Source organism: Cibotium barometz, chromosome 26, assembly GCF_041138505.1.
Source record: "Cibotium barometz isolate CiBa-2024 chromosome 26, ASM4113850v1, whole genome shotgun sequence".
Classification (NCBI taxonomy): domain Eukaryota; kingdom Viridiplantae; phylum Streptophyta; class Polypodiopsida; order Cyatheales; family Cibotiaceae; genus Cibotium; species Cibotium barometz.
The window spans coordinates 22774149-22846237 of NC_141071.1; the positions used below are offsets into that span (position 1 = coordinate 22774149).

The window sequence follows — 72089 nt, forward strand, 5'->3', positions numbered from 1 at the left end:
TTTTGCAAGCATGCATTGAGATTTCCATTCTTGACATCAAATCATTTGCATCCCATGCCATTGACAACTTCTTTGCACACAAAGCCAAATGTTCTTTGCATGGATTAATGAAAACCCTCACAAAAGCCTCAAGAAATTAGAATGTGATATAAAATGGCTTCAAGAAAGCCTTTCCTGACCAACTAGAGGCTCTTTTATGTGATAAAACATTGAAACTCCTTGCCAAAGCTTGAATTTATGCATAATCTTGATGCATTTAGCCAAAAGCCCCTTCCTAATACTTGCAATCAAGCTCCATTACCATGATTTATGCAAGAATGGTTTGAGTATGATCAAGAAATTTTTTATAATGATTAAGAAGGTTTTGATAATGATCAAGAAAGGGGGAAAACTCAACCATGGTTAGGGTTTACAACACAAGTGGAAGAAGAATCTTTAAATCTTGATCAAGAAACCCCTAATATCTTCACATTTGCAAAAGCCATCTTGAGCCCTCCATCTCACTACAAACTTTGTCTTCTCTTTTGAGAGTGAAAAGAAGCCATAGCCATGGCTATGATCATGGCTGCAGTAGCTCATACCCTAAAATACACTAGCAATGGGTGACGGCATCTACTGAACACAAAGAGAAGGATAAAGGCATCAATGTGGAGCTCCTTCTCTGTTGCATGCCCTTGAACGACAATGACAGAGTGTGAACAAGCGCTCCTCATGTCATTTCTTACAATGATCCTCACAGAGAAGTCACTATGAACATGAACATCGCTGCCAAATCAATCTCACTTTTACATTGAATAAGGTGTTCAACTCCCAAACACACTAGTAAGAGCTATACGATCAAGTAATGATTCCCATTGTGCACGAAGTGCTAGAAGGGTTCAATTGCAATATTTTTCCATACGGGCAAATGGGAACTAGAAAACCTACACCATGGAAGGGAATGGGAAAAAACAATGAATCGGGAGATGCCAACAGATGTTGGGGTCATCCCCCGTGTAAATGTAGCAAATCATAAATACATTGGAAGGCCAGAATGCAAAATATAACATGAAGGTCACATTCCTTGAGCTATACAAAGAAGAAATTACTAATTTGTTAGCCCCTAAGAGGACATTTTTTGGTTACTTGAAGCAATCATTGAAAGATTGGCAACAATGGAAACCCCTTGCTCGTCACCTTCACCAAAGCTCACAAAGTAGGAGACGCTGGGGTTCTAGGGTTTGGGAGGGAAAACATCAAGAAGATCATTGAACAAAAAAGATTATTGATATTATTGAGATTTTTGAACAAAAGAGAGGATTAAGAGCTAAGCTTTGATACTAATGCAAAGAGAAATTGTTATGGGAATATATTTTAAGCCCTCTTAAAAATATTATTCTACTCTCTTAGATAATTCGAGAACGCTTGGATTATCTTTGCATCAGGCCAAATTATGTTAATATCATAGGTGATGCCATTATAAATATTAATATGTTTGATGGATATTGACATATGTTTGGGGTCTCCAATATTTGTTTCAGTTGGTTTATATGGAGGGGTGATTCCCAAGTTACTTACGCCGCCTGGCAAACATGTGTGTGGCTATGGTTTGTATACTTATGGAATATTTGTTTCACCAATTTACTGTTGGTTATTTTATAAGTGAAGAGGATTCCAAAGATTGAGGAGAAGTTGCATAAATTTATTACTTGGCACACCATTTTTGTAAACAAGCTTTGTATATACCTGTGATAGCTTGTGCACATTTTGATTTATTTGAAAAGCCTTAGTTTATCAAGCATAGACTTGATCTTTAATATTTTTGTAAAGCGTGATATACTTTAAACCCAAGCTTCAATTTATGGACACTCTATTTTTGAAGATAAGAGAGTGTCGTGTAAGAAAAACACTTTTTTGTATTTTTGGAGGCTATCGCTTAAATTGGAATAAAGTATATCGTCAATACTCATGCATGGGGAAAATAGGCTAGACACATGAGGGGGGATGATTGTTCCCAATCTTGGAGTCATGCTTTGAGCTAAGTATTTTCATTTGTTTTTCTCTCAAGTATTAAATATGTTGAGTATGTGGTGTTTGATGAATTATTTAAATTAAATCAATTCTTGCAATTTCATTAAATTTTATCTCTCTAGAAAATTAGATCCCTTAAATATGTTGAGCATGTGGTGTTTGATGAATTATTTAAATTAAATCAATTCTTGCAATTTCATTAAATTTTATCTCTCTAGAAAATTAGATCCTTGACAGTGGTATCAGAGCTAGATCTAGATCTAGATCTAGGAAGATGGAGACAAAAAATTGAAAGCCAAAAAGCTTAATTCAAAGGTTTCTTGGAAGATGGAGAGCTAGATCTAGGAAAATGGAGACAAGAAATTGAAAGCTAAAAAGCTTAATTCAAAGGTTTCTTGAAGCCGTTGCATCTATCACCCAAGAGGCAAAGACCAAAGGATAAGGATAAGAGGAGGGCTGCAAACCACTAGGTAGAAAACCACAAAACCACTTTCTCTATAAAAAGCGGTTTTTCCAAATTCTTAGCCTTTTCTTGATCCATGGGCATGGATAAAGTCTACAATTGAAGGGGAATCGGGCTTACCACCATAATGGATAGTGTATAATCTCCCATAAATCTATTTTGGAGAAAGAAGTTTTAATGGCTTTTTTTTTTCTGTGAATTTCTTCTTTTTTTTTTCTCTAAAGATTAAAATCTCTTCTTCGCCTTCACTTCAATCGGGTGGCAGCAAGGCTTGATTTTTTTTAAAAAAGAAATTATTCAACTCCATTCTCTCCCTACAGAAATCGGCCTGAATTTTTCTCTCCTTCCCACAGCCGCGCTGCGCGGGTTTTCCCAAAGAAGCCGTTTAGCCTCATAAAGCTTTGTTAATAAAGCTTTAACAAAGCTTTAAAGCATAAAGCTTATAAGCTTTAAAAGCTTTATAGTATAAAGCTTGTTTTTTTTTTTAAAGTCTCTTCCTCCTTTTGTGGCTCATCCCCGCAGTACCCTAAGAAGAGAGAAAGACGTCATTACAACTTTGTAAACTATACAAAGTTAAAAGCCAGGATCAAAAGAGAGGAAGAAATAGCTCTGCAACACACTAAACTATTTACCAGGGAATGGTGGTCAGGAAAAGCAGACAGACCAAACCAAGAAATGTTTAAAACCCTCAAGGTCAAACAGAGGCAAGAGCATATCCCCCTGCTAACAAACAAGGAAGGAACCCTGGCGGTGAACCAAGCTGAGAACAGAAAGCTGATCACTGAATACTACAGCAACATTTTCCAGGAAGAAGGACCCCCCTCCCCATCCAAGGCAGCCGCAATGGAAACAATAAAACAAGTCAGACCTTCAACAGTTTCAGCCAACATAGCGGCTACTCTAGAGAAAGAAATCACTCAGGAGGAAATCAAAGAGGCCATCTTTTCCCTCAAGCCTAACAAAGCCCAGGTGAGGATGGTCTGCCAGCCGAGTTTTTTCAATCCTTTTGTGAGGTGCTAACAGGTCCCATCCTCAAAGTTTGGCATGAATCGCTGAAATACGGAGCACTGCCAACACAAATTAACAAAGGTCTCATCAAGTTGATCCATAAAAAAGGCCCCAAGGAGATCTTGGGAAACTGGAGACCTCTCACTATGCTAAACAGTGTCTACAAAATTCTAGCCAAAGTACTAGCCACTAGAATGAGTAAGCACATGAAACACTGGATTTCAAAGGAACAAAAAGGATTCATCAAAGGTCGGTACATCCTGGACTCCATAATCGCCCTATGGGAAGGTTTCGACTATGCAGAAAAATCCAGCCAGGATTTCCTTTTTATCAAGATAGACTTTGAGAAAGCATACGACAGAATCCAGTGGGACTACATCCTCCAATCCCTAAGAGATAGGCTGGGACCTCAGTTCACCCATATGGTTCAAACACTTTTTGGGAATGCCAAAGCCAAAATCATCCTCAACGGAGAACTTTCAGACCCTTTCCCTCTTGAAAAAAGCATTAGACAAGGGTGCCCTCTAGCTCCCCTTCTCTATGCTATAGCTGCAAATGGGCTCAATTGGCTGATAAAGGACAAAATAAACAAAGGGGAACTAGAGGGCATCAAACTTCCTAACGGAGAGCAAATGTGCACACAGATGTTCGCGGACGACACCAACAGCCTCATAGCAAACGAAGAGGAGAATATCAAGGTACTCTGGAGCTGTCTCCAAACTTACTGTGAGGCTTCAGGATCCACCAAAGTCAACCACAGTAAAACAGGTATCAAAACTCTCATTGCACCTCCCCCCTCGTGGCTCATGGAATCAGGATGTCATAGCATCCAAGATGGGGAAATTTTCAGGCTTCTTGGAATCCCAATGGGTTTCAGGGTGTCAATGAAGCAAAGATGGCAATGGGTAATGGAAAAAATAGAAAGTAAGCTGCTTAGATGGAAAAGGAAGCAACTGTCTCTAGCAGGCAGAATTATGGTCATCAACCACTTCATCATCCCTGCCACACGATTTACTTCCTCAGTTGCTGGAGGCCTCCTGATGCTGATCTCAACGATTTCACTAAGCTATGCAGAAATTACCTGTGGGGAGGGGACCCATGGATCAGAAGCAGACCTAAAGTTAAATGGGAGATCTGCACGGTCCCCAAATTCAAGGGAGGGCTGGGAATTCTTGACATCCGTATGCTAGCAGACAGATTGGCTGCTAAATGGATAATCAGAGCTGTGGAAAACCCATCTGAAGACTGGGCTCAGCTCCTGGTCAAAGATCTCCCCAGATTTACTATCACCGGACACAATAAATGGGTAAATCTTCCCATGACCACCATAGTAGCATCAAAACATCCCATTACCCCCAAAGGGAGTCATCTTGTTACTTCAATCTGGAAAGCCTGGTTCAGATCTAAAGGAGCACTGTCCATCAATCTCAATGACAAAAAAGCAGAAGGGTTAATAGCGGCCGACTCCTGTTTTGGTGGTCTTTTCTCCCTCAGCCTCAACTAGAACCAGAAGAAGAGAAAATTGCCCTCAATCTGCACAGGAAAGGACTTGCTACTTGGTCAGATATATTTAACCCCCTCACCGGTACTTGGCTCACAAGAGCAGAGCTGGTAGGTAAATACGACTGCAGAACCCCTGAACTAGATCTAGTACAAAGCAGAACATTCCAATGGAATACCCAGGATATCTGGAGAATCAACAGTCCCCCCAAATTCAATGTTCTGGCCCTTCGCTGGATTAAAAATAAACCCATCCTACCCATTCCTTTTCTTGAAAAGCCCCCCCCTATTCAGGTTACTCTGAACCGCAGATGGAATATAGCCTGGGACAGGAAAAGATGGTACAGCTGCCTCAAGGAGCTGTGGAGTCAGCACATAGAACCTAAGAAATCTTGTCTCGCATGGCTGATTGCTTACAGAGCCATCTGGACCCAGTGTAAGGCAGCCAAGTACAACATTGCCACAGACCAATGTTCTAGATGTGGCCTTCCCGAGGATGATTTACACATTTTTATTCACTGTAAGCACATCTCAGATTCCTACAAAGAGCTGCAGGCAGTTATTCTAAGCTGGGGGAAAGAAGTAAACTGGAAGAACACAATTCTTGGAGAAAACATAGGATGTTCTACTTCTCTTTGGAATACAATAAGGTGCGAGTACATTTGGCATGCATGGCTACAGAGGTTAGCTGTCACTTTTGATAATCCTGAAATTAAGGGCCCTCCCCTAGCAGAATGCTTGATCACAACATGCATCAGATTTTGGAACAACCAAACACAAGCCCTATTCAAGCTAGAGAAGAGGCTACTGATTAAATTACAAAAGAGGAAATCAGATTACACAATGATTCAACTCGAAAATACCAGAGACAAGATACTTTTATTCCTCTCAAAAGACAGAGCATTAATAGAAGCTATCAGAAGGATGCAGTAAACGATCCTAACCCTCCCCTCACAGGAGAAAAGGGTAACACCAGACAAGCAGACATTAATCAACCAAGAGAAGTCAAAAGGCAGCTAAGGCAAAGTGACCTGTCGACAAAATGGAGTCACCGTTGGTCTGTCCGCCAGGATTCTGGAGAGGATAACGCAAATCGGCAAATTAGGTTAGAGCACAACCGCATGACCCCCATGTGCCAGAGTCATCGAAAACAGAACCCCAAATTATCAAGGGATCGGAGCCAGCCTCAGCACCCTCTATGTACCTGCAAAGAACGAAAAGGGTCAGAACAAATCATCTTATCCAGCATCAAGAGAGGAAGGCGTACTGGTGATTTAAGAGGAAAGCCCAGGGGCCCCATAAGGGAGCTCAACAAAGGATCGAAACCAATCTGTCATAAAGGGCGAGGAATCCACAAGACTCCCAGGGGTAGTCCCCCATCCGCCTCCAGGAGAGCCCACCACCTGGACTCAAGATCAAGAAAGAAAAGACGCAGCTCAGAAGGTCTGTCGACCAGGGGAGCCTTCAATTCTGATCATTGTACCAACGCCTTCCTCCCTCAGATTGGAGAAGTGATGACCGAGCCAGAACAGACCGAGCCGGAAGAGACCGTGCTGGAAGAGACAAAGGAGGAAGGGCCAATCAGCAAGTTGAAGAGCCCTCTCGAGCCCCAACCTACGGCCATAGCGAGAGAAGGAGCCGGTGGCCAGGCAGAGAAGGAAGGGAGGTCAACTGTTCGAGCAGGCGGACGAAACCAATAGGCAAGGCCGAAGGTCGAACAAGCACAAGGAAGAGGACTCGCCATGCAATCAGCAGACCAATCCTCTTCGCCCCTCCCACGCGGCGCACATGCCACCACGTGCTTGGTGTGCGCCAAGTGGCCGTTCCTACATCGGATCCCTGATTTTGTAAATTTTCCTTTTTCACAACATGCACGGCCACGTGCAGCGTCCACGCGGCGGCAAGAGCGCCTGGAGGACACGTGGTTTTTGTAATTTCGCCCCTCTCTTTTCATAATACATCAGCCTGATTTTGAAAAAAAAAAAAGCTTAAAATCTTATACCATTAAAGCCTCATAAGTTTACAAAAGCTTAAGTAAGCTTTAAAATCCTATAAAGCCTACCCTCAAAGCATTCAAAGAAGAAGAAAAAGTTTACAAAAGCTTAAGTAAGCTTTAAAAGCCTATGAAGCCTACCCTCAAAGCATTCTCAAGGGGATTCAAAGAAGAAGAAAAAGGGTTTATTCAAAGGGAAAAAATTCAGAGAAATTTAGATTTTTCAGAGATGCAAAAAACCTACATAAAAATTTCAGAGAAAGTTTTCACTTTTTGAGAAATTGAAAACCTCTTGCTATAAAATTTTTGGCATCAAAGAAGTATTGATTGTAAGCTAGATGCAAAAAAGCATCAAAAAAGTTGGCTAGATGCCATGGAGACATGAGCATCAAATTTTTGGCATCAAAGAAGCATCAAAAAGTTTTCTTCAAGGTGTGGATGTCATCTTAGGTATGCCATGGAGACATGAGCATAATCCCCAAATTGACTATGATACACATACCATGTGGTTAATAGAGGGTAACCAAGAAATTTATCTTCAATGTCAGACCAAAGGTGAATTAGACCCATTATTGACTCATACTCAAGTAAAAAGAGTTGTACAGAAAAAGGAGAAGACATTTTGGATTTTTGTCAACCAGCTTATTGCCCAATATGACTCAAATCAAATGTGTCTCATGACCCTTTCATCTCTAAGTTCTCTAATTGCTTCATAGATGATTTACCACCTAGCTTACCAAAACCTCGTCCAGAAGACCATAGAATTGAGATAATCCCTGGTATCTCACCACCATGTAAACCTCCTTATATAGAGTTAACATGCTTAAGCAAAAGGATATCAAAAGACAAGTCAAAGAACTATTAGATAAAGAATTGATTAGACCTAGTAGTTCTCCATTTGGTGCTCCAGTTCTTCTCGTTAAAAAGAAGAGTGGAATATATCGATTTTGTATCGATTATCATGCACTAAACATGATTACTGTTAAGAATCGATATCCAATACCTCAAGTGGATGACTTGCTAGATAAGCTTAAGGGAGCCCAAGTCTTTGGCAAGATTGACCTAAAAGTCCGGTTATCATCAGATTTGAATGGACGAAGAAGATATCTTGAAGACCGCCTTTAGAACCCAAACTGGTCATTATGACTTTTTAGTTATGCCATTCAGTTTGACTAATGCTCCGGCTACTTTCAATAGAACGATAAATATAATATTCTTGAAATATCAAAATTTTGTTGTAGTGTTTTTCGATGATATCCTAGCTTTTAGTAAGAATCGTCAAGAGCACGAACAACATTTAGAAAAAGTGTTCTCACTTCTTCAAGAGAATCAACTCTATGTCAATTCTAAAAAGAATAAACTCTTTCAAGAAGAAATTGAATATCTAAGACACATTGTTTCTGTTGATGGTATTCGAGTAGATCCCAGAACAACAAGAATTTTTAAGTATGTTGAATTTTAGTTCTAAGGTGGAGGTGCAAAAATAATCTAAGCTATTGCTTTGACCTAAAATTTCACCTTTTACTCCCAAAGTAATAGGCTATTGGTTTCACCTTTACTCCCAATAGTAATAGGCTATTGGTTTCACCCAAAGTAATAGGCTATCGGTTTCACCTAAACTTTAACCTTTACTCCCAATAGTAATCTAATGTTAAAATGATCACTATTGGTAGAATAAAACAAATATTTTGCAGCGTATCTTAGCTAGTGTCCCTTAGCCAATACTAAAGTAAACCTTTCTTGAATTTTGCATTGTTCCTTAGCCAATACCAAAGTAAACCTTTCTTGAATTTGAAAGAATAGTTTGTAATATTCTTATAGTTTATACATTGACTAACGCTTAGTTTTAACAGTGACCAAGGCCTAATGAAAAAATAGCTATGTCTACCTTTGCAAGGCATGCCAAAAGACTAAAAAAAAAACAAGGCTTAAAAATTATGATTATAATAATAATAGTGTAGGGACACATGAAATAAATAATTATTTTTTTCAAGGGTTCAAAACTTATTAGGGTTCGCTTCAAAGCATCCCCATGGCACATCCAAAAGCTAGTTAACATGGCAAATATCAATGTAATTCATCCAAGAGCCCAGGTGCATGGGGATTGCTTCAAATGACAAACTAAAATTCTATGTCTCTTGTCCAAGGTAGGTATTGCATGGACGTGTAAGGTGCACATTGTTTAATTTCTCCTCCTACTACACAAGTGAGCTCATGACAACAACCTCCAATTTCATAAAACTTTTGATAATACAAGTCCATTGTGTGAACTCTATACTCATACCTTGGTAAACATTACTTGTTCCAAAGTAAGGAAGGAACTATCAATCATGACATATAATTGTAATAGGGTTGACTCAAAATTAGGCAACTAAAGCATTAGGGGACTTGCATAACAAGATTAGCAACTTACATGCCAATATATGACCCATGCAAAAGAATTGGCACAGTGTGTGCTCGTCTCCATATTGAATTGTGCCTTTCTTGGACATCTTGAATGAACGCCTAAAAATTTTTGTACACTCAATCATAATAACAAGATTTGAGCCCCTACCTTCATCTATAATGGTATCCCCACTAGGCCTTTGCACTTTTGAATTGTCAAGAACTTGTGAAAGGATCCTAAAAGAGAGGGGAATTCTTTTTCATCAAGGACTTGTGAAAGGACCCAAAAGAAGGGGGGCCACGAACACACCAGGAAAATCATCTAAGGAGCATTTCCCCCTAGTAAAATGCGCCATCTTGGGAGGTTTTCCCTAGGGGAAGAGAGTGAACTAGATACTTTCACCTTTGTTAGTGCATTGGGGAGCTAATAGTGCATTGGGGAGCTAACAATTGTGCCATAGAATTGTCAAACAATTTGATTAGCACAAAACATGTAGCAAAGTTCCTTAAAACAATGTTTGATTTTTTTATTGGAGATGGCTTCATAATTAATTTGACATGTAAGATGGTATGCACATTATTCTATCAATTAATGGTAGCGACTTAGGACTGCAATGAATTGATTTTTTGCCATTGTCCACATACTTGTTTGAAGGCCTTCTTGTAAGAGTCTATACCATGCTCCCACCAATGTTAGAGAATGTGTGTTTATTCCACATAGGCAATGGAGGCCAAGAAGGAGTGAATGCATTTGATGAACATACATAAAGTGGTTTTGACATGTTTACAAGTGGCTCTCCACACTTAAGACCTTGAACCAGTATCATGTTTGTCGAGGAGCTTTTGTGAGCTTGGCTTGAACAAATAACAAAAGGGTTAATTGGTGTGTTCTAGCATTGCCACTTCTCTAAGCATTTGTGAACAATTCGTAAGGGGTGTTTCACATGAGTCCATGGACAAGGATGACCTTTTTTAGTCCCCCTTCACCCTCCTTCTCTAGGGGTCAGTCCTTCCCAAAGTTCGAACAATTTAAGCAAGAATAGTATAAATATACTCGAAACCTCTTTAACTTGTGGGGGCCCTACATTCTAGTGATGAAGATTGTGACTTCAGTCTTGCTAGGGCCTTCATTTGAAAACTTTTACACTTGTCCATAGGGATTCGATCTTGTCTAGGCTAGATAAAAAACTAAAAGGTTGTTCGTGTGTGATGGGCACCTCATCAAGTAACTGCCTTAAGTTACACTATGACTAGATTCACTATTACTGTATATGAGTAGATTCAATTTTACTATGAATGAAAAATTAAGAGGTTGTTTGTGTGTGATGGGCACATCAACAGGCGTGGGTGATGCGTGCTTTTGTGAAAATGTCGTAAGTTATGCTATGACTAGATTCGCTTTTGCCATGTACGAGTAGATTTAAATTCACTAGGAATTTATTTTCGACAATAAAAAAGTCAAAAACCCTAAAAAAGTGTAATATAAGCATCATAAAGCAACCTTAAATTTGATCTCTAGGGCCTTGATTGAGGCTTGGGTCCCTTCTTGTCTTCTTAAGGGGTTTAACACTCGGCTTTTCACTTGACACCCCGAAAGAAGGGAAAGATCTCCCCCACTCATTTCTCATGGACAGGGAATGTGACAAGGAGGCTCTCGGTCGATATGAGTTTCCCCCACCCACCTTTCTTCTCAATTTTGACACCTTAAAAAATGGGAAAGAAGGTGTGAAAATCTCCTTTACCATGTTCCTAGCAAAGAGAACAAGCTAAAAGAGGGTGAACCTACAACGAATAGAAAGTGCTGGGTGATTTCATCATGTAGAGTGAAAGCATGTAAAACACTTTTATTAAGAAAATTTGTAAGTGTGCATATTAATTTGTAAGTGTGAATTCATGAAGTGTGCGTAGCATTAAGGTGTCAGGATTAAGAAAATTGAAGGCAGGGAAATAAAAGCAACACGGTTATTAATTATTATTATTAATTATTGTGTGATACTGTTTATTAATCAATTATTGCATATCAAAGAAAACTTTTTTCGACATTTTATTATGGAAATTGACTATAAGGTACACAAAGAAAGACCAGGGAAGTGCAAGAAGTTTTATTGATGGAGAAAAACTTCTGTGCATAGCACACACATTTTTTATTTACAACATAGAGCGGTAAAACAACTGCACTACAGAAAAGCCTCGCCCGCTGAGGTCATGATGTGGAGGAACGGATATGAATTCTTCCCCTTCGCTCACAGCTCTGAGGAATTCAACGGCCCTTTCCTCAGATGAGTTGATGTAGGGCTCGTTGGGGTCAACGTCAGGTGGACTTTCTTCAAGAAAGATAGGATTGGCTGGACCACCAAGTTCCTCGTTGGAGATGTCGGTAGGTTGCTGCTTCAAATGCTCATCTCCATGGTCAGCTTGGTGATCTTTGTCTTGATTTTCATTCAGAAAGTACATGGTTGCTTCCCCCTCTATGTAGTGATCGTGGAAGAAGACTTTCCTGATATCAGAGATCTAAGCCAAATCTAGAGTTTTGAGGCACTTCCAAACAGCTCTAGCTCTAGCAGAGTCCATGCCATTCTCGGTTTTAGGAATTATCCACTGTGCATTAGGGAAGTATTTTCCACTTATCATCTTCGAGCGTGCTGCTGAGAGTTACATACCATTTATTGAGAATATAGTTCTCCATGTACACGAAAGCTCGTTCAAACACATTGATGACGGGTGTGAGGCATACACGGTTTTCGAGGTCTCCCTAGGCGAACTACGCATAGAGTGTCCTTCCTCTGGATATCTCATTCGCAGACACGTTATGAGCATGAAAACGAAAGTGAGGTTTGTGCAGGTCCTTTAGACAGTAATCCACCATTCCCTCAAAAGTGTGCATTTTTATCTGGCGAAGCGTGCGGCACATGACAATTGCTCCTGTGGGCTTGCTGACATTCCACATGAGGTGCTGCTTCACACACTTGCCAACAACAATGATAGAAGTAGAGAGGATGTGGGCAAAGCAGAGTCCGCTTTTTTATGAAGACGCTTGGACTGACCCATGATAACAGAGCACTTGGACATAGTGCAAACGCCATGGAGATAGACCACGCACAGAAGCAGTACATATAGCTTACCTAAACGCACCAAAGATAGCAACGTCATACCATGTTGCAATGAGAAGACGAATCCCGAAGAGACGTGAAGGGCGTGAACGCCTGGTTGAAGCATCCGAAAAAATCCACAGGACCAGAAAGTGCATCGATAACAGGAATCCCGACGAGATACAACGACCATGCAGGCCTGCTCTCCAGGCATCTAGAGAAGTCCAACCGCATGCATATACTTGTCATGCACACGAAGAAACACGAAGGGCATCCGAAAAAATCCAGAGGAGCAAGAATCGCGGCGACATGTGAACAGCATGCACGCCTCCTCCGAGCATCAAGAGAAGTCTGACAGAGCAGGAATATGAAATACAGTGTGAGCTCATGCACTGCATGTGCTGACACGTGTCAAAAAAGCATGCACCAAACACATGTCAGCATCATGCTGCATGCTGTGCCGCATCCTCTCCTTTTATGCCATATCCACTCTCACCATTTATTCGCCTAAGGTCCTCCCTATTGTATTTAATTAATTATTGAATGATGAAAACAACATTTATGGGACATATTAAGTAGGCGTGTGGGGTTTCTGTTCTCTCTCTCTCTCTCTCATCTTGTGGCATGTCCTGTCCCCTTCCCTTGTAAACACAATTCTCTCTCTAGATCAATAAAGCTCTCTCTCTCTCTCTCTCTCTCTCGTGCTTTGTCCGTTGGTTGCTTTCCCACGAGTTCCCACCATTACAATTGCCCGTTGGCAAATCCTCAACCGCCCCATCAACCAGTTCGCCCATCAATCGATTCGCGTACCATTAAATCGCCCTCACTTCAGGTACAGCTTTCCAATCTTTCCCTCATCTGTCCACCTCTGATTTCACCGAGAGAAAACCTCCTATATTCTTACAATTCCGTTTGCAGACAGGGTAAATGTTATGTTTTGCAAATGCATCTGGATTCCGCTCCCCCGCTCACGTTCTCTTACTTTTTTCCTGCCTGACGTTCTAGGTATGGGTGGAGTATAGCCATCATGTTCTGCTCTCTGGAATTGCTTCAACCCACCGGTTTGCATTCCTTATACCACACATGATGATGGTCTTCTGCTACGTTCAGTTATTTCCCTAACAACTGGACTGCTACTTGTGTAATAAACTGATTCTTCAACTTCAATTTCCATCGTTTTACATATGCTTTTTTTAAAGAAAGAAAAACTAGGGCAGGCTCTGTATTGGGTTTTCATGTTGCAGCCAATGGAACATCATGTGCATGTCTGAAGTAGCTATGGGCTTGCTATCTTGATCAATTTACAAGTAGAGACTTTAGCAGCAATGAGAAATTTTCAGTAAGACTATAAAAACATCATGGTAGTTTTTCTGAAGAAGCCAGTCCAATGGGTAGCTTGCTGCTCACCATGTTAACTACTGCAGCAACATGGGCCTGCCTGGAATAGCTTCTCTGCAATCTGCAGCTCTAAGAATGGAGAAACTGAGGGCAAAACAGAGACAAACATCCACACGCCTCGGATCAGAGAGGTTCCATCAAGGTTTAAGTCTGTTGTAACACCTGTTCTTGCTCCGAAACACAGGTTTCAGAGTTGTAATGGGAACGGTGTCTTGAATGTGCCGGATGTCCCATCTCCAAAGAGGGCTCAATCTGCTGAGAGACGATGGCACCGTCAAGAACCATGGAGACTAAGGCTTCCAATGGTTCTTGACGATGGCACCGTCAAGAACCATGGAGACTAAGGCTTCCAATGGCTCTTGTGATTCACATCCCAATGGCTCCCTCGATGCATCCATGTTTCCTTAGCATCCTATGTCTCGTGCTGAGCTTCTGTGGCCATCAACAAAGGGGCTCTCTAAGCAATGCTACTCTCATCCACCCCCACCAAGTGTTCTACCCAAAAAGAGTCAAAGTGTTAGCAGAGGCAGAGACGACATCCATGCTGCTGATCACACATGAAGACCTTCAGCTAATACCAAACAAAGGAGATCGACATTGGAACACGAAATTACTCCTTCGCGATTGCAAAGTATAGATCAAGCAGAAAATGCCAGGCCTCTGATCTGAGAGTAGTGTGGATCCTTCTTTAGACAGGGGAAGGCCACTCAGCAAAGCTGCTTCTTTGTTGGTGCAAGGGAAACCTAGGTACGGCTCTTCTTGAGCTCCACGGCCCACGAGATCTTCACGAGTACTCTCTAAGTCCATCAATGAAGGGCGGACTTTTTCTAATGGCTTGTAGAAGGGAAGGGCAGAAAGCAGTGAAAGATGGGGGGGCTCTCCTGTGAAGGCTAGAAAAAGCTCTAGTTGTAAACCAGCCTCGGCCTTCAAACAAAACCAAAGGGTGGTGTGAAACAAACACTTGCACGCAAAACACTTCAACACCTTTGAGGACCTGGAAAAGGAAAACAAACAGGGGAAGCTAGAGTGCTCCTGCAAACAGTACACAGACACCGATTGGCCCCAAAACGCAGTGGCGCCCCTTGCGGTATTTCTTTAATTGATTATATGAGCTTTGATTACAATAAGGCTGGAAAACTCAGCCGTCACACAGTAGAGCTCCTGAAGCTTGCAAAGACCCTACATCATGGCTTCATATCCACTCGGCATCCACAAACGAAGTCCAGCCATTGTTCACATCAAAAGACTCTCACACATTGAGTCTGCATACAGAAGCTTTCTCCCATGATCAGGGCTGCCACAACCATCCATAGCCTCTCACCCTATGAACATCACAGCTTGACACATCCAGTGCTTCTGCATCACAACACAGACTCCCAAACTGTTTCCCAAAACAGAACTCGCATCACAGCACAACATACCATACAATTGACACACCTGGACCAACCCTCTTTACCTTCCAAGGGTACTATCCATCCCTGTCATGGATTCCTTGTCCCTTGTCCAATCAGTAGCAAGGTTGTACCAAACACGTGTCCATTCCTGTACCTTGCTTCTGCCTGCATGTGACCTATCTCCTGGAGAACCATAAACATGTTTCCTCGAGAAACCTACGACCTGTTTCCACATGAAACCCTTAGGCCTGTTTTCCTTTGAAACCTTTCATTCACGGCACAATCAAACAATAGTGCCAACAACGGCATACATCTAGTTACCTGTTCCCTCATAAAACATCTGGAAACTTAGAGATGCCCATAACTGTAGGTCCCTTCGTTCCTTTCCAGCAGGAAGAAAACAATCTGCTCCATGAGCATGCAGCCATGCGAGCTTGCATCACTCCCATGCCAAGAAACACATTCAAGTGACCTGTACTTGCAGCCGGAAATCCAAGCACATAGCTGAATTTGCAGCCAACCAAAAAACAGCCCATAAACAGTCCTCGAAGTGATCTCAAAACAGTCCCAGAATTGCTCATGTTCGTAGCCACATGCACTGCCACGAAACAGTCCATAAAGAGTCCTGAACCAAAGCAAAGAGAAGCTGAAAGTTCCATCAGTTGAACTCCATCGACATGATGTCTATGTTCATGAGGAACCAGCCCTCGGCCGCTTGTATGTTCAAAGAAACCAGCCCCCTGGCCGCCTGCAGAAACACGCCTCCTCCAAAAAGCACCAGTGCTGTTGGGCGTTTCATAGCAAGCAAGAGAGGGAAAGAGAAAGTACATCCTCTTGGCTGCCCCAGCCCGACCAGGAAGAACACACATGCACTTCTTTGCTGCAGCCTGACTCCTGCTGTTCAGCCAATAGAGAAGTGCATCCAGCCCTCTGCTTTCTGCAGTCCAACCAGCCAGCGTGTAAGTGTTGTCTAGCCATCAAGAGGCGCTCTATTTTCTGCAGTCAAGCGCTCTGCTTTTTCACCAATCAAAAGGTGCCTAGCTGCCATGCCATCTGCCCGCCCTTCTCCAAGTGAGAGGGAGAGAGAAAAAGCCCAAGCCCCTTTGTGCAATCCCCTTGCTTTTCCACCAAAATAGAGAGGCACCTAAAAGCAGCCCGCCAACCCCTCTTTTTTTGAAAAATCACACGTGTGGCCCCAATAATAGCTTATGGGCCACGTTTACTTTCCTAAAAGGTATTATCAAGTTTTTAAAGGTTTTTAAAATCTTTTGTCCCCTCCCCCCACATGGGGTTATGAAAAAGGGACCTTTATAAAACCTTGAGTCCTTTTTGACTTCCAAACTGGTGCCATTCACACTGTCCACCATGTCCCCGTGCACACCTGCAGATTGTCCAGAGAAAAACACAGGGTCGTGACATATCCCCCTCTTGAAAAATAGCAGGCGTCCTCGATTGCACTCAATGGCACAATAAGGTATCTTATGAGCAAAGACTCTCCATATGACAAAAGCAATGGCCCTCAAGTGCATTTGGGTGATGAAAAAAAATCATCCTGCACAATAAGGCCACACCGTCACGTGAAAGTGAGACAACTCTTGCTTGTTCCTTCAGAACCTGCAACAAAAGTCTAAAACCAAGTGGAAACACGTAACCTGTGTTAGCAAGAAACAAAACCATGCATCATTCTCCATATGACACATATATGCATTTGCAAACAATATGCTGCTCAAAATGCTCTACTCTAAAGTAATAGTCTAAGGGCTGCTCGCAAGCCTTACGTCCATGGGCATCCCGCAGGACCCACGACTGGTGGTACAACATGAGCATATGAAAGCACTCAATTCATCCACTAAGTACTTCCCACATATGTCTCATGGCCATCCCGCCGCAGGAGCCACACCCAATGGTGCATCCATGAGCCGTAGCAAGAGTCGGCTCCAACTCAAAGGCATCAAGATAAGGGTGCAATACCTGAGATGAATCTGCTAAGTCACCCTCCTCCATCCACGTCGCATCCATTTTTGAATAGTTCTTGAACTTCACAAGATAGCGACGGGAAACTTTACCTTGTACCTTTCTTTCCTTGTGTGCCAATATCTGCTCAGGAATAAGAACCTTATCAAGTTCCTCCACTTCTGTTTGAGCCTCATCTGATACATCCTCAGGCACCCAAAACTTGCTTGCACTCCACCCAAGTGGTAAGCACAAGTTCCCGATGACACCACTGCTAAACATAGAAAGAAATTGTCTTCCAAACCCATGAAGCCTCCGTAAAGATACCACCGGTGACAAACTGTCGAAAGCCATAGCCTTCAACCCATGTTTTGCACCATAACACTTCAACTGCTTCTTGTTCCTGGCTGACTACTTCTTGTCCTTGGTGTCTTTACTCCTGAGCTTTATCCTCAGCTTTTGCTCTTCACCTCATATAGGCAAAGACACACAATCCTGCACTGCCTCCTGCACTTCCTTTTCACTTTCCACATGTTCAAGCTTTTGATGCGACTCTCATGAGACAACCACAAGCTCACCCCCTTAGTAAAGTTGGTGATTGTCCTGGCCAGAGCAACCACGGACTCGCCTACTTGAGAAAGTCGACGATTTCCCGGCAATGGAACCTTGTAAACCGGCCTCGGCCTTCAGACAAAACCAAAGGGCGGTGTGAAACAAACACTCGCACACAATACTCTTCAACACCTTTGAGGACCTGGAAAAGGAAAACAAACAGGGGAAGCTAGAGTGCTCCTGCAAACAGTACACAGACACCGATTGGCCCCAAAACGCAGTGGCGCTCCTTGCGGTATTTCTTTAATTGATTATATGAGCTTTGATTACAAAACTCAGCCGTCACAGTAGAGCTCCTGAAGCCTACAAAGACCTTGCATCATGGCTTCATATCTACTCGGCATCCACAAACAAGTCGAGCCATTGGTCACATCAAAAGACTCTCACACATTGAGTTTGCATACAGAAGCTTTCTCCCATGATCAGGGTTGCCACAACCTTCCATAGCCTCTCACCCTATGAACAACATTACACCTTGACACATCCAGTGCTTTTGCATCACAACACAGACTCCCAAACTGTTTCCCAAAAGAGAACTCACATCACAGCACATCATACCATACAATCGACACACCTCTACCAACCCTCTCTACCTTTCAAGGGTACTATCCATCTCTGTCATGGATTCCTTGTCCCCTGTTCAATCAGTAAGCAAGGCTGTACCAAACACGTGTCCATTCTTGTACCTTGTGCCTGCATGTGACCTATCTCTTGGAGAACCATAAACACGTTTCCTCGAGAAACCTACGACCTGTTTCCATGTGAAACCCTTAGGCCTGTTTCCCTTTGAAACCTTTGTCCTGTTTCCATACAGAATCATTCACGGCACCATTCAACAACAATGCCAACAACGGCATACATCTAGTTACCTGTTCCCTCATTAAACATCTGGAAACTTAGAGATGCCCATAACTGTAGGTCCCTCCGTTCCTTCCAGCAGGAAGAAAACAATCTACTCCATGAGCATGCAGCCATGCGAGCTTGCATCACTCCCATGCCAAGAAACACATTCAATGACCTGTACTTGCAGTCAGAAACCCAAGCACATAGCTGAATTTGCAGCCAACCAAAAAACAGCCCATAAACAGTCCTCGAAGTGATCTCAAAACAGTCCCAGAATTGCTCATGTTCGTAGCCACATGCACTGCCACGAAACAGTCCATAAACCCTTTCCAAAACAGTCCTGAACCAAAGCAAAGAGAAGCTGAAAGTTCCATCAGTTGAACGCCATCGACATGATGTCTATGTTCATGAGGAACCAGCCCCTGGCCGCTTGTATGTTCAAAGAAACCAGCCCCCTGGCCGCCTGCAAAAACACGCCTCCTCCAAAAAGCACCAGTGCTGCTAGGCGTTTCATAGCAAGCAAGAGAGGGAAAGAGAGAGTACATCCTCTTGGCTGCCTCAGCCCGACCAGGAAGAACACACACGCACTTCTTTGCTGCAGCCCGACTCCTGCTGTTCAGCCAATAGAGAAGTGCATCCAGCCCTCTGCTTTCTGCAGTCCAGCCAGCCAGCGTGTAAGTGTTGTCTAGCCATCAAGAGGCGCTCTGTTTTCTGCAATCAAGCGCTCTGCTTTTTCACCATTCAAAAGGCGCCTAGCTGCCATGCCATCTGCCCGCCCTTCTCCAAGTGAGAGGGAGAGAGAAAAAGCCCAAGCCCCTTTGTGCAATCCCCTTGCTTTTCCACCAAAATAGAGAGGCGCCTAAAAGCAGCCCGCCTTTTTTGAAAAATCACACACGTGGCCCCAATAATAGCTTATGGGCCACGTTTACTTTCCTAAAAGGTATTATGAAGTTTTTAAAGGCTTTTAAAATCTTTTGTCCCCTCCCCCCACATGGGGTTGTGAAAAAGGGACCTTTATAAAACCTTGAGTCCTTTTTGACTTCCAAACCGGTGCCATTCACACTGTCCACCATGTCCCCGTGCACACCTGCAGATTGTCCAGAGAAAAACACAGGGTCGTGACATACCCCCCTCTTGAAAAATAGCAAGCGTCCTCGATTGCACTCAATGGCACAATAAGGCATCTTATGAGCAAAGACTCTCCATATGACAAAAGCAATGGCCCTCAAGTGCATCTGGGTGATGAAAAAAAATCATCCTGCACAATAAGGCCACACCGTCACGTGAAAGTGAGACAACTCTTGCTTGTTCCTTCAGAACCTGCAGCAAAAGTCTAAAACCAAGTGGAAACACGTAACCTGTGTTAGCAAGAAACAAAACCATGCATCATTCTCCATATGACACATATATGCATTTGCAAACAATATGCTGCTCAAAATGCTCTACTCTAAAGTAATAGTCTAAGGGCTGCTCGCAAGCCTTACGTCCATGGGCATCCCGCAGGACCCACGACTGGTGGTACAACATGAGCATATGAAAGCACTCAATTCATCCACTAAGTACTTCCCACATATGTCTCATGGCCATCCCGCCGCAGGAGCCACACCCAATGGTGCATCCATGAGCCGTAGCAAGAGTCGGCTCCAACTCAAAGGCATCAAGATAAAGTTGCAATACCTGAGATGAATCTGCTAAGTCACCCTCCTCCATCCACGTCGCATCCATTTTTGAATAGTTCTTGAACTTCACAAGATAGCGACGGGAAACTTTACCTTGTACCTTTCTTTCCTTGTGTGCCAATATCTGCTCAGGAATAAGAACCTTATCAAGTTCCTCCACTTCTGTTTGAGCCTCATCTGATACATCCTCAGGCACCCAAAACTTGCTTGCACTCCACCCAAGCGGTAAGCACAAGTTCCCGATGACACCACTGCTAAACATAGAAAGAAATTGTCTTCCAAACCCATGAAGCCTCCGTAAAGATACCACCGGTGACAAACTGTCGAAAGCCATAGCCTTCAACCCATGTTTTGCACCATAACACTTCAACTGCTTCTTGTTCCTGGCTGACTACTTCTTGTCCTTGGTGTCTTTACTCCTGAGCTTTATCCTCAGCTTTTGCTCTTCACCTCATATAGGCAAAGACACACAATCCTGCACTGCCTCCTGCACTTCCTTTTCACTTTCCACATGTTCAAGCTTTTGATGCGACTCTCATGAGACAACCACAAGCTCACCCCCTTAGTAAAGTTGGTGATTGTCCTGGCCAGAGCAACCACGGACTCGCCTACTTGAGAAAGTCGACGATTTCCCGGCAACGGAACCTCGTAAACCGGCCTCGGCCTTCAGACAAAACCAAAGGGCGGTGTGAAACAAACACTCGCACATAATACTCTTCAACACCTTTGAGGACCTGGAAAAGGAAAACAAACAGGGGAAGCTAGAGTGCTCCTGCAAACAGTACACGGACACCGATTGGCCCCAAAATGCAGTGGCGCCCCTTGCGGTATTTCTTTAATTGATTATATGAGCTTTGATTACAATAAGGCTGGAAAACTCAGCCGTCAGGGTAGAACTCCTGAAGCCTACAAAGACCTTGCATCATGGCTTCATATCCACTCGGCATCCACAAACAAGTCCAGCCATTGGTCACATCAAAAGACTCTCACACATTGAGTTTGCATACAGAAGCTTTCTCCCATGATCAGGGCTGCCACAACCATCCATAGCCTCTCACCCTATGAACAACATTACACCTTGACACATCCAGTGCTTTTGCATCACAACACAGACTCCCAAACTGTTTCCCAAAAGAGAACTCACATCACAGCACATCATACCATACAATCGACACACCTCTACCAACCCTCTCTACCTTTCAAGGGTACTATCCATCTCTGTCATGGATTCCCTGTCCCCTGTTCAATCAGTAAGCAAGGCTGTACCAAACACGTGTCCATTCTTGTACCTTGTGCCTGCATGTGACCTATCTCTTGGAGAACCATAAACACGTTTCCTCGAGAAACCTACGACCTGTTTCCATGTGAAACCCTTAGGCCTGTTTCCCTTTGAAACCTTTGTCCTGTTTCCATACAGAATCATTCACGGCACCATCCAACAATAGTGCCAACAACGGCATACATCTAGTTACCTGTTCCCTCATTAAACATCTAGAAACTTAGAGATGCCCATAACTGTAGGTCCCTCCGTTCCTTCCAGCAGGAAGAAAACAATCTACTCCATGAGCATGCAGCCATGCGAGCTTGCATCACTCCCATGCCAAGAAACACATTCAATGACCTGTACTTGCAGCCGGAGACCCAAGCACATAGCTGAATTTGCAGCCAACCAAAAAACAGCCCATAAACAGTCCTTGAAGTGATCTCAAAACAGTCCCAGAATTGCTCATGTTCGTAGCCACATGCACTGCCACGAAACAGTCCATAAACCCTTTCCAAAACAGTCCTGAACCAAAGCAAAGAGAAGCTGAAAGTTCCATCAGTTGAACGCCATCGACATGATGTCTATGTTCATGAGGAACCAGCCCCTGGCCGCTTGTATGTTCAAAGAAACCAGCCCCCTGGCCGCCTGCAAAAACACGCCTCCTCCAAAAAGCACCAGTGCTGCTAGGCGTTTCATAGCAAGCAAGAGAGGGAAAGAGAGAGTACATCCTCTTGGCTGCCTCAGCCCGACCAGGAAGAACACACACGCACTTCTTTGCTGCAGCCCGACTCCTGCTGTTCAGCCAATAGAGAAGCGCATCCAGCCCTCTGCTTTCTGCAGTCCAGCCAGCCAGCGTGTAAGTGTTGTCTAGCCATCAAGAGGCGCTCTGTTTTCTGCAGTCAAGCGCTCTGCTTTTTCACCAATCAAAAGGCGCCTAGCTGCCATGCCATCTGCCCGCCCTTCTCCAAGTGAGAGGGGGAGAGAAAAAGCACAAGCCCCTTTGTGCAATCCCCTTGCTTTTCCACCAAAATAGAGAGGCGCCTAAAAGCAGCCCGCCTTTTTTGAAAAATCACACACGTGGCCCCAATAATAGCTTATGGGCCACGTTTACTTTCCTAAAAGGTATTATGAAGTTTTTAAAGGCTTTTAAAATCTTTTGTCCCCTCCCCCCACATGGGGTTGTGAAAAAGGGACCTTTATAAAACCTTGAGTCCTTTTTGACTTCCAAACCAGTGCCATTCACAGTGTCCACCATGTCCCCGTGCACACCTGCAGATTGTCCAGAGAAAAACACAGGGTCGTGACATACCCCCCTCTTGAAAAGTAGCAAGCGTCCTCGATTGCACTCAATGGCACAATAAGGCATCTTATGAGCAAAGACTCTCCATATGACAAAAGCAATGGCCCTCAAGTGCATCTGGGTGATGAAAAAAAATCATCCTGCACAATAAGGCCACACCGTCACGTGAAAGTGAAACAACTCTTGCTTGTTCCTTCAGAACCTGCAGCAAAAGTCTAAAACCAAGTGGAAACACGTAACCTGTGTTAGCATGTGACATGAGGGGGATGAAGACCATAGTAATCACAACCTTAGTCTAACTAAACTGCACTTAATGATGTTTAAGAGATAGACAAATAGGTGTCAATGCAATGCAGCTATATTATATGAATGAATGCGGTTACAATGAGATCCAAATGGATCTGTACTGCTGAATATGCTGCCTATATGCTGAATATGCGGGATGAACTGCTGTCCACTCTTTCCCTTGTCTCCTGGGAAGGAAACGCTGAAGGGAGGCTTAGGGAACATATGCTGAATGCCGATGATATGCTGAAACGCTGACCTGTTGGGCTGAACTGGCTGCGTTTTGCTGATGATGATGGCTGATGATGATGCGTTAACTGATGATGGCTGAACTGATGATGCGTTAACTGATGATGAGGCTGAGGATGATATGCTGAAACGCTGCTGATCCAGATGGAGGATGCGCTTCACTCTGATGAGCCTGCTGATGATTGAATGGATGAGGCGCCTGAATATATATATGGGTGAGAGGCTGGTTGTTGGCCAGGTGGACTGCAGTCGGCCAGTACATATTCCCATAAAATACCAATATAACCAGTCGGCTGCCTCATAAATGCCTAAAAATGCCTGTAAAATGCTGATTAAATGCCTGATAATATCTATGTTGCTAATGATGCCATATGATGATGCCATGTCACTGTACACCTGACTGGTGTGCACGTGACATTTCCCGCTGCTAAATTGTTGCCAGGTGATAAACCTGGCAACCTTCGACTCTTCTGCGATCCTTCTCCTCCGAACCACTGCCCCCTTCTGTCTTCTGCTGGGACTGAGGCCGTCTGCAGGAGTGGAATCCTTGAGCCAAGACGCTATGTACTGCGGGAACTGAATGGCAAATACCTGAGTCACCCCTGACCTGTTCCTGGAAACCTTTCACCTACCATCTCCGTCGTACCTGAAGCTCTGAACCTCCTGAGGCGATGTTGGAGCAAACTTCCATCTTCTGTGGACGAGAAACCCCCTACTGCTGCCAGTTGAAGTCCAAACTTATGTCCTCCTTTGATGATGGATGTCCTTCTTCCCTGAGAGTTCATGGGTAACATGTATGCAGGACTGACTGCTAAGATGACTGCTAAGATAACTGCTATGCAAACCATGTGCAACCCTATATGCTGTGCAAGAATGCAGATGGATGGGTTACTGATGCAAACCTAAGGGAAAATCCCTAAGGGTGGCTTGCAAAATTTTGAGAACTGGGTTTAACTGTGCGGAAGCGATAAAAATGAAGACTGACTGAATGACTGATGAACTAAACATGATCTAAGGCTGGTTACCCTGTAACGCTCTGATACCAATGTGACATGAGAGGGATGAAGACCGTAGTAATCACAACCTTAGTCTAACTAAACTGCACTTAATGATGTTTAAGAGATAGACAAATAGGTGTCAATGCAATGTAGCTATATTATATCAATGAATGCGGTTACAATGAGATCCAAATGGATCTGTACTGCTGAATATGCTGCCTATATGCTGAATATGCGGGATGAACTGCTGTCCACTCTTTCCCTTGTCTCCTGGGAAGGAAACGCTGAAGGGAGGCTTAGGGAACAGATGCTGAATGCTGATGATATGCTGAAACGCTGACCTGTTGGGCTGAACTGGCTGCGTTTTGCTGATGATGATGGCTGATGATGATGCGTTAACTGATGATGCGTTAACTGATGATGAGGCTGAGGATGATATGCTGAAACGCTGCTGATCCAGATGGAGGATGCGCTTCACTCTGATGAGCCTGCTGATGATTGAATGGATGAGGCGCCTGAATATATATATGGGTGAGAGGCTGCTGGTCGGCTAGGTGGACTGCAATCGGCCAGTACATATCCCCATAAAATACCAATATAACCAGTCGGCTGCCTCATAAATACCTAAAAATGCCTGTACAATGCTGATTAAATGCCTGATAATATCTATGATGCTAATGATGCCATATGATGATGCCATGTCACTGTACACCTGACTGGTGTGCACGTGACATTCCCCGCTGCTAAACTGTTGCTGGGTGATAAACCTGGCAACCTTTGACTCTTCTGCGATCCTTCTCCTCCGAACCACTGCCCCCTTCTGTCTTCTGCTGGGACTAAGGCCGTCTGCAGGAGTGGAATCCTTGAGCCAAGACGCTATGTACTGCGAGAACTGAATGGCAAATACCTGAGTCACCCCTGACCTGTTCCTGGAAACCTTTCACCTACCATCTCCGTCGTACTTGAAGCTCTGAACCTCCTGAGGCGATGTTGGAGCAAACTTCCGTCTTCTGTGGACGAGAAACCCCCTGCTGCTGCCAGTTGAAGTCCAAACTTATGTCCTCCTTTGATGATGGATGTCCTTCTTCCCTGAGAGTTCATGGGTAACATGTATGCAGGACTGACTGCGAAGATGACTGGTAAGATAACTGCTATGCAAACCATGTGCAACCCTATATGCTGTGCAAGAATGCAGATGGATGGGTTACTGATGCAAACCTAAGGGAAAATCCCTAAGGGTGGCTTGCAAAATTTTGAGAACTGGGTTTAACTGTGCGGAAGCGATAAAAATGAAGACTGACTGAATGACTGATGAACTAAACATGATCTAAGGCTGGTTACCCTGTAACGCTCTGATACCAATGTGACATGAGAGGGATGAAGACCGTAGTAATCACAACCTTAGTCTAACTAAACTGCACTTAATGATGTTTAAGAGATAGACAAATAGGTGTCAATGCAATGTAGCTATATTATATCAATGAATGCGGTTACAATGAGATCCAAATGGATCTGTACTGCTGAATATGCTGCCTATATGCTGAATATGCGGGATGAACTGCTGTCCACTCTTTCCCTTGTCTCCTGGGAAGGAAACGCTGAAGGGAGGCTTAGGGAACAGATGCTGAATGCTGATGATATGCTGAAACGCTGACCTGTTGGGCTGAACTGGCTGCGTTTTGCTGATGATGATGGCTGATGATGATGCGTTAACTGATGATGGCTGAACTGATGATGCGTTAACTGATGATGAGGCTGAGGATAATATGCTGAAACGTTGCTGATCCAGATGGAGGATGCGCTTCACTCTGATGAGCCTGTTGATGATTGAATGGATAAGGCGCCTGAATATATATATGGGTGAGAGGTTGCTGGTCGGCCAGGTGGACTGCAGTCGGCCAGTACATATCCCCATAAAATACCAATATAACCAGTCGGCTGTCTCATAAATGCCTAAAAATGCCTGTAAAATGCTGATTACATGCCTGATAATATCTATGATGCTAATGATGCCATATGATGATGCCATGTCACTGTACATTTGACTGGTGTGCACGTGACATTCCCCGCTGCTAAACTGTTGCTGGGTGATAAACCTGGCAACCTTCGACTCTTCTGCGATCCTTCTCCTCCGAACCACTGCCCCCTTCTGTCTTCTGCTGGGACTAAGGCCGTCTGCAGGAGTGGAATCCTTGAGCCAAGACGCTATGTACTGCGGGAACTGAATGGCAAATACCTGAGTCACCCCTGACCTGTTCCTGGAAACCTTTCACCTACCATCTCCGTCGTACCTGAAGCTCTGAACCTCCTGAGGCGATGTTGGAGCAAACTTCCGTCTTCTGTGGACGAGAAACCCCCTGCTGCTGCCAGTTGAAGTCCAAACTTATGTCCTACTTTGATGATGGATGTCCTTCTTCCCTGAGAGTTCATGGGTAACATGTATGCAGGACTGACTGCGAAGATGACTGCTAAGATAACTGCTATGCAAACCATGTGCAACCCTATATGCTGTGCAAGAATGCAGATGGATGGGTTACTGATGCAAACCTAAGGGAAAATCCCTAAGGGTGGCTTGCAAAATTTTGAGAACTGGGTTTAACTGTGCGGAAGCGATAAAAATGAAGACTGACTGAATGACTGATGAACTAAACATGATCTAAGGCTGGTTACCCTGTAACGCTCTGATACCAATGTGACATGAGAGGGATGAAGACCGTAGTAATCACAACCTTAGTCTAACTAAACTGCACTTAATGATGTTTAAGAGATAGACAAATAGGTGTCAATGCAATGTAGCTATATTATATCAATGAATGCGGTTACAATGAGATCCAAATGGATCTGTACTGCTGAATATGCGGGATGAACTGCTGTCCACTCTTTCCCTTGTCTCCTGGGAAGGAAACGCTGAAGGGAGGCTTAGGGAACAGATGCTGAATGCTGATGATATGCTGAAACGCTGACCTGTTGGGCTGAACTGGCTGCGTTTTGCTGATGATGATGGCTGATGATGATGCGTTAACTGATGATGCGTTAACTGATGATGAGGCTGAGGATGATATCCTGAAACGTTGCTGATCCAGATGGAGGATGCGCTTCACTCTGATGAGCCTGTTGATGATTGAATGGATAAGGCGCCTGAATATATATATGGGTGAGAGGTTGCTGGTCGGCCAGGTGGACTGCAGTCGGCCAGTACATATCCCCATAAAATACCAATATAACCAGTCGGCTGTCTCATAAATGCCTAAAAATGCCTGTAAAATGCTGATTACATGCCTGATAATATCTATGATGCTAATGATGCCATATGATGATGCCATGTCACTGTACATTTGACTGGTGTGCACGTGACATAGCAAGAAACAAAACCATGCATCATTCTCCATATGACACATATATGCATTCGCAAACAATATGCTGCTCAAAATGCTCTACTCTAAAGTAATAGTCTAAGGGCTGCTCGCAAGCCTTACGCCCATGGGCATCCCGCAGGACCCACGACTGGTGGTACAACATGAGCATATGAAAGCACTCAATGCATCCACTAAGTACTTCCCACATATGTCTCATGGCCATCCCGCCGCAGGAGCCACACCCAGTGGTGCATCCATGAGCCGTAGCAAGAGTCGGCTCCAACTCAAAAGCATCAAGATAAAGCTGCAATACCTGAGATGAATCTGCTAAGTCACCCTCCTCCATCCACGTCGCATCCATTTTTGAATAGTTCTTGAACTTCACAAGATAGCGACGGGAAACTTTACCTTGTACCTTTCTTTCCTTGTGTGCCAATATCTGCTCAGGAATAAGAACCTTATCAAGTTCCTCCACTTCTGTTTGAGCCTCATCTGATATATCCTCAGGCACCCAAAACTTGCTTGCACTCCACCCAAGTGGTAAGCACAAGTTCCCGATGACACCACTGCTAAACATAGAAAGAAATTGTCTTCCAAACCCATGAAGCCTCCGTAAAGATACCACCGCTGACAAACTGTCGAAAGCCATAGCCTTTAACCCATGTTTTGCACCATAACACTTCAACTGCTTCTTGTTCCTGGCTGACTACTTCTTGTCCTTGGTGTCTTTACTCCTGAGCTTTATCCTCAGCTTTTGCTCTTCACCTCATATAGGCAAAGACACACAATCCTGCACTGCCTCCTGCACTTCCTTTTCACTTTCCACATGTTCAAGCTTTTGATGTGACTCTCATGAGACAACCACAAGCTCACCCCCTTAGTAAAGTTGGTGATTGTCCTGGCCAGAGCAACCACGGACTCGCCTACTTGAGAAAGTCGACGATTTCCCGGCAACGGAACTTTGTAAACCGGCCTCGGCCTTCAGACAAAACCAAAGGGCGGTGTGAAACAAACACTCGCACACAATACTCTTCAACACCTTTGAGGACCTGGAAAAGGAAAACAAACAGGGGAAGCTAGAGTGCTCTTGCAAACAGTACACGGACACCGATTGGCCCCAAAATGCAGTGGCGCCCCTTGCGGTATTTCTTTAATTGATTATATGAGCTTTGATTACAATAAGGCTGGAAAACTCAGCCGTCACAGTAGAACTCCTGAAGCCTACAAAGACCTTGCATCATGGCTTCATATCCACTCGGCATCCACAAAATGGTCCAGCCATTGGTCACATCAAAAGACTCTCACATTGAGTTTGCATACAGAAGCTTTCTCCCATGATCAGGGCTGCCACAACCATCCATAGCCTCTCACCCTATGAACAACATTACACCTTGACACATCCAGTGCTTCTGCATCACAACACAGACTCCCAAACTGTTTCCCAAAAGAGAACTCACATCACAGCACATCATACCATACAATCGACACACCTCTACCAATCCTCTCTACCTTTCAAGGGTACTATCCATCTCTGTCATGGATTCCCTGTCCCCTGTTCAATCAGTAAGCAAGGCTGTACCAAACACGTGTCCATTCTTGTACCTTGTGCCTGCATGTGACCTATCTCTTGGAGAACCATAAACACGTTTCCTCGAGAAACCTATGACCTGTTTCCATGTGAAACCCTTAGGCCTGTTTCCCTTTGAAACCTTTGTCCTGTTTCCATACAGAATCATTCACGGCACCATCCAACAACAGTGCCAACAACGGCATACATCTAGTTACCTGTTCCCTCATTAAACATCTGGAAACTTAGAGATGCCCATAACTGTAGGTCCCTCCGTTCCTTCCAGCAGGAAGAAAACAATCTACTCCATGAGCATGCAGCCATGCGAGCTTGCATCACTCCCATGCCAAGAAACACATTCAATGACCTGTACTTGCAGCCGGAAACCCAAGCACATAGCTGAATTTGCAGCCAACCAAAAAACAGCCCATAAACAGTCCTCGAAGTGATCTCAAAACAGTCCCAGAATTGCTCATGTTCGTAGCCACATGCACTGCCACGAAACAATCCATAAACCCTTTCCAAAACAGTCCTGAACCAAAGCAAAGAGAAGCTGAAAGTTCCATCAGTTGAACGCCATCGACATGATGTCTATGTTCATGAGGAACCAGCCCCTGGCCGCTTGTATGTTCAAAGAAACCAGCCCCCTGGCCGCCTGCAAAAACACGCCGCCTCCAAAAAGCACCAGTGCTGCTAGGCGTTTCATAGCAAGCAAGAGAGGGAAAGAGAGAGTACATCCTCTTGGCTGCCTCAGCCCGACCAGGAAGAACACACACGCACTTCTTTGCTGCAGCCCGACTCCTGCTGTTCAGCCAATAGAGAAGCGCATCCAGCCCTCTGCTCTCTGCAGTCCAGCCAGCCAGCGTGTAAGTGTTGTCTAGCCATCAAGAGGCGCTCTATTTTCTGCAGTCAAGCGCTCTGCTTTTTCACCAATCAAAAGGCGCCTAGCTGCCATGCCATCTGCCCGCCCTTCTCCAAGTGAGAGGGAGAGAGAAAAAGCCCAAGCCCCTTTGTGCAATCCCCTTGCTTTTCCACCAAAATAGAGAGGCGCCTAAAAGCAGCCCGCCTTTTTTGAAAAATCACACACGTGGCCCCAATAATAGCTTATGGGCCACGTTTACTTTCCTAAAAGGTATTATCAAGTTTTTAAAGGCTTTTAAAATCTTTTGTCCCCTCCCCCCACATGGGGTTGTGAAAAAGGGACCTTTATAAAACCTTGAGTCCTTTTTGACTTCCAAACCGGTGCCATTCACACTGTCCACCATGTCCCCGTGCACACCTGTAGATTGTCCAGAGAAAAACACAGGGTCGTGACATACCCCCCTCTTGAAAAATAGCAAGCGTCCTCGATTGCACTCAATGGCACAATAAGGCATCTTATGAGCAAAGACTCTCCATATGACAAAAGCAATGGCCCTCAAGTGCATCTGGGTGATGAAAAAAAATCATCCTGCACAATAAGGCCACACCGTCACGTGAAAGTGAAACAACTCTTGCTTGTTCCTTCAGAACCTGCAGCAAAAGTCTAAAACCAAGTGGAAACACGTAACCTGTGTTAGCAAGAAACAAAACCATGCATCATTCTCCATATGACACATATATGCATTCGCAAACAATATGCTCCTCAAAATGCTCTACCTACTCTAAAGTAACAGTCTAAGGGCTGCTCGCAAGCCTTACGCCCATGTGCATTCTAAAGGACCCACGACTGGTGGTACAACATGAGCATATGAAAGCACTCAATGCATCCAATAAGTACTTCCCACATATGTCTCATGGCCATCCCGGCGTAGGAGCCACACCCAGTGGTGCATCCATGAACATAATAAAGTACTTGATGTATCATACCAACATACATGCATCACATGACACAATCCAGAGTATTACCCAATGTATTCTCAATGGTACCAGGATCCAATGGCACCTTTATACAATAATACCTCAAAAAGTGTATGCATACATGCACAAATAGAGTTCGATTCATATATCCATGAACCAAACCAACTCTAGGACTGCTCGCAAGACTTATGCCCTCCATAGAGTTATCCATAGCTGCAGTTATAGTTCAAGGTGTGGCCGACTGTGAACCATATCCAACTCTACCATCTCATGTGACTAGTACACAATATCATAGAAGTCCCATAAGCTGATGTAGTATGTACTGTCAGCCTCCAGTACCTTCGGGTGAATACAAAGATGTCACCAAGCGACTCCTAGATAACAATTGAGTCTGTTTGGAACAAGGGAGCGGAGGTGCTACCTCCCTCTTGAGCATCAAGCAATGCTCCAGACCCCAGCTCTGCTCAACCTGAATGAGCCGTAGCAAGAGTCGGCTCCAACTCAAAGGCATCAAGATAAAGCTGCAATACCTGAGATGAATCTGCTAAGTCACCCTCCTCCATCCACTTTACATCCATTTTTGAATAGTTCTTGAACTTCACAAGATAGCGACGGGAAACTTTACCTTATACCTTTCTTTCCTTGTGTGCCAATATCTGCTCAGGAATAAGAACCTTATCAAGTTCCTCCACTTCCGTTTGAGCCTCATTTGATACATCCTCAGGCACCCAAAACTTGCTTGCACTCCACCCAAGTGGTAAGCACAAGTCCCCGATGAAGCATAGTAGATCACCACTGCTAAACATAGAAAGAAATTGTCTTCCAAACCCATGAAGCCTCCGTAAAGATACCACCGGTGACAAACTGTCGAAAGCCATAGCCTTCAACCCATGTTTTGCACCATAACACTTCTAATTGCTTCTTGTTCCTGGCTGACTACTTCTTGTCCTTGGTGTCTTTACTCTTGAGCTTTATCCTCAGCTTTTTCTCTTCACCTCATATAGGCAAAGACACACAATCCTGCACTGCCTCTTGCACTTCCTTTTCACTTTCCACATGTTCAAGCTTTTTATGCGACTCTCATGAGACAACCACAAGCTCACCCCCTTAGTAAAGTTGGTGTTTGTCCCGGCCAGAGCAACCACGGACTCGCCTACTTGAGAAAGTCGACGATTTTCCGGCAACGGAACCTTGTAAACCAGCCTCGGCCTTAAGACAAAACCAAAGGGCGGTGTGAAACAAACACTCGCACACAATACACTTCAACACCTTTGAGGACCTGGAAAAGGAAAACAAACAGGGGAAGCTAGAGTGCTCCTGCAAACAGTACACGGACACCGATTGGCCCCAAAACGCAGTGGCGCCCCTTGCGGCAAGAGAACACTACACAGGGTATGTGATCATGTAATCCGGTTTCTCCCTCGTGCTACTTGCTTCCATATTTAAGCATAAAAGCTTACCAAATGCAAGTAGAGTCAATGACAGCGGAAGTCTTCACCCGATGGAAGTCTTTGGAGTGAAGAGATCTTCGATTTGTCGCATTTCTTCGTGATAAAAGTCTTCAAGAGGATAAAGGGAACCATGGGAAAGCTTCCCCTATGGTTCAACTTGAGAAAGGAGGGCTGAAATTAGGGTTTTTAGCAAAAAGACCAGAAATTATAGAGAGTCGTTTTGCTGAATTTTAGTCATTGGGAGTGTGTAGGAGAGAGTGATTAGCATCCGGAAACACTCTTGGAAGCTTGAAAAACACCTTAGCAAGCTTGAAAATGGAGTTGGGCACAAGAGAATGTGCAGAAAATGCAGCCCAACAGCCCTCGTGAAGGAGGCGCCAATCTCTAGAGAGAGGAGGAGTGAGGTGGTGAGTTGTCCAGAGTAGGTGGCAGGCGAGTGCTTTGTGGAGCAAGCTAGAGTGGACACATGGCTGGTTACTACCTTTGTACAAAGGGGATAAGGTCTGGGCGGTGGACATTGGGTTATGTCCACCTCGGGACATCAGTGTGTGTGAACACAGGGTTGGTCATAATTTATAAGTGAGTTTTGGTCGCCCAAAACTTAATGAAGTGTGTACACACTCACTTATAAATTAGTGCTAACTCCTAAGGCTAGGTTTATGACCAATACTTACCACCTGTCACATGCCACATAACCATGTCAGTAGACAGTTTCACACGCATGGTTCGCGGGTGGGCATCCCCTTACCCGGAATTACACATTGGTCAAGCAAGCATGAAAACATCATGCAATTTCAATTGCAAGCATGCACATAAAGATGCTATGCAATGCAGCATTGGTATGGACAATCCCCGTTCATGAGACTATACCAAAATAGATGTGCTCCAGGCAAGTACACAAGGTACCAGACCCAATGGAACACCAATCCACCAAGCATTTCCGGGCATGTACACGGAGGCACAAGTCCCAACGGAAAGCCACAATATCACATGAGTGGCATCAATTCCCGGCATATACAACTGCCATGGACACCAGTCCAATGTACATACATGATGAGAAAGCACAGGTGGATCAATTGGGTGGCCAAATGGTGACATCCCCCCCGGCTTCTAAACAATTGTCCGCAATTGAAAAGCATCCAAATATGTTTGAAGCACATGCGGGCAACCTCTGAAGAACTCTTCATCTACCCATTTAGCATCAATGGGAAGGTAGTTCTTAAACTTCACAAGGTAACGCCTCACAACTTTACCTGCAGCAAACTTGCGTTTCTTGTGATACACAATCTGCTCTGGCTGCAAGATCTCCTCAAGCTCATCTACTTCTGGTGGATCCTCAATGACCGTTTCACTGGGCTCCGGCCCTACATACTTGCGAAGGAGACTCACATGAAAAGCATTGTGTATGCGCCAATGACTAGGTAATGCCAATTCGAAAGCCACTTCATTGATCTTCTCGATCACTCGAAAAGGCCCATAGTACTTGGTTGCAAGCTTAGGATATGCACCTTCTTTGCCAGGCCTCTTTGCAAGTCTTGCTTTCTCAAATTTCAGTAATACCCAATCATTCTCTTTAACATTCAATTGCCTTCTATGCTTGTCGGCAACCTTTTTAACCTTGCAATGGCTGTCCGCACCTGAGCAAAAGCAATATCCAAGTCTCTTACATACTCATTAGCTGCAAATATCTCATCCTTTGTGCGAAGGATGGGTGGCAAAACCACCTTACCATAAACAATCTCAAACGGGGCCTTCCTCGTAGATGCATGCACCATGTTGTTGAATGCAAATTCCACAAGCGGCAAGTACTTCTCCCAAGAAGAGCTCTGATCCGCCACATAACATTTTAAGAGATCCAACACGGCTGAATTTGTAGCCTCACTTTGCCCATCCGTTTGAGGGTGATAAGCTGATGAGAAGTCCAATTTGGTGCCCATATTATCAAATAAGGTGTCATGTGCATCACAGATGCCATGGACATTCTCAGGGCTAGATCCAGGAAGAGGCAAACAGATAAAGACCATGAACCAGTAGAAGATAGGTAGAACCAGAATGTAAGAGCTTCAGGTGTAGCATCAGTGGTGGGCATGGAGCAGGACAAGTGGAATCATGGAGGGAAGCAGACGGCTGAGGTGCATGATCCAGATAAGGGCTGTCGGCTGCAAGACAGAGGATGCTGGCTGCCAGAAGAGCTGTTGGATGACGTCAGCAGGTTGTGAGCAGCAGGCGCATCATGAGCAAGCAGTATAACCGGTCGGCTGAAGTAAAAAAGGATTTATGAATATATGAACTGGCCGACCAGCAGTCGGCCAGCTCCCCATGAATATCAAGGGGCTATAAATAGCCCAAGTGCCCATCATTCTATGCATTCAATCCCACTAGGGGTTTGGATCCTTAGAGGTCCCATAGGGGTATATTTTGGTGTTAACCACCTTTTTATGAAGGCAGCCCATGGCTGCAGACATGTACCCTTTTTGTACCATAGATTATACTGAATTTCCAGCACTTCTCTCTCTCTCTCTCTCTCTCTCTCTCTCTACTCTCTCTCTACTTGCATTTTTGCATCAGATGGTGCATTTTTGCATCAGAAGGTTTCCAAGAGTGTTTAGGGCTGAAAGAAGACTACCCAGAGCTTCCGCATGTTACATAAGGCCCGCCAAAAGAGACTTGTAGTCCTGGGATCTCTATCCCACACAATGGACTTCGGCCTTCCATGATGTTTGAACACTTGTGCAAGATATATTTTAACCATATGCTCAGCTTTGATGGTCTTTTTGACCGGCAAGAAATGAGCTTGCTTGCTAAACCTGTCCACAATTGTCCAAATTGCATCATTACCCTGTTGGGTCTGTGGCAAGTCCATAATGAAATCCATTGTAATACTTTCCCATGGCTGCGTGGGAATAGGCAATGGCTGAAGCAAACCTGGTGCCTTTTGCCTATTAAATTTCACCTTTTGACAGGTTATACATGCACGTACATGTGCCTCTATATCATTCTGCATACCTGGCCAAAAGAAATACCGCTCAATCATGTACGTAGTAGGCATTATGCCTCTATGACCAGCATATGGAGGAGCATGGCACTCATCCAAAACATTTTGCCTCATGTCAGACACCACACATAGGCAATTATCTTTCATGAGATAACCCTCTTTGATCACATATGAGGCATTTGCATGACCAGCCATCAAATCAGCCCAAATAGAGAAAAATCAGCATCCGTATGATACAAATCGTGCATGGTAGACAAGTCCCCATGAGAGGCTATCGAGATAGGTGCTACATACGGCTTTCGTGACAATGCATCGGCCACTACATTCTTCTTTCCCGGGGTGTGCAAGATCTGAAAATGAAACATAGAGAGGAAATCGGCCATCCTCATATGCTTCTCTGACAACTTAGTTTGGGTAAGAAAATACCTCAAACTCTGGTGATCTGTCTTCACAGTGAAATCAGCCCCAAGAAGATAATGTTTCCATATAGTAAGTGCATGAATTACAGCCAAGAGCTCTTTCTCATAAATGCCAAGAGATAGCTCTCCATCATGCAATCTACGGCTCTCATAAGCCACGGCATGTCTCTCTTGATTAAGGACAGCTCCTACGCAATTTCCAGATGCATCTTATTCCACACTAAAAGGCTTTCCCGGAATGATCAACACTGGACCATGAGTAGTTGCATCTTTTAATTTGAGGAATGCATCCCTCTCTACATTAGTCCATTTGAACACGGTCTTCTTCTTTGTCAAATCATGCAAAGGAGAAGCAATCCATGCAAAGTGCCGAATGAACCTGCGGTAGTAAGCGCATAATCCAAGAAAACTACGGATCTCATGCACTGAACTCAATTCGGGCCAATTCCAAATTGCATCAATCTTTGGAGGATCCATCCGCACTCCATCTTTGGCTGCCCAAGATAATGTATCTCTGACAAGAAGAACTTACTCTTCTTTGTATTTATGAAGAGTTTATGCTTACGGAGTTCTTCAAAAACAATGGCCAAATGAGCTCTATGCTCTTCTTCGGTCTTCGAGAAGACTAGGATGTCATCAAAGAAGACACCAGTAAATTTCTTGTACCCAAGGAATATGTGATCCATCATTCTATTGAATGTAGCCGGGGCATTTGTAAGACTAAAAGGCATAACAAGATACTCATAAAGCCCAAATGTTGCCCTGAAAGCAGTTTTGTGTACATCCTCAGGCAGTACATGCACTTGATGATACCCACTCTTGAGATCAATTCGGCTAAAGCATGCCGATCCATCCAACTTGTCAAGGATGTCGTCTATGTGTGGAATCGAAAACCAATTCTTAATGATAAGCTTATTCAAAGCTCTATAATCCACACACATACGAAAGGATACATTCTTTTGAACCAAGAGGACGGGTGAACAATATGGGGAAGAGCTTGGCTGAACCAAACCCTTCTCAAGAAGCTCATTCACCTGCTTCATGATCTCCTCTTTTTGGGAAGCACTTACACGATAGGTTGGCCTATTAGGTGGTGAGCTACCTGGCACACGAGATCAATGAGTACTAGTGGCAACTCATTTGGTAACTCATTAGCAAAACAATCATTGTGCTCTTGCAAAAATTTCAGCCTATCATTACTAAGAGTGTTTACATGGACATTATTTTCCTCAACATGATCTCGTACAAAAATCAAGTACGCAAAAACACTCTTTTTCATTACTTTCTTAATTTGTACATGAGATACAAGGGGAATGGTATCACCCTCTTCACCAGCATCAATTACATACTCTCGGCCTTTATGCATGAAGGTGATCCTGTTGGTCTTGTAAGCCTTGCATGGATCAATACATGTATGCCAAGGCTTTCCAAGCAATACATCACAGCCATTCAAAGGCGCCACAAGAAAATCCTCATGATCCACATAGCCTTGAATGGCAACTTGCCAAAAATAGGCATGACTTGCACTTCTCTACCAACAAAGGCAGCCCCTGCTTTAATTTGAGGATCCATGTCCTCCACTTCAATACCCAAAGGAGTTGCCATGTGTGTGGATATGAAATTTTCAGATGCACAATCATCAAACATGAACAAAGCGGGCTGATCCTTGAGCTGTACCCAAGCTTTACATACAACCCTGTCTTTGCTATCATGTGACGTGTTGCCTTGCACATCCGGAACCATATGCACATTAGGCTTTGATGCATTTTCATATTCACGCTTCTTCTTGTTTGGGCATGCCTTTGCAATATGCTCGGTGCTACCACAAGTAAAGCATTTCCCCTCGCTCGTATATTGCTTTTTCTGCTCCGGAGTGAGACCATAGTCTCTCAGTTTGAAGGGACGCTTCTTGGTAGTGTTATTTTCAGCCTTTGGACCATTTTTATCTTGGTTTTGGTCCTTTTTAGGTGGTTGTCCATCATTTTGCAGGTTTTGGACAGCCCTCTCTTTGCCTTGAAATGAGGGTTTAGCCTTATTGGATAGACTCAATTTGAGTTCCAATTGCTCGGTGGCGGTGGTGGCTGCGATTAGTTGGTGTAAGGTATGACCAGGATACATTTGTAGTCCCGCTTTGTACACGGGTTGCAATCTCGATTGAAACCTTCTCTTCCTTTCTGCCTCGGTGACATGCATAAATGGAGACACCTCCAAAAGCACTTTCCAAAACTTTTGTACATATGCATTTACGGATTCCCCCTCATTTTGCTTCACCCAATCCCACTTCATTGTTATCTCATTCAATGCATTGGGAGGCAAGAATTGAGCATAGAACCTCTCCTTGAACTCTTCCCATGATCTAACAGGATTCGGTGAGAGCTTCTCCGTGAGCCACCAATGGGCAGCAGTGCCTTTCATGAACATGCTTACATGCTGGATCATGGATTTCTGAGTGAATCCTCATCACTGAAAGCAATATCAAACTGGGCAATAAAAGCAAGTGTCTTTGATGCATCATATTCTCCATGATATGTGTCAAACTTCACAGATTTGTCTCCGGCTTTGAAGTCACGAGACTTTGATGCATGCAACATGTTTTCCCCCATGTTTGTCCATTGGGATAGCCCTTGTGACTGGCATCATTTTAGGACCAAAAGGTGATGCATAAGGCATAGATACATGTGCCCTGTAAGCATGAGGCATGGCTGGTCTCTCAACATGCATTGATACATTTTCAGCCATAGCTTCTCCCTCACGAGCACACTCGAAAGCATGAGTGGCATGAGAGATACGTGGAATACCTGCACCAACAGAAAATTGCAGCCCATGTTGCATGTGTTGTGCATGCACATTTTCAGCCGGCAATGGCATTTGACATACATTTTGACCACTGCCATAAACATTGTATCCTTCACGGGCTACATAAGGTATTCCTGCATGGCGTGAAGTCACTGATTGTTTCTCTCCCATAGCATGGAGATTCATCCTCTTAGACATAAGTTCTTGTTTGGCCACCTGTGGGGATTCCAAGACATGTGGGATGTTTTTTGCATAGGCATCCTCGGTACGAGCTGAGTATGCACGTGCTGCATCCCTCGGTTGCATGTGCAACTCTTGAGCAATCACTGCCATTGCATGATCCATATAAGATTCAGCTTTCTTGGCCTTCTAACGTCATGTACCAATGGATCCTCGCAGCGGTAGAGATTCAATTCTTCTTGTTGTGCATGGAGAAGAGTCTGCATACGAGTAAGTTCAGTCCTCAAGACTATGGACTCTTCTTTCTGCATCTTCTCTTTGCCACGGGACGGCTGTCCCACATATTCATTTCCCTATTGTGCACCACATGAGTTTGCTTATCCTGTAAAGCATTGAAAGCATGCATTTCATTGTTCGTGCCTCTTGTGTTAGCATCTCCAACATTCATTGTATGGCTGTTCATAATGTACTAAGTGTAGAGATAGCTAGTGTTCACAGTGATTGTCACTCACGATAGAAGTGAAAGAGAACCGTATGCTTTGATACCAATGTGACTTGGTTGAACACAATGCTAATCAATACACTTAAATACACTAAGATTTGATGGACACTTGCTCAAATACAAGAAGTAAATTGCTGAATTGACAAGAGACACACAATGAGCCGGAACGGCCGACCCCTCCCTCAAATAAAGTATATTGATCTTGGGAGAATCGAGTACATAGTGTCATGGGCATTTCTGACCACATTTTCATACCAATGCATATGAATTCAGTATTGTAAACAAGTGGTTGTCGATGTAGACTTGCAATCCACACTACCCTCTCAAGTGCCCATGTTCCCTACCATCTGCTCTCTATTGTTCCACCAACACATGGTAGCAACAATGTGCAAGAGAGCACGTAGAACAAGAGAACACTACACAGGGTATGTGATCATGTAATCCAGTTTCTCCCTCCTGCTACTTGGTTCCATATTTAAGCATAAAAGCTTACCAAATGCAAGTAGAGTCGATGTGACAGCGAAAGTCTTCACGATGGAAGTCTTTGGAGTGAAGAGATCTTCGATTTGTCGCATTTCTTCGCGACAAAAGTCTTCAAGAGGATGAAGGAAACCTTGGGAAAGCTTTCCCTATGGTTCAACTTGAGAAAGGAGGGTTGAAATTAGGGTTTTCAGCAAAAAGACCAGAAATTACAGTGTTGTTTTGCTGAATTTCAGTCATTGGGAGTGTGTAGGAGAGTGATTAGTATCTAGAAACACTCTTGGAAGCTTAAAAAACACCTTAGCAAGCTTGGAAATGGAGTTGGGAAGGAGAATGTGCAGAAAATGCAGCCCAACAGCCCTCATGAAGGAGGCGCCAATCTCTAAAGAGAGGAAGAGAAGTGAGGTGGTGAGTTGTCCAGTGTAGGTGGCAGGCAAATGCTTTGTGGAGCAAGCTAGAGTGGACACATGGTTGGTTACTCCCTTTGTACAAAGGGGATAAGGTCTAGGCGGTGGACATTGGGTTATGTCCACCTCGGGACATCAGTGTGTGTGAACACAGGGCTGGTCATAATTTATAAGTGAGTTTTGGTCGCCCAAAACTTAATGAAGTGTGTACACACTCACTTATAAATTAGTGCTAACTCCTGAGGCAAGGTTTATGACCAATACTTACCACCTGTCACATGCCACATAACCATGTCAGCAGACAATTTCACATGCACGGTTCGCGGGCGGGCATCCCCTTACCCAGAACTACACATTGGTCAAGCAAGCATGAAAACAGCATGCAATTTCAATTGCAAGCAAGCACATAAAGATGCTATGCAATGCAGCATTGGTATGGACAATCCCCGTTAATGAGACTACCAAAATAGACATGCTCCAGGCAAGTACACGAGGTATCAGACCCAACGGAACACCAATGCACCAAGCATTTCTGGGCATGTACACGGAGGCACAAGTCCCAACGGAAAGCCAAGTCCATAGTATCACATGAGTGGCATCAATCCCCGGCATATACAACTGCCATGGACACCAGTCCAATGTACATACATGATGAGAAAGCACGGGTGGACCAATTGGGTGGCCAAATGGTGACGACCAGCAGGCCTTAACTCAGCAGGAGATACATATACCCACAAATTCTTTGCAACTGCTTCATCATATATGCCCAGATGGGATAGTTGATCTCATCAAGCTTGTCCTCGGCACAAAGCATCCCAAATACATCATTATTAGCCATGTCTCAAAGGCAACTAACAATCTTTCCCAAGCGTGTTGCACAATGCATTGCAAACCCTTAATGTGCACTGAAAGGCAAGCTTTTGTGATGCCCAATGATTCACTGATGACAAGGACTTGCAAATGTATTGAGATGACAGAGTGTGGGGATAGAAAAGTTATCTGAATAGAGGCTTGATGACCAAAACAAACCCCAAAGATGGGGGTTGCAATGTTGTATTTCGATGCCAAGTGCATTGAGAGAGAGCATGAGGAACGCCGGATTCAACCTGAGACTTGATTCAGCTCTGTTTTTGGAGAAGCTGAAAATTTTCAGAGGGGATTCGATGGCCTAAACGGGCTCCAATCTAGGTGTGCGTTGTCTTGGGAGACTCAGCAAAGGACAAGGAGTACAGATGTGCAAAAAATTCAAAATTTTTTTGTTCTGAAAATTTGGCTGGCGCCGTGCTGCTATGGTGGTGCCGTTGGAAATCCCCAAATCAAAAAATTGATTTGGGGGTTTGGTAATTCAATTCTGGGCGAAGCCTCTAGAGCAAGTGGCGATGGCTTTCTTGGTTTTTTGATTTGGGGGTTGGTAATGGGCGAAGCCTCTGGAGCAGGTGGCGATGGCTTTCTTGGTGGGACTGCAGGCGGCTGCTGCAGGTCTGAATGGCAACCAGATCTACAGCTCTACAGCTAACGTGTGCGACCAGCGGGCAGCAGGGCTGAAAGGCGACCAGCTGACGTGGGCGAGCAGCTGGCTGCTCTGATACCAATGTTGGCTGTGGTGGGGGAGCTCTGCACACACACACACACACACACAGTCGAGCTCTGAGAGAATGTGAATGTGTGAGAGAGAGTCCTGCTGGAAAATGTACTTTGACAATGATGTGGAATGAAAGTACAAAGTACTATAAGTAGGGTGTGTTCCCACGGGGAAAAACCTGTCCAGCCAGAATAAAAAGTGCCCGTGGGTAGAGGTGTTCACACCAGGACTTCCCGGAGGCCAAATGGCTAACACTTATCCCACTCATCCTCTTGCTCTTCTTCCTAGTGTTCATCCTGCTGATGTAAATCACAGCCAATGGTAAGAGTCCAAGTCCTGATTTTGTTGAGGCTTGATTTCTTTTAGCAGCAGCTGTGTGGGAAAGGGCAGCCATATGGGCAGCAAACTGGACAGCCAACCGAGTAGACAGATGCCTCTGAAGATCACTGGTTAAGGTGGAAAACTGCTCTTCCAAGGCCCTAGTAGAAGGCACAAAAGAAGACTTTTTGCCCACCTTAACAATGCTAAAGGCTGACCCTAACTAGGCAACCAATGCAGAAGAAATAGCTAAAAAATACAAACACTTAGATCTGAAACTGAATGTAAGGCCTATCTGTCTAAGTGCAAGAATAACAGAGGGAAAAAAGCAATGGAAGGAAGACTTTGAATTAATACCTGAACTACTGTAAATTTTGTTTCTTCTGAGAGAAAGTTCTCTTTCTTAGCCTCCCTTTTGAGACTGACAAAGGCCAGGTCGAGTGGTTCCATGTCGGATCAGGGTTAGAAGACTTTATGGAGTTGGAAACTAGCCCCCCTTTGTCATGGCGGGAACCTGGTGAGACCGACAAAGGCCAGGAGTGGTTCCATGTTGGGAGGAAGGAGGGAGCTGAGGGTGGGGAATTAGAACCATAGGTGATAGCATGATAGATCCACCGTTAAGAGTAAAAATCAGTATGCCATTCATGTTTCAAATCACTCATTTCTCAGGTCTCTTATACTCCAAATGCACGCTGCCATCGTGCTATCAAGGAGTGGCCACAAATGCTGATGGTCCTGTAAAGGTAACATTTCTTAATGCTAGCCTTCCTTGAAATTGAGTATATAAGATAGTTTATCAATTAATTGAAGACCATAAAAGTCAAAACATTTTGTAGGTGAATTCTATTGAAGCATTTGCATGTTGCACCAGTACATTTAATTGGAAAATTATTGCTTGTTTGAAACAAAAAGGATGGAATCGACTGAGCCTCAAATCGATGTAGGTAATTCTTAATGTACAACCAATGGAGTTACCTTTCTTAATGTTTAACAGTCAAAGAAGCTCACTAATCAAGTTTAATATCTTCCTAATTGAATTATCTGTATATAGCCAAGGTTTCTGTCCGATGAGGTAGACACAATCATCAAGAATTCCATAGATGAAGCCATCATGAGTGCCCAATTTCATCACGATAAGGTTTGATGATGATAATTTTAAAGACAATTAGTGCTTGTAACCTTACAAAGTGGAACATCTTTGTGCGTCTAATTGCTGTATATCAGTTCACCCTCTTTAATTATGGAAAACATTTTCAATTTGAATTTATGATTGGACTTAATAATAGCTAAGAAACTCAACATTGAGTTGTTAAGTGGCACTCTTATTGCATTTTCCCCTGTTAATTGAATATCAGCATTAGTCATGTTTTCGTAATCAAATACAATTGAGATCAATACTATTCAATGATATGAAGCTAATTAAGCTTTATAACTTGATGCAATGAATTTTGTGAGGCTGGCAAGGGTCTCATCAGTATTATCATTGATGAGGTCAATCAAGAATTAACAATAGTACTATTGATGGTTTTGTTAGGTGGGGCATTGGACTGAGAGTGTTGTGGAACTTTGCATGAAGCGTTTGGCTGATCTTGACAAGCCCTTCAAATATGTTGGTGAGGTTGATGAGCCCTTTTTTTCAAAGTTCTAATTTTTTCTAAGCTTCTCAACATTGTTAATTCAGATGAAACAATTGAGATGAAAAAAAAAAGCAGTTTTTTGTTTTTTGTTTTTTTTGCTAATGTTTTTGTTGGCAATTGGCTTTTGTCCACCATCAAGTTACCTGCATAATCATGCAGAAGAATGGAGCTGGGATGTCTACAGCTACTTCTTGCTTTTGGGACACCTCCATTGATGGTATGCATTTTCCTTTTTTTGGTGAGAAACATAAATTTAGTTTTAGGGCACTTGCTGCTGCAAGTATGGAGGGTTTTAACTTGGGCTCATGCCTTGGAAACCCTAGCCATGTGCCCAAATTTTTCATTAAACCTTCTCTACTGCACTGATCAGCCTTCTGTTGGCATTGTAAATGATCTTCTTTTTCTCTCTGTTGGCATTGTAAATGATTTCCTAATGCTCTACACTTTTTTCGCTTTTTCAGGTAGTCGAACCATAAGGTGGGAGAACAAGACAATGTACTGCATTGTGACAGTCTTCGGTCTTGGAATCTGAATTATTGTTGATGCTAATTATTCCTCACAATCACAATGCCTTATTCAACTATATAGAAAGACATGCTTAATAGTTCCTCAAGTCATTATAATGAAACTGGATAAATCTCAGGGTTTCTTGTTTTCAGAAATTTTACTCACGTGCGTGAGTGTTTACTGTTTCCTCACGTTCGTGAGTGATATAGTCATCTCGGTATTGGCTCAGTCATGGTTGTGATTGTGAGAGGTCTCTTTGTGGGGCCACTATACATGGCATGTGAGTGTGTGTGCTCACAACCTTTGAGTGTCCCAATCAAGAGTTAAAATCTGAGGTTTTGGTTTGGATTTTAAGGTTGAGGTTTTTGGACTCTTATTGAGGTTCTTAATAACAAGTTAACCCTAGTAAACCTACTAACTCATTTATTTTAAAAAACAAATCACCAACTTTTAGGGTTTTTGATTGATCTATAGTGCCTAATGGGAGATGAATAGTCACACATAGAAACAATAGAAATTATCACACTAATTTCTCTCTCTTGAATCACCAAAGAATATTCTCTAACTTTTAGGCATGCACTCACACCTCTCAAGCCAAGCTATCAATCATTTACTTGCTTCATGCACTCACACCTCTCAAGCCAAGCTATCAATCATTTACTTGCTTCAAAATTGGCATACATCATGATGTGTCACTATTTGGTAAGCCTTCAAAGGTAAATTTAGTTCTGAGACTAATACCTTGCAACAACACAAAAGATGTTAGGTGGATTACCTTGCAACTTTGTCAAAAAACCACATTGATTGTAACACCCAAGTAGACAGTGACCCAATTTCGTTGCTTGTTATCTTTTTGTTGTCACACCGAGGAGCTCCTTGGTTGAAGGGTGAGTTAGTGAGAGATTGATACACAAGGATGGTTACAAAAAGAGTGTGCCAACTTGTGCTACACATGCTACTCAAGGAAAGGAAGAGGAAGAAGAAGATCCTAGAGCACACTAGTAGTCTCCCACACTCTCATACATGCACACTTCCAACTAAGCATAGTGTAAGCAAGAGAATAAGAGAAAAGGGAGAGCTCACAACTTGATTCACAATGGAGATATCTTGTTGTATTACACTTTGTAAAATTGGCTTATGTATATGGAGTTGCTTTTACATATGTCTGCCCAAGGCAAAAAAATACTTCTTGTCCTTAAGAATAGATGACTTCCACATTTCACATAATGTTCAAAATTAGACCATTTTATAATATGTTGTTGAGTCAATTACAGAAGTGAGTCAATTACAGAAGTGGGTACTAAATGATCTTGGACACATGTTAACCAATGTGGTTAACAAGCACCATTATAGAAATGTTAACCAATAATAACTTTATCATAATCAAGTCTTTTAAATATTTTGTTAATTTCTCAATCCAAGTGTTTCTTCTTTCAAAATTGAATATTTTTTTTGTTAATTCCAATCAACCCAAAAAGAACTTTGTTAGTGAATGCCACTCTAACCTCCTTAAATTATTATTTTTCAAGATTTTGTGGGTATCTTTGGTACAAAAGAAAATTCTCATGTAAGAAAATAAAAACTATCGTTAAAAAATGGATATTTTCCATATGAGATGTTCAAGAAATATGTGTATAATGCAAAAAATATAATAAAATGTTATTTGACTTGGGCAATCATAGGATCACATCTGTTGGGTGGCCATAACAAAGACATTAAAAAATAACCCATGGTTAAAAGTTTACAAGACTTTCATTGCTCAATGCTTTCTTTCACAAAGGCAAGCTGATTGTTTTAATGAAGCGCAAAAAAAACTTACCTTTAAATTTGATATGATATGCAATAAATTAAGGAAAGCAACTTGCTTACAAAGGGGACAAAGTAAAAAATCAAGCATTTTAGAAGATAAGATCAACAAAGCTTCAAATGTGTCAGGGGAAGGTTCACTATCAAACTTAGGTCAAATTAAGCATTTCAAAAGATCTCCTTAATTGGCATTAGGCATAGTGAAAGTTTTTTAGTCCATGTATTTCAAGCTCACAGGGAATACATTAGAAGAAGAAAATACATACCATTCCTTTAACTCGTAATAAATATCCCCTTCTTGGACTTGTCCTTTATGTGCTGAAGTTTTCTATGTTATCCTTCTTCCAAAATCATTTCTACAAGTAATAAAGTCCTAAGTTTTGGAGATTTTCTCTCTCATTCAACCACCTAGCATGATCTAAATCATCAAATTGGATTAAATGCAAATGGTTAAAAAAGCAATTCCTTTTTTAAATTAAAGGAGAGTCAAATTTAAGGTGGATAACATGTATTTTGTGTACAAAATCTGCTTATAAGGTAAATAGGGGTATCAGTTTGAGCATTTCCCAAGGTAGTTTTGCAAACTTGGCAGAGGATCATGCATGCATGTGGACTCTCATGAATCTACTAAGTGCAAAATGTTTGTATTCTCCTTGTAATCTTTTTGGGAACCAAGAAATATTGTTAATTTTTTATTGGAGTTCTTGGCCTTGGCACATCATTCATAAACAAGCAATAGAAAAGCACCATAACTTCATTATTAGGCCCAATTCCAAGCTTGGGCAACATAAAAAGACTAAATTAAAGGCATATATACACTTAAGAAATGATTGAATTCCCCTCTTCACATTATCAAAAGATGTATACAAATGGGCTACTGCCGCATGCACCCAACTTAAGTGAATAAGGGCTAGTTGTATACTTAAGTGAATAAGGGCCAATTATATATAAGCAACTTTCTCATTTAAAAAACAAAATCCCCTTTTGTGCTAATTGAGTCTTGTTTATCTCCTTTTGTTTATCTTATTTTGAGAGAGAGAGAGAGAGAGAGAGAGAGAGAGAGAGAGAGAGAGAGAGAGAGAGAGAGAGAGTAGAGTAGAGTGCATGAATCTTGGTGCATGTGCCTCTTATTCATTGTGTGCGTAAAGTGAGAGTGTGTTAACCACTCTAGTTAACATTACCTTTAGCGTGGCTACTTATTGTAATCCATCTTTTGTAACCACGCAAAGCGCTTAATGTAAAAGAGACATGGGATGACCGAGCTTACGGCTTGTGCAATGCTGGTCATGAGGAGGAATATTTGTACATAGAGCTAGAGTTAGAAAGACTAGTTTTGGGCGCCCAATTTTAAATGGGCGGTTGGCCATTGTAAACTATGAGCTCTTATGTATAAGTCATTTTATGGAATATAAAAAGGGACAATCCCATTAGTCTCATTTGAGCTTTGTCTCTTCTCTCTCTGTGCTTGTAGGGAGGGTGATGCTCTAACCTCTCTCCCCTCTCTTTGGTCTCCACCAAGTCCCTTTCTTTAAAAAAATAAATCAAGTTTGTACTTTATTTTAATCCATAAATTAATATTAATTAGTTAGTTTTCATTATGCATTGTAGGCACCAATAGATAGCTTGAGACTAGTTCTATCTCTCTATTGAATCAAAAACATAAAAAATTAGTGGGAAGATATCTGAATTAACAGGAATCTGAGGGAAAACCAAGCAAAAATTGCATTCTGTTGGTTGTTCTGAGAAGCGAACGGCTGTCTGTTCGCTTTACAGGCCATGGCCGTGGCACATCTACCATGCCCGTTCCCTTCTCAATTGGCCAAATTTGGTAAGATCTTTAGCCTTGAATGTGACAGTTGCATTAAAACTAGAATAATTGCATTAAATTGAGCATAAAGTACATTCGATTGCATTCAATCAAGTTGGTACAACTGAATTTGTCATGGAATATAGTGGGTGGCTGTCAGACCTATAGCCTTAAATTCCATGAAATCCCAAGACAGATCTTAAAAATCTCTAAATTTGACAGTGCCACGATCGTTCCAATCTTGCCATGGTTGTTCCTTTTTCTAAAGGTACACCCGTTCCAGAGTACTCATTGTGTTTGGCACGGCCGTGCAAGTTTTGCTACGCTTGTGCCACTTGTCTTGGGTGACCAAAGTGAATGCGCGTACACTGGTTGTTTTGCCTGAAGCGTACGCTTGTGGCAATCTTGCTACGCCCGTTTCCTTCTCGGCCCCAGCTTGTTGGTACGCGCGTTCCAACAATTGCCATGCCCTTACCTTCTCCATTTCAAAGTGCACATCTGTTCCTTTGTGAACCCCTGCCCGTGTCCTTCAGAAAGCGAATGTTCGTGCCATCTTCCCCTTGAGAAGCGTACACCCATCCCCGTCAGCTTTTGAAAGCGTACGCCCGTATCATTCCAAACCATACGGCCGTACCATTTCCCAAAATGGTGTTTTCAGGGGGGTTCTGCATAGTAGTTCCACATTTCCATGCACCTACACTCGGGTAAATTAGTGCAAAATAACCCTCTTTTTGACGAAGTGAACACTCTTGAAACTCCCTCGCTTAGAAGTTCAAACCCATCGATCAACACCGTGTGGAGTCAAATGGTGCTTGTCTTTGACAACACCAGTGCGAAAGCGAAGACCACCCCAGTTTGAGATGAGGAACTCTTGACCTCCTCGAGACAAGAGAGCCTGAACCTCAGTGCATGGACATACCATCTATCCAAGAGCAAGCTCCTACCTCTTCCACACATTTACAGAGAAGCCTTGCTTCGCGGCTCCACAATTTTATCTTGGGAAACACGCAGTTGAAAGGACCGCAACCCAGGGTGAGAGGTATGGACCAATCACAAGAAAACAAGCCCATACCATCTTTAGATCTTAGAGCGGAAGTAGGGGGAAGAGTGAAAGCCAACAGACCCCGGACTGAATCACTAGTCTAGAGAGTCGTGCCTATCTCATGTATGGTTGATTCTTACAAGGCCCAAAGACCTATACAATACCTAGGGCTAGGTCCATAATCTCAAGGACGAGAAATGTCGTACCAAAGACAAAGGGTTTGTCTCAGGTATGGTTGATTCTTACAAGGCCCAAAGACCTATACAATACCTAGGGCTAGGTCCATCATCTCAAGGACGAGAAACGTCGTACCAAAGACAAAGGGTCTACCCAGGCCCTTCACATCAGCCAAGTCTGGCTGTATGGTAGTACCCACCACCACAGGGAATTTACCATGGGTACCACATGGGACCACAAGGGTTACAATCTAACCCACCTATCAGACAAGGGCCTCCAATGGTATATTATTCTCCTGGCCCCACTCCTCCACCAACCTTTCCTCAACCTACACCCACTCTAGCCATGGTAGGGCATACACCAAAAATGTTGAGATTAGCCATATAAATAGGGAGGGGGTGGTTGTGGGCATCGCCCCTAGCACTAGTGCAAAACCTGCACCAAGATTAGAGCAGAACAAACCCGCCAACTTGTCAAAGCTTATCACAAAGTTTGATGGGATTGGAGATCCCATCCCACATTTGGAGATGTTTAATCAAATTTGTGAAGCCTTTGGCCCCACGTAGAAGATTAGGTTAAGGTGAGTACTCGCCTTCGGCGATGGTAAAGCAGGGCAATGGTCTAGGTCCTTGAAAGATGAGGACAAGGCCACCTTTGAAGCCTTGAAAGAGGCCTTCAAGGTAGGATATTCTCACTAAGGCACTAGATGGAGTTTAGTGGAGCAGCATATCTGCACAACAATGTCAGCAGGTAGAAGGAAGGAGAAACCATCCGAGACTACATCAATAGAGTTAGATATCTCCACTCACGTTGCAGTGCCAGAGACAAGTTCACTGATGATGATGAGACGAAAGATTATAGGGAGATTTCTAGAGGGTCTTGATGACATTCCCTTACACAATTCATTGTATGCCTTGGGTTGTACCTCCTTTGAGCAATGCTGTAGAAGTGCTATAAATTTTAAGGACAATTTCAAGGAAACACATTCCCAAGAACTTCATGAGTGCACATCAGAAGCCTCTTTCAAGATCAATAGCACAAAGTCTGATGGAAAAAGAAAAGAGTCCACATCTGGATAGCAAGTCGAGCAGTTGGCCGCTGCATTAATGCAGCAAATCACCCAACAATGGAGAACCGGCCAAGGTTGGGATCGGGTTGGCCAACCCCATCTCTATCATCCAAGCGGGGGCTTGTATGGTGCCCGATCTGTTGAGCTAACCATATCGGCACAGAGTGTCCACATCTGAGACCATGTCCTAATCTCTATTGCATATATTACCAAAAATGGGGCAATCATGAAGTTACAAACTATTATCATTAGAGAGCTGCTCTAGCTCCTCAGGCCTTGCCGGCCAACTCGAGGTAACCGTTGGCTTTGCCAGCACCTGCTCATCATAGTGCACCTCAACCAGGCCAAGAAGTGGCCCAAAGAGGAATCCTCAGGATACCTGAAATGTCGTTACCACCCCCGGTTCTCCCACCTCAACCCCCATTTCCAAGAGTTGCACCAGTTCGTCAGCTAACCCTAACAAAAAACTTCGAAGAAGGGGACGAGAGGGAAATTTCAGAAGTTCCTACTGATGAAACCTTAGAGCCAACAAGCCCGCCCTCTCAAATTCTAAGTCACTATATTATGGAGGGAGACCAAATGTACCTAGTGTACTTAGCATCCCCAATGCCGTGGGCTGCTAGAGACATGAATATGATGGCAAAATGACCACCCATATAGTGCTTTAATTGCATAGGACTTCACCGAGTGGCTGAGTGTCCTAACAAAAAAGGGATGGCGAGTACCTTTGGAGGCGCTCTTGCATTAACTGCCTTGTGTGTAGGGTGTGGAATTGACCATATGTATAAAGATTGTATGCTAGAACCCAGACCAACGGGGAAGGCTCATGAAGCTAATCCGAGCACTAGCATTAACCAGTTGAGTGTGAGAGACGGCTTTATCCACACGGTTTCTCTCAACGCTATGACCCGACTACAAACTGACAACGAGCTGCAACTCATGCTGTAGAGCAGAGGCATCAACCTCACAAGACTAGGGCCAAGCAAGTGCCCTTGAACATACAAGAGCAACTAGGCGCTCAAGAAAGAAAACCACGAAGATCAGCAAAGGTGTGAGCCTGCTGGTGGTTATCAAAAGTGGTTCAAAAGACGGCACGACAACTTAGGCATCAACTTCTTCATCTGCAGAGGAAGATTTGCTACGCTTTGCCGCTCGAGCCAGAAAACCTATCGACGCTCTCACCAACTACCAAAAAAGCTTGCTGAATATCCTAACCCCATAGAGGAAAAGGAGAGACTCTTGGCAGACCAAGAGTTGATCCGAGACTGCCAAGTGCAAATAGAAGATGAGCCTCCTACCGCCTACATTAAGACATGCCCATCGGTCTCAAACTTGAGAGACCTGCTGAAGAAGCTCAGGTATATCATGGAAAGCTCCCAGACTAGTCACCCCCACAAAGGCTAACAGAAGCGGCAGTTCTCATTGCAGCAGCTACCCCCCATCAGGGAAATAGTGTGGTCGAATATCTTAGAAATTTGGGGGACGACCATCTTAGAAGAACAAGTAGAGAAATCCTTGTTCACATCCCATATACTCAAAAAATCTTAAGACTAAGCCAAACCAACCTTCCTCACGGGACAACCTCCGCTCCTAAAGACATTAATGGTCTCTCTTCCTTCCTTTCTCCTCCAATTCAAATCCCTATTAGCACCTTGCTTCAAGGTAGCCCAAGTTTATGGAAAGATCTGAAGGATTGGATGGAGGGACACCTTGGGGCAGGCATGCACGAATCCATGGAGCTTGACAACTCTAATGAATCCGAAGGTAGATGAACTTGTTATACCCCACGAGATAACTGGCACCCCCACGGTTCAAGCGAATAAGCTTGGATAATACTTTGAAGGCAATGAACTCAATACAGCTTTGCCGATAACCTTCGATGGCCTCCAAGTCACAACAAATCTTGGATGGGGGAGCAGGAGTGAACGTTGTTACAAAACAATGAAACAATGATGGGAAAAATGGGGAGCGCCCACCATGGATGACACCACATTGTTGGTCAACTGTTGATGGAGCCACAACTAGATCCATTGGTCTACTAAGGGATCTGAAAATTAAGATCCTTGGAACTACTTACTGCTACACCTTTGTGGTGATGAACTTTGGATGTCAGCCAGTTTCTTACGACTTCGTCCTCGGTAGACCATTCATGAGAGAGAAAAAAATGATTCACGACTAGGATACCGACCATATTTACATTCGGAGAAAGGATCAGACATTCAAGATCAATCTACGCACGTGTGGAAGGTACACCCAATGAGTGGCAGACCATTCGTAGAGGACTCAGTCACAACAACCCGATCTATTGCAGTCCATCTATGTCAAATGTGCCACAAGACACTCGAAGATGAAAAGGATAGTGAGGAGTGTGCACCTCTTCCTGACTCGAAAGACTATGAGAATTGGATGCATATCCTTGCCACCCTGGACATTCTACCTAGATGCACCGGCACAAGGTTCACCATGTTAGGCAAGCAAGAGCTTATATCTCTATATATGCTTAGCTTAGCATACCTGCCTAGCGTTGCCACCCAAGAATTGGAACAAGCCATTAGAGTGGTACCATCAAGGGACACACGCTCCCACAGGACTCACAAGCTCGATGGATTCCCATGGCCAGAATGATATATCTTTCCAGATGAGTCGAACACCCACTGGTTGAAGTATGTTGGGGCTATTGAATCACATAACCACTTCAACGATATATGGCAAAATGAGTTCACTAATAGCTCCCTTCTGGTCCACACGGCCACCCTAAAGCCAGTGGAACTCACACTAGAACCAGAGAAGCTTTGCTATTCTACGACGTGTAGAGCTCGCAAAAGTTAGCACTAGCAGAAAAAGTGTGTTAAAGCCGAAGAAACCAAACAGGTGCCCAAACATTTCAAGACCTTTCAGATAGCCGATAGATCATCTAATATGAATCAACTCAAAGGTCTCACAATGGACAACCGGGGACCTCTTATGATGGTCCACCAACCAAGGTCAAAGAGATAAACCTTGAAGGCTCGGGCAAAGACCCGATGCCAGTATATATTGGAGAAGACCTCTTTATAGAGGAAGAGACCGAGCTCATTGCCCTACTTCACTGAATTCCAGGATTTCTTCGCTTGGAAGTACACTAACATGAAAGGTGTACCTCTAGAAGTAGTCCAGCACACCATTCCAATGGTTGAGGGACCCACGTTGGTCAAACAATGGGCTTATCCGATGAACTCAAAATATTCCAAGATGGTCCGAGAGAGAAGAGATCGACAGACTCATTGATGCCGGATTCATCTATGAAATCAGCATACAGAATGGGTATCACCCATTGTGATAGTGCCCAAGAAGAACAAGAAAGTCAGAGTGTGCGTAGACCTCAAAAAGGTCAATGCCACTACAATCAGGGATCATTATCCCTTACCTTTCACAGAACATGTGCTAGAATGAGTAGCAGTAAAGGAAGCCTATAGCTTCCTTGATATATTCTCTGGATACAATCAGGTGTTGATTGATTACAAGGATTAGCACAAAACAACCTTCGCCCCCACTGAATGGGGCACATGCATACTGTGTTATGCCTTTCGGGCTGACCAATGCCCCCGGTACCTTCCAACATCTCATGTGCACAGCTTACAAGGAATATCTTTGGAAATTCCTCGAGGTCTTTATGGATGACCTTTCTGTCCACTCCTCCTAGAAGGCGCACCTTAACTGTTTGCGCAAAGTGTTAGAAAGGTGCAGGTTGTATCGCATATCGTTGAACCCACTTAAATGTCAATTTTGGGTTAGACATGGAATGATCCTGGGACGCATTGTCTGTAGGTAGGGAATCTCTATAGATGATAGCAAAGTGCGGCTCATCCTTGAGTTGCCCCCACCCACAAACTTCAAGGGAGTCCAACGCTTCATGGGGCACGTCGGCTATTATCGGCGATTCATTTTTATGTATGTTGATATCGCTCAACCTCTTTATGGACTTTTAATAGTCTTTCAGTGGACTGAAGAATGCCAATGAGCTTACACAATGCTCAAAAAATCCTTGAGACGAGTGCCCCAATTCTCAGGTCCCCCAATTGGGACATTATCTTCTACGTGCACATTGACACCTCAGCTTTTGCTGTTGGATGTGTGCTGGTCCAACCTGCATGTAAGATTCCTCCCTCCAGCTTTTGAGGTGTAAAGGTGTAAGAATCTCCCCTTCTGTTCTTGTAATTATTCCCTCAAATAAAAGAAAGATCTTGTTTTATCCTTTTTTGGCCTAGAGAGAGAAAATGTCTAGAGAGAGATAATCCAAAATTGAGATATCTTTGGATATAAAAATCCTCCTAGTGTCTAAAATGGTTTTCCCTGAAACAGAAATTCAAAAAGAACTTTCCAATGTGCATTCAGAATTAATTAAAAATATGTATAAAGGACCTTAGCCTAAGGGTCAAGTTTTCTGAAAATTTTGGATTATGGTCCAATTAAGGTTCCTATGGAACCAATAGGATTAATCCAAGTGTTGGGATGAGATAAATCCAAAAAATAAAAGAAAATACCAAAAAATGAGTAAATGCTCACATAAGACGAAGAGTTGACTGAGTACAAGGTTTATTAGTTAAAAACTATGAGATATTACTAAAAAAATGAGATATATTTTGGAATAATGATACATTTTTGACACCTTGGTAAGGAGGGGGGAGACTTTGAGGTAGGCACCTATTTCACACATGTGGATGAGTTTTAATTCAAAAAAATTATGATATTTTTATCTCTTCTCTCCCCTGGATCAAACGAAATCAAAAGGGAGCCAAACTAGGTCCAAATCTTGTCCAAATTCAGCCAAACTGAACCTGAAAAATTCTAGAACCCAGTTGGACTTGGTTAGAGGCCTCCCTCACCTATAAATAGATCCTTAGTCTTTTGTAAAAAAAATTGTGAACTATACCATGTGAGTATTACATTAAAATAATGATATTTTTTATTATCCCTTAAAAATCCTCTACATTTTGGAGAGATTGGAGCTTCTCTCTCTCTCTCTCTCTCTTCAACCATCCTTGGAGCTTTCCTCTCGACACACTAACCAATTTATTAGTTGGGGGCTTCTTCTAAGATAGAGAAGCAAGCAAAATCAAGAGGTAAGGTGTAATTTCATGGTTTTTCTCTACTATTCTCAATGTTTTCACTTATCAACCCCTCTCAAGCTTGAGAAGTTTCTAAATTAAGTATTTATAATGCAAATCAAGCTTTTCTTAAGAGTTGTAATATGAATGATTAAGAAAAGGTTACATTTATGCTTGCTTAATTAGGATGCTTTTTATGTTTATCTCTCTCTCCCCAAAAGAATGGTCATTCCTATGACCAATTCTCTATTCAAATGATGCTTCTCATTGATAAATTCTCAATTCACAAATCAAACTCTAGGCTTGTGAAGCTAGAGGTTAAGAAAGTGGCTTTTTATACTTTTATGCTTCTAAAATTATGATAATCTTATGATTTAAATCAATAAATTAGATTTAAGTTTAGAAGATTGGATTTAAATTGTATTACTAAGTTTATTCTTTTCAAAAATATTAAAAATTATCAGTAATAGTAGTGGAGCTAGGGTAAATTTTTTAAGAAATTATTACATAATTCATTCTTATGCATAACGTGAAAAGAGGACTTCCTACCATATTCTAGGATTGGTCATCCTATGCTAAAAGAATGATTTTCATCACATTTAATGGAAAACTAAAATTTTAAAGGTTTATGCATAATTAAATAAATAAGAAAAGATAAAATTATGGTAATTTTATTTAAATGATAAAAGAGAAATTCCCATGACATTTGGAATTCAATCATTTAAATGAAAAAAGTGGAATTCTTAGCATATTGAATTAATGGATATTTTTATTAAAACTCAAAGAGAAATTTTAGATAAATTTATTTTATGCATGAGAAATATTTAAATGATAAAAGAGGAATTTCCATGAAATTTAGAATTCAATCATTTAAATAGTAAAAGTGGAATTCTTGGCATATTGAATTAATGGATATTTTTATTAAAGAAAAGAGAAATTTTAGATAAATTTATTTGATGATAAAAGAGGAATTCCCATGACATTTAGAATTTAATCAATTAAATGTAAAAAGAGGAATTCCCATGATATTTGAGATCCAAGAAATTAAATGGGAGAAAGAGGAATTTTTAGCATAATTCAAATTATGAGTATTTATCAAAAGTGAAATTTTGAGCATTATTGGGAAATATGGGTAGAATTGATTTTTGTAAATCCCATGAATCTTTTACTCAAAAAGAAGAATATGGAATATATTTCACTTGAGAAAATTAAGAAAGAATATGAAAATATCCGTTGAGAAAAAGAACCTTTACCTAGGCGGCCAAGCAATTGGCAGAAATATTAGAAAAGTCCCATTGGTATCAAAAAATAGAAAATGTTACTAAATGTGAAATTGGATGTGGATGTGAAAGAAGAGATGAGAATGAGATGTGAGGATATGTGAAAGGATGTGATATAAATGAATGTGGATGTGAATGAAGAGATGAGAATGAGATGTGAGGATATGTGAAAGGATGTGATATAAATGGATGTGGAATGAATGAAGAGATGAGAATGAGATGTGAGAATATGTGAGAGGATGTGATGTGATGATGTAAATGAATGTGGATGTGGATGTGATAGGATGTGATGTGATGTAAATGAATGTGGATGTGGATGTGATAGGATGTGATGTGATGTAAATGGATGTGGATGTGGATGTGATGTGATGTAAATGGATGTGGATGTGAAAGGATGTGATGTGATATAAATGGATGTGGATGTGGATGTGAAAGGATGTGATGTGATGTAAATGAATGTGGATGTGGATGTGATGTGATGTAAATGGATGTGGATGTGGATGTGGATATGTGATGTGGATGTGGATATGTGATGTGGTGGTGTAAAGGGATGTGGATGTGAATGTGATGAGATGTGGATGTGGATGTGATGTGATGTGAATATATGTGGATGTGAATGTGAATGCATGGATAGACATGCATGTGGATGAATGAGATAGAATGTGTATGGATGTGATGAGATATGGATGGATATGGATGTGATGTAATGTGGATAGAATGTATGTAATGGGGTAGGAATGCAATGAATGTGATGGATGTGAATAAATGCAATGAGATGTGAATGCGAGAGGTGACGTAAATAGATGTGAATGGATGTGATGTGATGTGCTATGAATCGTGATAGATGTGACTGGGTGAGATGTGATGTGATGTGATGTGAATCGGGATAGATGTGAATGGATGAGATGTGATGTGAATAGATGTGATGTGGATATGGGTAGATATGAATGGATGAGATGTGAATGAATGTAATGTGATGAGATGTGGACATGGGTAGATGCAAATGGATGAGATGTGATAAGGATAAATGTGGATAGATGTGATGAGATGGAATATGATGTGATTGAATGAGAATGGATGAAGAACGACGGGAATACATATGATTGGACGTGGATTAAGAAATGTAGATTGATGTGAAACAATGTGGAAAGACGAGAGTTCGTTATAGTAAATGCATTTATGACCTGTTTTTAAATGACTGTTTTATGTCAAGAATGCTGGGGAAGCATTTTGACCATCTTGTGAATGAGGTCGCGGAGACCTAAGTGATAAAGTTACAACAGCTGATGGAGAGTCAATGGAGGACGTCTCGCGTAGCAAGGTCGGTGGAGGTCTTGACCAGCCTCGGTTAGATTTAAATGGTGAGCTTCTGGTACGGTGGATGAGGGATCAAGGAAGCGGCTTATGAGTGAAGCGCTAGGTGACCTGCGAAGGATCCTAGAGGGTGCTGACTATATGGTGCTCGGGCTCTGGGTCACCGAAGACACCCACAAGTGCGTCGAGGAAGAAAATGGAACAAGGTGTTAGGGTTGTTTTCTAAACTCGGGCATGGATCTGGTTGATTGACCTTGCCTCAATCATGGCCCATATATTAGAATGGAGGTGGGTTCTTTAACTCACTTAGCATGTATACCTTCTTATTGAGCATTACACATTGTTTCTCACCCTTGCCTTTGTAGGGCGGTCCTTCTGCCCACGTACACAAGTACTTAAGAAAAATACTATTTTTTTATATTTGAATAAGCTGGGATTTTACAAGTAATCATGGGCATCATTATGTGTTTTAGCTTTGAATATTGCTGGATCAAAGCTTTGTTTTAATTGTTCTGCATGATGGTAGGTATTTGAGAACATAATTTAGAGGTAGCCTCTAACTTTAGCCCTTTTCCACCTACTAGCATTAATGAGGGGGTCTTAATTGTCTCCCACTCAATTCCCTCCAATTTAAATTTGAAATTCAAATTCCATATCTCAAATTTTAAATTCAAACTCAAATTCTAACTTGCAATGGCCGTTCCATCCTAAAGCCACAGGCATTCACTTGTGATGTACAGCCATACCCAAATAAAAAATTCGAACGGTCGTTCCAACCTAAAGCCATGAGCGTTGGCTTATAAGCGTACGGCAAAAAAAAAAAATTTAAAATTTTCAAATCTTTAGAGGTGCTTTTGGTCTAGCTCCCTGACTCACTATGGTTGTTTTTACACACATAAAATGCCTCAAAAGACCACTTTTAACCTTAAGGGTGCGTTCACGCCAAGGCAAAAGTGAGCTAAAACTCCTATTTCGAGCCTACATGCGCAATGTTGAAGCTTCTTTAAGCTTTCTCGCACACCATGGACACCTTTTGGTCATGGTTGCATGCCCCCAATGCCTCCATTCCATTCGGCGGCACCCCGGCCTCAACTACTCATTCACATGTGGTCGCCATGCCACACATGCTTGGCTGGGAGGACGAAACAATCTTTGAAGAGCCCTCATCTAGTGGGAGCCCTCCATACATGCACCCCAGTGTGGATAGATGCCCCAAGCACATTCACATACCCTCTTCTCTATTCACCACAGATCTATTCCCATCCCCCACCCTTGCAACACCTCCCCTTATCTTTGAAGAGCCCTCATCTAGTGGGAGCCCTCCATACATGCACCCCAGTGTGGATAGATGCCCCAAGCACATTCACATACCCTCTTCTCTATTCACCACAGATCTATTCCCATCCCCCACCCTTGCAACACCTCCCCTTACACCACAACTTGATATTCCAAGCTTAGCACAAGCTCTAGGAAGGGGAGTGTCACAACACTTGCACCCACAAACATCACATACAAAACCTATGTGGGCGAAAATTTTCAAACTTTTATCAAAATTCCACGGAGTTGGAGACCCCGTATTCCACATCGAGATCTTTAACCAAATCTGTCAGGCATTTGAAATTTTTGACGATGTAACCAAAGTCCATATACTTGGACTCAACCTTGAAGGCAAGGCCGTGTAATGGTTCCAATCCTTGGAACCTCGGCACAAAAGTGCTTTCAAAACGGTGAGAGATGCCTTTATTCTTGGATTTACATCCTACGGGCCCAAATGGAGCCCTGTCATCCAACTATTCCAATTGGAAAAAAAACATGAGGAAACATTATGCGGCTACATCGCTCACATCAAATACCTTGATTCGCGTTGCAAAGAGAGGAAAAAATTGAGAGAGAAGTAATTAATGGACCATTTCCTCTTGGGCTTGCACAATCCAAGGCTTCACAACCATCTCTGTTGGTGGTCAAGGACCCCTCCTCCTTTGATTAGGCTTGCAAATGGGTGATCTTTCTTGATGACAACATGCAAGAAACCTATTCCTTGCAATTGGCCACCGCAACAAATAACAACCCACCAAAGCTAATTTGTAATGTTAGCTTCCTCTCCTCTCAGGCCCCAAACCTTATTAGTGGCACTACCCCAAGCTAACTACTCACACAAAGCGCCACCGTGACCTTCTCCGGTGCCCATCTTTCCACTTCAACCGTTGTCTCTCCAGGCAAACCCCATTGCTTACAGAAAGATCCCAACCAGGTATATTGCTAAACCTGTGGAGCCCATGCGCTCCGCCATCCCTAAGAGGCACCCCTAAGACCTCATCTCCCTCTGCTGGTGCAAGCTCCAGATTCCTTGGATGAATCTAAGCTCCATCATCTAGACTTACTCCATCACCACTGCCCACAATACAAAGGTGTACCAACAATTCGTGTTAATGCACTGTGACAATAATTTGAAGGTGATGACACAAACGTAGCATTGCCCATTTCCTATAATGGACATGTGGTTAAAGGCATCCTGGATGGAGGTGTTGGTGTAAGCATCCTCACACAAACATGTTGGGAAAACTGGGGCCAACCACGCCTTGATCGCACCAAATTGGTGATCAAGCTTGTGGACGGGAACTCTACAAAACCCATGGGCCTAGTGCATGACCTCAAGGTCAAAGTCTATGACATGACATTCCACCTCACATTTGTGGTCATGGACTTTCGGGGTGCCATCCATGGCCGCTTCTGTCAATAGTGAGTGACAAAGTTGACCACCACGATTGGCTTAAACTCCTTTGCTACACTTGACACCCTCCCAGGTTGCAAACTTGGCACATAATTTGTGCTCCCAAATGGCCAGACCATTCATGAACTCTACAAGGCCATTGCCTCGCTTAACACCTTGAGTGTAAGTGTAGCTCCACAACCTGAAACAACCACCCTTCGGGTTTGGATAGATTTTCCCTTTGGCGTAGAAACATGCAAAGAAAATATACCTTGCTGTCTCCCACAGCTAGCCATAATCTTTTGCCATGGGAAACATGGGTATAGTATATACACGACACAATACTTGCACACATAAATTGGAATCTTCATGTAGATTGTTTTCCCTCAAATGCGGTTGTTTCTCCTTGATAAATTTGGTGCACCATTAATAGTATATACACAACACAATACTTGCACACATAAATTGGACTCTTCATTGTAGATTGTCACATCAGATTACCTGTAGATTGTTTTCCTTCAAGTGTGCTTGTTTTCTCGCTGATTTCTACAGCTTTTGAGAGGAAATGGTAAGCGAGAGTTACCAAGAGGATATTTTTGACATGGCTTCAAGCTCCACCCTCATTACATATTTTGAATGCTTCCAATCTACAACTTAGAATATGATACTTTAACCAAATCATTTGGTTTGATTTTCTTTTAAGGACACACATGACCTAGCTTGCCATCTTGCAAAAATGCAAGCTTATCTTTAGCATTGTAGGAGATGTCTTTGTTTATGGGGGGTTTGGAAAACTAATGCTTATTCAGCTGTGATTAAAATATCATCAACCATACATTGATCATAACATAGTAAATGTAAAAGAATTAACCCATGGCCAAACACATTTTATAGGTAAATTTATCATGGTGCAAGATTAATTAACTAGAGATTGCTTCTAGGATAGTTAAGGGTTGATGAAACATCCTTAGCTAAAAGGGTGGGTTGTTGATGCACAAACATATTCTCATTTTTGTGAAGCCTTAGTATACGTAAGAAAACATAGCATAGATATTTGTATATGCCTAGTATGGTTAGCCCATTGGCTCTCTCTTTTTAAAATTGGGACACATGCACATGGGCTCAGTCTTTATGTGTACATCATATATCACCCTTGACTTCTTAGAGCCCTACATTTGCGCATGAAAAATACTATGCCATAAAGGTTCTAGCTTGCATACATTCAACACACTTTATTCTTTTTTCAACCCTTGAATATCCCTAGCCTCCACTATGACCATCATGCTATGTTGTGCTTAGGCTCATGACTTGATGCATATGTATATCCTTGATGCTCATGATTTGGTGCTGATGCAGATTGTTTGTATCTGTCTGCAAAGTGGCATTGAAGTCTTATTGGATTGATTCATTATTTGTAGCCTAAAACCTCCATTGATCAAGGTACATATTTTTGTAGATGTAATGCTTGTTTAGGCTGTCTCCACCTTCCATATGGATGGAAGTTCAGAAACACGTGTGATATTATGATCTATGTGCCATCTATGATTGACATCGTCATTACAAAACCACATCATTTATGCTTTTGGACCTCTTGGTCCATGGTGCCATCTCTCAGAAATAGTTGGTACTCCCTTTCCATCTATTAAACTAAAGCATTTGACCTTAAAGTTGACTAGAGTTCTTCATATTTCCCACCAAGTTTGGTAGACTGCCTCTTTGAGAATGGATGGCCCCACTTGAGCACCCCCTTGAGGTTGTATACTAAAGCCATGTACTGAAGCCATGCCTTCACCTCCTTGAGATTGAAAGGTGATTTTCCTTTTTCAAGCTCTTTGCTTTTGTTCTCTATTCTCCATCACATATCCTGGTCGGTGTGTGAGCTATTCTCGACATCAATCCCCATGGACTTGCATATATTCCTTTACATTATTCATGGTGAAAATAACCATCATATTTGAATGAGAAAATCGAGAGAGAAATGTAATCATTTTCACATGGCATGCACCTTTCAAGACAATAAAGGAATGCGGCCTTCAAAGTGTTGCGCACTTTTTGTATAGGTTTGTATATTGAACTGCTATGGTATTCATAGTTTTATATATATTTACAAATAAATACCTATATGTATATATGCCCATATATATAGTTATATAAATATATAAATAGGTACATAAATGTAAATATATAAAAAGGTATATTAGTAATATAGTTATAATTTAATAAATTTTATTTAGTCATTATAGCTTAAATTCTAACAAAATTTATAATAAGTAAAAATTTTAATAACTAAACTACTTACCTACTCTCTCTACTCACCTTCTCTCTCTTCTCACCTCCTCTCTCTTCTCACCTCCCTTACACGTTTTTGCTCTAGGGTTTCCACCACTACGTTTTTGCTCTCGATGTTGCACCTTTGATTAGCACCACAAGCTGTGACACTATAATAAGTACCACCAAATCCCTCCCATGAACACATGGGAGGTTAGTGTGGCGACGAGCACATGGGAGGTCGACATCGTCAATGCTGACTTCCCATGTGCTCATGGGAGGGCTTCATGAGTAGTATCAAAGGATATAAATGAATACTTATACTCATGTTTGATTTCTTGCTTGTTGTGCTGCCAAGGCTTTCTAATTTGTTTAAATGGAAGCCTAGAAATAATCAGAACCTTATTTCTTCCATGAAGCAAGGCTTTATAAGCTTGAGAAGCCCTCCCATAAGCACATGGGAGGATGGCATCAATGTCGACCTCCCATGTGTTGGGCTTCGTAAAACTAAAGTTTCATGTGAGGATTGACTAAGCTTGAAAGCATGGCTACCTCATTGGTGAAACTTGCATCTTTTGCTTTGAATCCTTTTACTACAATTCTCTAGTCAAGTGTTTTCGCTGAGAGACATAGCTGAACCTTCCCTATACAGGAAGAAAGAAGGCACTTGATCTATTGCTTGTGAATGAAGGCCCTCCCATGTACTCATGGGAGGCTCTCTTTCATGCTTGAATACTATTTGTGGGACACTTTTGCCTTGGGTTCTTCATGCTAGTGCTTTCCTAAATACTGTGTAGCATTCTCTTCTACCTTGGGCTCTTCTGCCTCACTCAATCCTTTCTTGCTCTCTTTCATGTGCCTAAATACTAGACCTTATGGGAGAAAATATATAACTATCCAATGCTCATATTTTTTAGCTTGTCTTTTTGTAAAGTCTCTTGGGGACACAATTCTCTGTGTCCCTTGATAGTGTGAAATTATACTTTGTTCCCTCTTGATCTATGATGTGTCATATATATGAGGGCTACTAGGTTTGTACTCTTTAGGAGGACACTCAATAATCTATGTAATGAGGACCTCCAAATGTTTCTTGGTTGATAGTGTGAAATTATACTTTGTTCCCTCTTAATTTATACTAGGTTTGTACTCTTTAGGAGGACACTTAATAATCTATGTAATGAGGACCTCCAAATGTTTCTTGGTTGATAGTGTGAAATTATACTTTGTTCCCTCGTAATTTATAATGTGTCATATATATGAGGGCTACTAGGTTTGTACTCTTTAGGACACTTAATCATCTATGTAATGGAGACCTCCAAATGTGTCTTGCTTGAAATATAAAGATTTAATTTTATACTTTATTTGAAAGAGAAAATTTAAACATATTAAGACCTCCAAATGTGTCATATATATGAGGGCTACTAGGTTTGTACTCTTTAGGACACTTAATCATCTATGTAATGAAGACCTCCAAATGTGTCTTGGTTGAAATATAAAGATTCAATTTTATACTTTATTTGAAAGAGAAAATTTAAACATTTTAGTTTTGATCATGCCAACACATGCTTAATGAACATACCATTATTTAAATACATGTGGTGTGGCATGATGGGGTAGAGTGGAAGTAACATCTGTGAAGGGTCACCTCTTTTGAGTCTTTGTTGTTTCATTCTTATTTTTAACTTCTCTTTGTCTGTTTTATTTTTGACATACACTTATGGTTTTTGATATCTCTAAGAGGTACCAAGAGTTATGCATTATGTTTTGGACTATTCGGGAAAATAATAAGTGAAAAATGCACCTCTACAAACAAGAGTATAGGACATTTAACAACTCATAAGATGATCCTTGTTTGACAAATGTTAACACTACAGATTAAGTTGGAGGTGAAGAGGAGATCCATGCTGAGCATGACAAATGAGCAGGTTTAATGAGACGTGCAAGGATCTAATGTTGAGGGTTTAGGTGAGCAAGGCGAGTCACTGATAGAGAGAAGGAAAGACAAAAGCTTAATTCCAAAATTATAGGGAGGGAAATCCAACTTGGGCTCTTGCAAGATGTGTTAAATGAATTTTGCATTAAACACATAGTAGAGTCAGCTAGCCCTTATTCCATCATGCAACCTTGTTCCCAATGAGGCAATCCAATTGTAGAGCACCTTTCTTGGTCTCCATGCATAGGCTAGATGAGGAATACTTGAATGTCATAGATTTGGATTTACAAGAATTGGGACCCACATGGAATTTGGTTGAAAGAACAGTTTGAGGATGAATTAAATCAAGTGGTCTGACTTAAAGCATGAATTTATTTGAAGAGTGGTATGACTTGAAGAGTTTTCTTGATGTCAATAAGTAACCAGAGATGGAGGAATCTACACGTCACCTTATGTACAAGTTATACACATAGACTTTAATGTCTTTTAAATCTATTTTGTCTAAATAAGAGTTTCATTGCAAGTTACTTGGCACTTTGCAAGTGGATCAATTCATTATGTGTGTTAATGGTTTTGCTAAGGACGCCAATTCAGACTCCTTCTCTTGGAAAGAAATAGGTAACGAGGGAAGCATGTACTCCTTGCGTTTCCAAGAGAGGGAAATAAGTATGTGGGAGTTGACCTTTGACATGCACCCATTTATTTTCTTGTAGACATGAGCTATTGTACATATGTGCAAGTGATTTTAGAAAGTGTCCTTGTTTTGGCTGATGAATCAGAATTGTAAGTGGCAATCATTTATCCCAATTTGCTTTATTTTTATAGTTTAAATTTTTAATTCTTATATAAAATACTTTCTCCAAAATTTTCATGTTTCTTCGCAAGGTAAATGTGAAAGATTTATCACACGGTGGGAGTCCATGCATTGAGGTGGACCATTTAGTATGGGCCAACTTCCCCACAAACTTGGGTGTGGGGCTATTAGATTTGCTTGAATTTCCAGATTGGAATAACTTCTCCCATGATCTATCTTTATCAGTGGCACTTTTGGCTTCTTCCTTCATAGTCAATTATGAGGGTTGGTTTGTTATTTACAGATTGGGGGATCATTTTTTGTTGGTCTATGCCCATGCTAGAAAGCATGCATTTAAGCTTTACTACACATGTACACTCTGCTGATTGATGCAGGTTATGTTTCTGATAATGGAGACAAAGTAAAGATATTACATTCATAACCCTCCATGCAAGTCAAAATTTAATTGTATATGCATCTCATAGGTGAATGACTTATCTTTTTGTTGGAATTAGGGGTTATGGTTGCAACAATGCACTTGAGAGCACACAAACTCACTAGATTAGAATGAATAAATGTGTACTAGATACAAAAGATAAGTACACATCCCAAAATGAGTAGATAAGAGGGTGTACATACGCATGGGGGGAAAAACCTCATAGTGAGGGAAAAAGTGCCCCGACGGTCCTAAGTGTGTTCATACACATCACTACCATATAATACTACAAATCCTCCCTAGAGTGATGATGTGAACATGTATAGGGTATGGCCAATTGATCCCCTGAAAAGGTAGTAAGCCCAAAGCTTTATGAAGAAAAGCTTCAAACTTTTCACAAGGAAGAGCCGCTTGTCAATAAATCAGCCATATTGTCATGTGTAGGCACATAGACCAAGTTGATCTCTACTATAGAGAGTCTTTCCTTGACATAGTGGTAATGCACCTGAATGTGCTTAGTGCGAGCATGAAACACTAGGTTCCTCACAACTACTAATGCCTTTTGGCTGTCAGTGAAAATCGTAGTGCTAGACGACTGTCCAACACCCAAATCAGCCCCATAAGACATCTGAGCCACACACACTCAACTATAGCTGTAAAAGCTGCCTTGTACTCAAATTCACACAGCTAGAAGTGGCCATTGTAGGCTATTTCTTGTTGAGCCATGATATACATGAATCACCAAGGTGAAAGCAAAACCCACTAGTGGACACTCGTGTGTCATAACATCCAAGCCCAATCTAAATCACTAAAAGCATGCAGCTGTGACTCACCCCCTTTTGGATAAAACAATCCAAAATTCTGAGTGCCCTATAGCTAAAAACTCGCTTAACAGCCTACCAATGCTTCATACCTAGGCTATGCATAAATCTGTTCAATTGTGAGACTATATACTGTATATCTGGCCTCGTGTTGCATACATAAAGAAGGGATCCAACAGCCTATTGATACAAACTAGCATCAAAAGAGTCTCTTGCATCTTGAAGAATAAGTCGAGTACCTGTCTCCACCCATAGTGGGTGTAGCCACAGGTTTACAATCTTCAAGATTACACCTCTTCAATAGCTTCTGTATACATTTGAGATATATTTAGACTACAACATAACAATGCCATCATTGCGCTGCATAAACTGAATCCCCAAATAGTAATGCAACGGTCCCAAATCTGACATCTCAAATGATGATTGTAAATCAGCCTCTTAAAAGGCTAAAATATAATCTATATTGGGTCTCGTGAGCAGCATGTCATCAACATATAGAATGATAACCAAAAATGTGTCCTTACTCCTCTTCACATAGAGGGTACTCTCTTATGGACTATTGCAAAAATCATTTGCAACCAACCAAGTATGTATGAATCTTCTCATACCATGCTCTAGGAGCTTGCTTAAGGCCATAAAGAACCTTTTGCAACCTGCATGCTTTAGACTCTTCTCCTTTCATAACAAAACTAGGAGGTTGCGATACATACACCTCCTCATATAAATCACCATTCAAGAATGCAGTCTTAATGTCTAACTGATGTACACTTTTGACAAGGGACATGTGAACTCCAACAACGATGGATTGGGAGGCATGAGAGGGAGTGGATAAGTCTCTCTTTCCACCTTGCAAGAGTCTCTTGATGGAGTCAAGTGCTCACAAATCAACGGAGCCCACAATAGTGTCCGGATCTTATGTATGAGGGAGCAGGTGTGCTGAGAGGGCTGAGACCTTTCTTAGGTAATTCTACCCTATGCTCTGGTAGTACCTTCAAGGTTTCTAATCATGTATTTATAGCTAAATTTTTTATTGTCTTGGTAGATGGAAGCTTAGCACATTCAAAGACCCTAAGGATTTTGCTATTGATCTTTTTGCTGGATGTGGGGGGTAAGAAGGCTAAGTAAGGAAATGTTAAGGCATTGGCTTTACATTGAGGATGAATACCTTGTCCAAACTCTTCTCTTGGATATTCCATGTGATCCATTGGAGGAATAGGCTTCACTTTCATCCTGCCTATTTTGGATAATTTAGCGATGGATATTATGGATTTCCCTTTCAGATGTTGCTATGGATATTTATGCATGTCACTTTCTTTTCAATGTGAATGCTTTGGTGGTTGTGTATTTCTTGGAATCATATGCATATAAATATTATCTTCAAAGATGTTTTTTTTTGGAATCAAGTGGTTGGTATAAGTTTTGATATCTCATGTTATCAAATTTCTCAATTTTATCAAGCCATAAGACATCAATAGCATGGAAGATGGATGAGGTTTGTGAAAACTACCAAAAATAGGGTAGGTTTTAAAACTAGAGGTTTCAATCCAAAACCCTAAAACCTTCAGCATATATGAACCATTGGACATGTGTTCCTTAGTGTTGAGAACCTCTCTACAAAATTTCATCCAATTTGGAGTTGATTTAGGTCATCCACGATGTATTGCTAAAATTTCTAATCATATGACAATTTCTTAGTATTTTGCATTGGTTTATTGGGTCTGTTTACATAAACATACATCATAGAGTGCAATATGGACTTAGGCAGCTATATGGACTTGACCTTTGAAATACTATGTTTGGATCATTCCACAAGAAGATATGTCTAACTTAGGGCTGTTGGATCAAGGTAAAAAAATAAGGCACCTTCAAGAATATTTAAGTGTAGATGGGTTGGCAAATGTATCTTCCCAATAAACCTATGAGTATAGAATTTGGGGCAAATCTTTCAATTTTTTTAAACACAAAATGGTAGTTTCTAGTGTATTTTTGGTGAATCTTTCTCCAAAACTCCTAAAATTTGGGAAAATTTGGGAGAATATTTTGACATATGGTTTTTGTAAAATAGCCAAATGTTTTTGAACACCCTTGTAAAATAGCCATTGGGCTATAAATAGCCCTTATTTTTTCCTTGTGTTGGATGCCCCAAAAAGCACATCAAATAATATCAGATCAGGACGGAGCCTAGGATCCTATATGGACATACCATGACCAATGCATGTTCTAAGCCGTTTCATGTTTGGACGAGAAGAGATCAAACTATGCCCTAATTAAAGGAAATCTATTTGTTTTGGTGGATTGGAAAAGTGGTCAGTTAAAGCAAAGACACTTCAGTTGTTGTTGCGAAAGATTACAAAAAAATGGATCCTTGTGATAAACTAGACATTTTGCCTTTTTGGAATGATGCAATTGGACATCGTTAAGGTGCTCAACCATTATCGAGAATATAGACCAGTTCCTAGAAAAAGTGGCATGGAGCCATTTTTAACCACTTGGAAAACCATGAAGACAAGCTCAGATGTGGCCAATGCTTGACGTGGGAGTGGCCCTTTATATGGTCTACCTCCTTGTTGATGAGACTACTTGTCAAAAGCTATTATGCTCAACAAATGGTGATCTATCAAAGTAGGCTCCTAAGCTAGGTTACAAAGTAAATTCAAGTCAATGTGTATTTGGCTACATCTTCAATAAACTAAGATGGACCAAGTTCAAGAGTGTAACATGGACTTAGGGATTGTGAAGGGAATTTATATCGAGTTCTAAAACTTTGAAATACTATGTTTGAACCATTTGAACCATTCCACAAGAAGATATGTTTGACTTAGTGACCACCAAATTCCCAAACGGGTTGTTTTAATTTTCCCAACAGCTTGTTTTAAGGGGATATTTGGAGCTAATGGACTCCGATTAAGATGTGTTTTTGTAGGAATGTTGAGAATACCTCCTTGAAACTTTTTAACCTACTAGACCTCACTTTGAACTATCCTTCCAAGAGATATGGTCAGTATAGTATCCATGCTATAGTCCCAACAAACACGGCCCTAATTTGAAAGTCACTATGGCCCTTAAAAAACACATTAGATTAGGATGGAGCCCTGGATCTTGTATGGACATACCATGACCAATACATATGCCAAGCTATTTCAGGTTGGACAAGTAGAGATAAAATTAGGCCTTAATTTGAGAAAATCTGTTGGTTTTGGTGCATTGGAGAAGTGGTTAACTATGAAGCAACAAAGATGCTCCAGCAGCTGCTCTGTCAATAATCCTCAAAGATTATGGAAAAATGGATTACAAAATAACCACCATGATCCTCATGAAAAACCAAACATTTTACCTTTTTGGAGTGACGCGATATCGGACATTGCTAAGATGCTTAACCATTACCCAGCAGATAGTCAAGTTCATGGAAAAATGGCTTGGCGGCCAATGCTTGACAGGGAAGTGGCCCTTTGTATGGTCTACCTTCTTGAATGAGACATTTTGTCAAAAGCTTTTATGCTCGGCAAATGGTGATCTACCACATTAAGCTCCTGAGCTAGGTTGTAAAGTAGTTGCGAGTCAGTGTGTATTTTGTTGTATCTTCAATACACTAAGATGGTGATCTACCACATTAAGCTCCTAAGCTAGGTTGTAAAGTAGTTTTGAGTCAGTGTGTATTTTGTTGTATCTTTAATACACTGAGATGGACTAATCCTGGTATTATAACATTGACTTAGGACATTGTGAAGGGCATTTAAACAAACTTCTAGATCTTTCAAATACTATGTTTGAACCATTCCAGAAGAACATATGTCTGACTTAGTGACGTGCCAGATACCCAAATGGGTTGTTTTGATGGTTTAACACCTTGTTTTAAGGGAATTTGATTAAGATGTGGATTTGTAGGAATCTTGGGAATACATCCTCAAAATTTTCTAGCCTACTAGACCTCACTTTGAACCATCCTTCCAAGAGATATGGCCAATATTGTGTCTGAGTTATGCCAAAAGCGGGCCTGATTTGAAAGTCGCTATACGACCCTTGAAAAACACAACAAACGGCATCAGATTAGGATGGAGACTTGGATCTTGTATGGATATACCATGACCAATGCATGTGATACGCTGTTTTGGGTTTAGACAAGTAGAGGTTAAATCAGGCCCTAATTCAAGAAAATTTATTTGTTTTGGTGGATTGGAAAAGTGGTTAGTTGAAGTAAAGACGCTCTGACTATGAAAATAATCCTCAAATATTATAGAAAAATGGATTGCACATCCACCATGATCACCTTGTGAAAAATGGGACATTTTATCTTTTTAGATCATTAAGGTGCTTGACCATTGCCTAGGAGATAGTTCAACTCTTGAAAAAAATGGCTTGGAGTTATTTTTACCCAATTGGGAAACCATGAAGGCAAGATTAGATGAGGCCAATTCTTGACATGGGAGTGTCCCTTTGTACGATCTACCTCGTTGATGAGAGGCCTTGTTAGAATCTTTTATGCTCCGATAAATGGCGCTACAAATTAGGCTCCTGAGCTAAGTTACAAAGTAATTTTGAGTGCGTGTGTATTTTGTTGTATCTTCAATACACTATCTTCACTCACATACACTGAGATGGACCAAGCTCGAGAGTGCAACATGGACTTAAGGAATTATGAAGGGCACTTATATGGACTTTTAAATATTTGAAGTACTATGTTTAAACCATTCCACAAGAAGATATGTCCAACTTAGTGATCGCTAGATGCCCAAATGGGTTGTCTTTATGCTCTAATAGCCTGTTTTAAGGGAATATTTGGAGCTAATGGACTCCGATTCACATGTGGCTTTGTAGAAATGTTGAGAATAACTCTTTGAAACTTTCTAACCTACTAGACCTCACTTTGAACCATCATTACAAGAGATATGCCAATATTGTCTCTGTGCTACTCCCAAAAGCAGCCTTGATGGGAAAGTCACAATGGACCTTGAAAAAGATATCAAATGACATCATATCACCAGGGAGCCTTGGTTCTTGTGACATACTATAACCAATGCATGTGCCAAGCTATTTTAGATTTGTACAAGTAGAGATCAAATTAGGCCCTAATTCAAGAAAATCTGATT

The 72089-nt window shown here is 42.1% G+C and overlaps 1 protein-coding gene across 1 annotated transcript; it reads left to right on the top strand.

Annotated features, from left to right (window-relative positions):
* Positions 1 to 13175: 13175 nt before the first annotated feature.
* LOC147623776 (uncharacterized) lies at positions 13176 to 44650 on the top strand. The gene is made up of 7 exons (XM_086820390.1): positions 13176 to 13280; positions 13454 to 13509; positions 42985 to 43058; positions 43367 to 43453; positions 43850 to 43928; positions 44092 to 44169; positions 44414 to 44650. The coding sequence occupies exons 2-7, from the start codon at positions 13476 to 13478 to the stop codon at positions 44482 to 44484; spliced, it is 423 nt and encodes a 140-aa protein (XP_086676516.1). The 5' UTR covers positions 13176 to 13280; positions 13454 to 13475; the 3' UTR covers positions 44485 to 44650.
* The last annotated feature ends 27439 nt before the right edge of the window (positions 44651 to 72089 follow it).

Excerpts from the sequence above, each read along its gene's own strand:
- LOC147623776 (XM_086820390.1), top strand. The coding sequence starts at position 13,476 with ATGTTCTGCTCTCTGGAATTGCTTCAACCCACCG. Across the intron at positions 43,454-43,849 it reads CCCAATTTCATCACGATAAG|GTGGGGCATTGGACTGAGAG; the intron begins GTTTGATGATGA and ends TGGTTTTGTTAG. Across the intron at positions 44,170-44,413 it reads TTGGGACACCTCCATTGATG|GTAGTCGAACCATAAGGTGG; the intron begins GTATGCATTTTC and ends TCGCTTTTTCAG.